Here is a 60,569-nt window from a genome sequence, read left to right as displayed (position 1 = left end):
TTGATGGAACATAACAACACAACATACCAGTTTTCTGCCCTTTTATGACACCTCAAACTAGATGCTTGAGGCAGATGACCCATTTTGACTAAAGGTATCATTTGGTCTTCACTCTGAGATGATTCCTGGCACTTATGCATTCCTGATACATCCTCAGTTCAAGTATAAATTATCACATATCACATTCGCATAGCGATGTTCGGGACCTTGCCTCGCTTAGCGATGACAGTTTTAGGTCCCCTGTTTCGCTTAGCAATGTTCCATTTTCGCTATTTTTAAAGTGTCTTAAAAGGTTCAAAAACGGTTTTAAATGTTTGGGATTGTTAGTGCACCTTCTAAAACGTGTGCAAACTTAATTTGGCTTTGTTCTGATTCTTCGTTAATTTTTGGTGATTTTCCCCCCCATTGAAATGCATTGAACCTAAGTTTGACAGCTGTCAAACCTGCAGTTCAATGCTTTCCAATGGGGGGGAAAATCACCAAAAATTAACGAAGAGTCAGAAACTGTTTTAAATGCTTGAATTCGTTAGAGCACCATCTAAAATGTGTGCAAACTTAATTTGGCTTTGTTCTGACTCTTTGTTAATTTTTGGTGAATTCCCCCCCCCCATTGAAATGCATTGAACGCGATTTGTGGACGGGAACATAAGAAGAGCAGTATATATATACTGTATATACTGTGCATGGCATGGTATTGCACGCACACACACACACACACACACACACACACACACACACACACACACACACACACACACATTGTTGATATAGACCGGCTCAGCCATGCACAGTATAAATGCAAACCAGGAAGTTGGAAAGATGAGGCATTTAAATACAGAATTCTCTGGTGTTGTTTAAAAGGCAAGGGAATGGAAGAAATAAAGTTTGGACTGGGACTAGAAAAACCGTGCATGGACACAGGCAGCCTTAAAATCTGATGCCACTAAGTTAATCTGCACAATGTATTCTGATTTTTTAATGTGGTTTTCTAGGATTTTCTGCCTATGATATACATCATTTATCACTGCAGTCTCTTCTTGTTTTTGCCTCTTTTGATGGTGCATATTTTAATGCCAGACTATGTTCGGCTAATGAAATAGTTATGTAACGGTTCATCTTGCTTTTATCACCAATATATAGTGTTTAGCTTCCTCTTTCCTAGTGATCTATACATTTGAGGCAGAAAAAACATTGGTATATTAGTTGCCTTGGGCAATTTTAAAGATGAGTACTGCTGCTGTATGGAAGCTGTCAGTAGCTAGTGGTAGAGCAGACAGACAGTTTTTTCTTCAATTTTTGTCTCCTTTTCTCCTTGTCATTCTGATTATGTTCATTTCCTTTACAAACCCACATAATCCGTGGCATTGTGTGAAATGCATTGTGTCAGATATAGTCAGTGGTTGGGAAAAATTGTTGCTCCAAAACTACACCGTTTTCAGTCCAGTTAAGAGAAAGGCAAGCTTTATCATTGTGAAGACCTCCATAAAGCAAAGGTAAAGGGATTCATAAAGAGAAGTTTGCCATAGATTGTGAAAGGCTAATCAGAATGTTTTGGCACCATAAGACCAATATTCATTTAAAATGTGGATGTCATAATAAAACTGCCAGCTGAGTGAATATCATTATAAAATAATGAAGACAATATGCCAAGTAAGAAATGGGGAAACAATGAAAAAGCTATCATATCTGACAATCAGATGTCATGGAATAGTGAGGGCTAAAAGTTAATGTTATTGGGTGTCAAATATTAAATACTGGGAAGTACCAAATGTCAGACATCAAACATCATGGGTCACACGATTGTCAGAAAAGGATCATTTAAAAAAAGCAAAATAATATTACACTTCACAGTCGGGGAACTCCTTTCTGTTTAGTCTACCTTGGGCTAATGGCTTTCCTCAACATTTCTTGTGGCTTTTAATGTTATGGCACATTTACAGACACCCTCTTGTATGCACATCTTAATATAGTGACAGGGGTTTGAATGTGTTAGGGAAACTGAAAGCGACTGTTAGGAATCTAAACTCTGGTACAAGGCTAGATTCCTAGGAGGGCCAATCAAGGCTGAATGGTCAGAGCTGAGACACCAGACTAATATGCATCCATCCTCTTCAGGAATAAACAGCCAGTTCATCATCATCAGAAGTTGTTGTTATTGAAATTCTTGAAATACAGGTAGTGCTACTGGACAGCAGCAGCAGTAGAAAGTGGCACTAGCAGCATTAGCAGAGGCTATTTCGTGGACAATAATAGTGACACTCGGCCTAGCACGTATTAGTACTGTCCAGGAAAAGGCAATGATTCTGAATATTTTATTCCTTGAAAACCATATTTTATCACTTGAAAACAATCAATAGCGCTGGAAGATGAGATTCCCAGATCAAAAGACATTCCACTACTGGGAAAGAGCAAAGGAAAAATAAGAATACTGCAGCCACTAGTGAAGTGGCTGGATTAAAACTGAAGGTCTAGTTGCTTATGGGTCTACAAGTAGAAGGAACTTTATCTGGACACTTTGTATAACATCCATAACTGGTACATGCAATGTGAATGTTATGAATCAAGGTAAACATTGAAACCATTAACCTAGGAATGTCATGTCTAAACACTGCAGTTTTTGATATGAGTGAATTAGAGAAGACTGAATAACAGAACATTTTCAGTCAGATAATTAACCATGTTTTGCTTTGGAAAAAATTAACTGTGCTCCAATTACATTTGTTGAAGAAAATTTTCATATAAGTATTCAGGAGGAGCTCTCTGCCTAGTGTAAGATATATATGGCATTTTTCCATGTATAAGACACACCCCAATTTTGACCATTTTTGAGCCTGAGTGCCAAAATCAGTGGGCACCCTCCAGGCCAGCACATTCTCTGGAGGGCGGCCAGGGGATGCCTTTTCCCCTTCCCCAGGCTTTCTGCGCTGCGCTCTGCCCCGCTCACTCACTCTCCTGTGATGCCGGAGTCACAGTCAATGGGCAGCAGCGATTTCGTGCCAAGGGGCGGCTGGGCACAGCTCCTCCTTCACCTCCTCCTGTCACCTGATCACAGCCTCCAGCACCACTCATGGGCTACCTTCGGGCAGGGGACAAGGCGGGAGCACGAGCTCAAGTTGAGCCCTCGCAGTGAGCGGCGCCACGCCCTGCATCGGACTGGCATGGGCAGCAGCATTGGCATGGCTCGCGGGCCCACAGAGAGGGCTCTGCATGCCAGCTGTGGCACCCGTGCCATAGGTTCACCATCGCTGGCCTACATACTCTCCTCCATGTCAGCTTATGTCATTTACACAAGGCTCGTGATTTGAGGAAGCCTGCTTGCAGAGACATGGGCAATTTTGCAACTGCACAGTTTTCTCCTTGACTTATTTCCGTGAATAAGATGACCCTCAATTTTTAGTCTAACTATTTTAGACTTGTATAGCATTGTATACACAGAAAAATACGGTATCTTGTGTGAAAAAACTAAAAACAAATCCCCCCCCCCCCGTTTTGCTTATAGGTAAAATTAGATCTGGAATCCTGTGTGTTACATACATTAGACACACATGAAAAAAGAGAGTTTCTGTTTAGTTTCCATCAAATGCTATGCAATAATTAAACAGATTCTGGTATTTGCAGTCTCTTTTCAAACATTTCTTCTATTCACATAACAGTCAATGAAGAATACAGTGTGATTTAAAACTTACTGGTTGCCAAATACTGGTATGATCTCTAGTGTTATTAAGAAGATAGTCATTCTCAGAACCATTGCTGAGAGATTCTGAGGAGTATTTGTAGATTCATTGAGCACTGGAAAATGTTTGTTGAGAGGAGTGTTGATATCTTGTTTAATACCATTCTCAGTTTACAAATGTTGTGAGTCCTCTGCCTATGAACCTCTGGGGCATTGTCACCTCAAACTCTTCTTCTTTTAATTTACTGCTGAAAAATCTGATCATGCAGTACCAGTGATGAGAGGAGCAGGAGGAGTCCTGAAAGGAAGCGGAAAATGAAGGTTTGACGCTCATAACTACAGAAGAAGAAGAAGAAAGCTATAAATTGAAAATTAAATTTGGCACATCAGAGATGTAGAGTAATTGCTTTTCCTGGTGCTCTCTATAAAAAATGTATGAAAACAGCTGAAATATTGCTGCTTAATATTTGAATTTAATTAAAGATAATGCACAAATAGTGACTAATGTTTCTCATAAAGGCAACAATACAGAGATCTTTTAATGCAGTAGGGCAGTCACTGAGCTCTTTGTGTACTGTTTGAGGGGGCCTCTGATGTCAGGTGGGAAGCAGATATTTTTAAGGTTTCTCTCGGGGAAGAATGAGGTGCTCTTTGCTGTCCCACCAACCCAAGGGTTTCATCTTTTGATTTGATGAGACCAGCAAGTTGAGTGTCCTCTCCAGACTGACTGTGTCTTTACTTCCTCTGTATTGACTGATGATCTTAGGATCCAATGAAGCAGTGCCTTAGCATAGGGCCTTTCACCACCTCTAAATGGTCCTCTTGACTTGAAACTTTCTCCTCTTTACTTGGTACGAGATGTAAGATGCTTCTAAACATATGCTCCCTAAATGAGAAAAATGCGCAAGAGGTATTCATGCAGCTCTTGGAAAAATTACTTTTCTGGACTACAACCCTAAATTCTGAAAATCATAGCCCAAACAACTCCACACGCGTTCAAGCTCTACTGTAAGGATTTAGTATTATGGTCCCTGTTCCCTGTGTGTCAACTTGTAATAAGGATCAATGCGAATATCTTGTCTTATGTAGGTGTGGAGTGATGTAATTCACTTACATTTAATATCTGCAGGCTGTTTGTATGGAAAGAATCCTAGGGATAGTTAGAATTGGATCTAACCACAAACATGGATTGCTGTCTGATACACAACTAGCTACCATGTTTCCCTGAAAATAAGGCAGAGTCTTATATTAATTTTTGCTCCAAAAATGCATTAGGACTTATTTTCAGGGGATGTTTTATTTTTTTCATGTGCAACAATCTACATTTATTCAAATACAGTTATGACATCTTCTGGTTCCTGCAAAATGGTGGAGGGCGGGGTTTCACATAATTGGGGCTTATTTTTGGGGTTGGGCTTATATTATTCCCCTCCTTAAAAATCATACTATTTCTTATTTTCAGGTTAGGTCTTATTTTCGGGGAAACAGGGTATGTGAGCAAAGCCCAAACAATTACTGCGTATGTGGCATTGCAAAGTATGAACTAAGGGTGTGTGATGCAGCAACCTTGCTGAAGCTAAGCAGGTCTAGGCTTGGTAATTACCTGGGCAATAGCTCACCTGGGATTGAATTTAACAGTGGTCTCGAGTTCCATGGTGGTGGTTACTCAATGAAATAAAAAGTGAGAGAAAAGTTAATAAGCATACATATTTGGCAGCTAATTCATAAAGAGGCTCAAAAGGAAACTTCCATATGAGTTTCAGCAGAGAGTATAGACTTGCAGTGAAATAGCTACACAGCTGCAGCCTATGTGATCCAAGCAGCATATGGCTTACCAATTTGACTGCAATCCTATCATGGTTACTTACTGTACATCAAGCTTGTGACTCAAGTTGGAGCAGCACCCAGGCTTTGAGATGTTGTTGCATGTTGGCAATCATTGCTTCTTATCCTGTACTCTTTGCATGGTGTGGTTATGTAGTAATTTAACTATGACTGTGTGGAAGGGAAAGAGAAGCCAACTTTTATCATGCCTTGACCTGTGCTTGTACAATGGTGCCTCGCAAGATGAATTTAATTCGTTCCTCAGTTTACGAATGTCTTGTGAAAAATTCATCTTGTGAAATGCATTTTACCATAGGAATGCATTGAAATCTAATTAATGTGTTCCATGGGCAAAAAAAAGTCAGAACAAAGTCAAATTTGGTTTACAAAGGGTTTATTAAGTCCTCTTTAAAGCCATACATATTGTGCAGATGATTTAATAAATTTCAATCAAAAAACTTTAATTTTTTTAAACATCATAGAAAAACATTTAAAAATCAGCAAACGTGAGGCAAGAACAAAAACGGAAAACATTCATCTTGCGAAGCACGGCCATAGGAGCATTTGTCTTGCGAGCCATCAACCCCATTGCCAAAACCATTTGTCTTGCGGGTTTTTTGTCCTGCGAGGCATTTGTCTTGTGAGGCACCACTTTACCCATTACCATATAGATCTGATTTAGCTGCTGCAGCATAAAGTACTCCTTATAGTTACAATTGTAAATATACTTACGAGTGGGGGAGAGAGAGTCAGTGTGGTGTTGTGGACAGAGTGATGGACCAGGATTTAGGAGACCTGGATTGAATTTCTTTGCTCAGCCATGGAAACTCACTTGGGTGTTGAGGTGGTGATACCGGAGCAGAATCAAACTAGATTTTAGTATAACCCTTAGCAGAGAAAACACAGGCCTCAGAGAAACTAGGCCCAGGAACATTCACACATAGCTCAGGCAAATAGAGGAACATTCACACATAGTATAGAATGTCACTGTAACACTTTCGTTTTGCCCATCCTCCTTTTGACCTGGCAGATGGCCTGGTCCTGGAATGCAGGCAAGAGGAAACCAGCCATGACAGGCCAAAACATTCACACCAGGGAGCTGGAGAGTGAAGGCCATATATTAGGGCCCAAGAAGCCTACACATAAACATACCAAAAGATAAAATTCTTTCCGCAGACATTCAGGCACATCTTGGGCATAGGCCAGGGACACATGGGCATAGCTATAGGGAACCAATAGATCAGTGTACACTGGTGCCTCGCATAGCGAGGTTAATCCGTTCCGGATTAACCCTCGCTATGTGAAAACATCACTGAACGGGGCAGGAAAAGCCATTGGAACACATTAAACATCATTTAATGTGTTCCAAAAGGCTCCTTTACTCACCGTTCAGCGATGTTCCAGGATGGCCGGCAGCCATTTTCGTGCCCTCCCCTCGCTTAACGAGGGCGCGAAAATGCTGCGCGTGGCCATTTTGGGGCTTCCGGCAGCCATTTTGGACCCGCCGAACAGCTGATCGGCGGGTCGCAAAGCGAAGGTCGGTAAGCGAACCGCTTATCGACCTTCGTAGAGCGAGTTTTGCCCTATCTAAAACTCGTTGAGCGATCGCATTAGCGATCCCAAAAAAGGGATCGCTATGCGATTTCGTCGTTGTACGGTGCGCTCGTTAAGCGAGGCACCACTGTAGTTGGCATCATTTGCCCAATGAGGGACTGGATCCAAACTTGGGGTACAAATGACCAGTAGAATTGTAGCATTTTATGATTCTTTGTTTGTATCATTACAAAACATATGTACACTGTATTTTTGGGATCTTCTCTGCTTTTAAGGGAAGTCCCAGCTGACATTTTATTTGCTGTTATTCAAATAAAATTGGGCCTTTGGTTCAGCTGTTGCGTCTATGCCTGATTCCTTGCCAGAGAATCTTAGAACCCAGGTTTGGCCGGCAACAGTAAAACCTCTCCTTAAGCATCTCACATACCTTACAAATCTCTTTGATGCCACATAGCAACAGCACTGGAGGAGTAAGTCCTGTTGAACTGAGAACAACATTCCCCAGTGAATGAGGATGCTTAAGATGGCATTTCCAAAGAAGATCCAAAAATGGCTGGCTTTGTTCTTTGCCAGTGCAGTACTGCCTCCCCCAGGTTACACTAACTTTCCTTTGATCCTGGTGACTGAGGAATCATATCTACTCCCTGCTAGGGCTGGTGTGATATCAAAGAGATGAGTATTGATCCATTAATGCTGACACTGTTTCAACAGTTTCCATACTTGTGTTTTGTACCATGCCATATGATAACGTCATCTCTGAGGAGGCAATTTGTGGCGCTGTTCATAGGACTTCTCTACAAGGTTGTATGCCCAGTAGCTGTGACCGATGTCAGTCCTGTAACTGGCATAGAGGCTGGTGCTAGTGCACAAATTCTGAAGTGAAGTTAAATGGTAAGCATAATGATAAAAATAATGCTTGCTTGGGATAATTTCATGCAATGATATAAATCAATTTTTATTTGTAAGCATTTTGTGTTTAGAGATTTACTTCTTCGGTGCTTTGATAAATGATAAGCTTTAAGCATCTTATTCATTTGTATTCAGAGTGCTTAAAACTGTGAGAAATTATGGTTGGAAGGGCTCCCCAACCCCCACATTTTTTATTTATTTTTAAGGCTGGGAAACTTACTTTCAGCTCTCAGGTTTTTATTTGCATTTATTTATGGGCTTTTAGGTTCTTTATTCTACCTCTATAAATTTAAATGTTTACAGTTGCTGAGAATTATGGACTCCTGATAATAATAATTAGATTATAGGAGATGCTGAGATTGGTAATGCCTTATTCTTCATAAAAACCATTAAGGCTGTGAACCATGAGTCATTGTTTGTGGTCTGAGATGTAAAACACAAATTGTTGATGCTGCATGACAGAATGTACAAATATATAACCGTATACCATCAAACTCTATTTCCTTTTTAAACTTAACTTCATATTAGCAGAAGTGTTAATATATACTGTTCATTACATTGTCTGACTGTAAATTGTGCTGCACAGAAGAACTCTTGGGGAAGTATATGCTGGGTTGTATGTAAATGTGTTTGAAATAATAATTGACCCAAAAATGAAAGTGTTTATTGGTTTTTATTCTGAGTTAATAATCATGTCAACACAGTGGGGACTAGCATATCTATATTCTACATGGATCTGTGATTGTGCTATCAATCGTTTAATATATTGGGCAGAATCTTACTGTATATTTACACTGGCGTAACTCCATTTCAGGGGTGCCTTGGCAGAGGTTAAGATATCATTAAATATTTCCTGTCACATGCTGAGTCATGTCTGGTATGTAGCAGCAAATGCTTATGCTGAATTCTTGATTTCTGTCAGTTTGCTGCTCAAAGTTATGCTGATAGAATTGCACTGACAAACATAAGTAACAGGATTTTGATGACCATGTTTGCATGAGTGGCATACTTGCCTGTATGGAGACATGAGGGTGGTGCTTCTTTCACTCATTAGGGAGCAAAGAATGTTGGTGGTTCTGTACCATGTGTAAGGTTCCTCAGAGGTTTTGAATATCCATAACAGCTTGGCGACTACTAGGATTTATTATAGCTCAACGCTGTTGTAGTTGCTCTTCCCAACATCTTGTCCTTCCAGTGACATAGGAAAGACCTAGATATGAGATCATCTGATTGCGCCATTCAATCCTTGGAAAGTACATTGTCAGATTTGTGAGATTGTTCGTTGTTTAGGAGAATTAAAGATGGCTGAAAGCTTATTTGAGCAATTGCAAAAGCACAGCATTTCACCCTCAACATGTAACTATAACTGACCAGAATCCTGTTAGTTACACCAGTGTGAGTGCAATGGTATAAAATGCTGTGGCAAATTGCCACTAGTTGATAAGCCGCTGCTTGTATTCTTTTTTGTGTGCTAATCACATGAGTTGGAGTGCAGCAAAAGATACAAGGAGTAAACAATTTAGACCACTGTATTTATCCTGTAAGTAACCAATAGGATTCTGGTCCATCTCTCTCTCTCTCTCTGTATGTGTGTATGTATGTATGTGTGTGTGTCAGAGAGAGACAGAGAGAGGGAGGGAGGGAGGGAGAATGATTTTTCCTTTTAGAAGAATCTTCAATTTTAGAGGCATACTAGTGAGCGGTGTTAGTGCTCATTGTGGGTAGTGGACAGAGTAATGGACTAGAACTCAGGAGACCTGGGTCTGAATCTCTGCCCAGCCATAGAAACTCACTGAAGGCTGCATTGGTAGAACTACTCCTTAAATGTCTATTAAGGTTGGCAAAAGTCAGTGCCAACCTGATGGCGCATAAGATAGTGGGTTGTATTACCCCTTTTTGTGCACTCCTTTGCAGTTATCCATTTAAAGCTATCTCTATCTATCCTTCTTCCAATGTATGCTAAATCATAAGAATTATAAGTGGTGCTTGAGGGGGAAAGGAATTGTATGTGGTGTATATATTATTTAGCTTTGTGTAGCACTCCTTTGAGTCATCAGAGCAACTTGGTGTATTAGCTGACAGGGTGTTGCTAGACTGCTCATACATAAAAGCCTTGCTTGGTTAGTTCCACCACAAGAGAAAGCCCCCTCCCCTCATTTATGCAGTTTATATTCCCTTTTAAGATGCTCGGAGATCTTTGAAGTGTGAGAAATTTCATCTGGATTCTACTGGGTGCAGTCGTAAGGGGAGAACATAGAGCCTTTATAGAGTAGTGTCAGCTGATTAGGAGATGCATTTCCGTGCTATTTTCATGAGTGATTCTGCCTTTGATTTTAATGAATGTGTTAAGTGCAAGAAAAAGTTGGTTGTGTTGTTTTTCCCTCCTGGTGCCCTCCTTTCAAAATCGCTTTGCTCTCATCACTTACTCTAATTTAGGGCATCAGATCAAGCCATGTTTGGCTTTCTTTATTAAAGGAGGCGGCGGTGCAAACGACACAGCAATTTCTTAATTCATTTAACAGCCACAAGTGTACATTTAATGAAGGCCAGTGAGCCCATTAAAGAAGCTTCTGGTCTGAGAGGAAAGCCAGGAAGTGTTAGGCTAAATCTATGTTGCTTAACTGGATAGCTAGTAATAGGGAGCACTAATAGGGAACACTGTATCTAGCCCCAAACAGGTTTTACTACCTCTCCAGTTTATGTTGCTGGAAGGGCCTTTGAGGCTGTCCTGGAGCTTGAAGTGGGGGAAGACCCCATTCTGGCCTAAAACACATGAGATTTTAAAGCCTTGTAAACCCCCCCACCCCCATCTGCCCTAACTTCCAGAGCAAAAAATTTAGGAGAAACTTGAATGTATACATTATTTACTTAGCAAAGTGCTGTTACTGCAGCAATCAAATCAACAATACTGCTGAAACCTTGGAATCTGGGAATCATACAGAGAATTCTTAGGCCAGTTCCCTGAGATTTCACACCTAATCAGTTTAGTAAATCTTACTCCCAAGGAGGCACAAGTAGGATTACAGCTTCAGAAGTATAAGTCTTGTGGGGCAGGGACAGCTTCCGGAGTTTTTGGACTGCAGTTTTCATCTATGAAAAACAATGGGATGAGGAATGCCAAAGGTTGCAAGATCATTTTCTAATGCTGGTGATTGTCTTATGTTAAGAAATTCACATTGCATACTCTGGGAGAATTCTGAAGCCTGACTTTAGAAAAGCATTTAATTTGTGCAAAAGGGAAAAGGTTCTATAAGAGCTTTTTTCTGTCCATCTTAAAAACAAAACAAAACACAAAGTCATTCAGGTTTTTCCCCAATAGCAAAATTGAAGGAGAAAAAGAAGGGAGGGGGATTTCTTTCCCTCATGAATTTTTCTTCCATGCAGGAGAAAGAAATCCCCCCCACACCTTTTGAGAATTCTTTCAGAAAACACCACTCTGCTTTCTCCTTGAATTGCAGATTCCGCCCCCTCAGCAATGAACTTCTCCAATAGTACTTATTCATACATGTTTATAACCTTATTCTTAAGCAATGTTCTCAGCCTTTACAAACAGTTCCTTTCATTGGAAGAGGCACTAGTGTTTCCAGTCCGACTGCTTCTTCAAATTGTCTCTGTGGTGACACAAATATGCTGCCTATCTTAGGTGGAGTTTTACAGGTATGGGCAGAGCAGTATCAAATAATTTGACAAAAGCAGATAAGGAAAGATCACCTGGTTAGCAAGTATGTCACACGCCATGAGATTTAATAATAGTGATTATGTGTCATCATGCCAATTCTGACTTAATGGGTTTTCTAGGTAGAGAGTAATTGGAAGTGGTTTACCATTTCCTTCTGAAGATGATCTGGAGCTGTGCAGCTAGCCCAAAGCTACACAGGCTAGCTCCCCCTCCCAAGAGGCCACTGGGGAATCAAACCCTAAGCTCTGGCTACCTAACTCAGTGAGCCATCTAGACAGTGTCCCATGTGATTTAGTTCACTAGAAAAATTTTGTAGTTAATACACTGCCATTACTCTGCTTTATGTAATGTTTAAAAAATGAATGTGAGAGGAGTGTTGTACATTTTTTTTCTTTCAGTTGATGAAATATTTATAGCTGGTTCTGAATTAGATTCTGCTTTTATTTCCATTACCATCACTAATACTATGGTATGGCTTGAGCCATGGAAGTGGTGAATCCTGTTTGGGTTTTAGTCTGCACATTAAAGAAGCTATTTGAGGAGCTGTGGGGCCACTAGACCCCACCATTAAGGGACCATTTCCTTCTTTTTGTGTTCTGACTTCATCTGGTGAATTGGAGGAAGAAATTATGATACATTTCTTCTGAGGCTTATTTGCAACTGTGCCTCCCCACCCCAGTCATGGAGTTTCCCATCTCAGAAACTGGATGAGCTGCTGCTGGTGAACAAGAATGACTGAAGTTGATGGTGGATAATTGAATGCTGATGATTGGCAATGGTGGGGAGAGAAGGTTTTCTAAACAGCAAGCTGGGCTGCTCTGCATACAGATAGGAATGCAGTCTGCTTTTGGTTGTACCTCATTATGGAAGAATGCATTGGAGACAGGCAGACATCGGGGCAGAAGGGAAGGAAAAAGTAATTGTGTATTTACTCACACAAAATGGCTAAAAGATGACAAATGCTTAGTGGTTACAAGCAGGTCATAATCAGGAAGGGGGTTGGCTATAGCCAAATGATTGTAAAAGCACTTAAAAATATTAGTAAGAAAATCCATTTTTAAAGTATGTTCTGATTAGCCTATATTCTTAAATTGTTTCATCCAAAGATGAAGGCTTTCCACATCTTCTGTCGTATGGAGTTTACCGAGTGCTTTTCAAATGTTGTTTGTCCTCACTACTACGTATTTGGGTTGCTTTTACATTAGCAGCAAGGCCTGTGCCAAGGAATTAAAATGGAAATTTGTCATAGCGTGTGATATAGTGCTGTATTATCTAGCAGTGCCCTTTGCTGTGGCCAAGACCCTTTTCTAATGTCTTTTTCAGCAAGGACTCCTGTCAGCTCTGTTTCTCTTATTGCTTTTTGTTGGTGGCGATGGTGGCATTGGGATTAATGTTGAGTTGCCTGCTGGTGGCCCTTTAAATTAGCCACGCTTTTCCTGGGCAAACCTGCCAAAGATTGCTGTTAGCAATAAGGAGACAGCAATCATGCTGTCTCCTTATTACTCTTTTCATTCCTGATCATCAGGAAGGAAAAGAGTAAGAGGTTAAAATCTCCTCTCTTAGTGGCCCTGATGAAAACAATTAGCAAGAATCTGGAAACATTAGTCTTGGATGCTTTGGACCACCAGGGAAGAATAATTAAATCCTCCTGCAATGATCCTGATTAAGATTGTTGACCCTGTGCTACTAATTTGTCACTGTTGTGCGCTGCCAAGTTGTGTCCACCTTATAGCAACCCTTACAGAGTTTTTAAGGTATGTAAGATATACAAGGAATTGTTTTACCACTGGCCCCCTCCTCCCTGAGTTTCCATGGCTGAGCAGGGATTTGAACCCAGGTCCCATGAGCCCTTGTCTGACACTCTGTCCACTACACCACACTGCCTTTCATTCTGCTGCTAACAGTGCTGAAACACCAGTCTGTTATCCTCCATTTATTTAATGGCTCATTAACTGCATAAAGGAAAAAAGTATATAAAGCTTTAATATTTACCTTTGCCGTGGAAGCTCAAGAAGGAGCTTGAGCTTCTCCATGTTCAACACTAGGAAAATTTTATTTCCTTGCAGCCTCAGTGTGTTCTTGACAGAGAATTTTTGCACCTTTCACAACAATTCACATGCAGGGGGGGGGAGATCACCTAGTAAAATACTGAGGGAACAGAGCAATGCTATGTGGATCAAAAACAACACGGTCATGTTTTGCCTGCTGAAGTTTTGTTGAATTGGTTCCAAACTTGCAGAGCCATTGCTACCTTTTATGCATCTTATTGGTTTCACAATGCAGAAAGATATGGGAGGCCCATTAGGTTCCTATTTCTATGGCAACACGTGCCTACTTCCACAACCATAAGCATCAATTATACATAAGGTATAACTGACACCAGCATTCTGTACCAAAGAACAAAGCAGGTAGAAGAAAGGTGTGTGTACTGTTTTGGCAGCAATGCTCTGGCTTTTTCAATGATTCAGAGTGACAGAAGAATTCACATTAACTTGGAAGTGTGAAATTGGATTGGAATTGAATCTATGTCCCTCATATCATTTGTCACAGAACATCCGTTTCCTCCCAGCCTTCAGACCTTGTTGCTGCTGAGAGTTGGTTCAGATCTCATTCCAACCTTGAGAGTGACAGCTCTTCATCAAATGTCAAGCATTTAAGTGGTTAGCAATTAATGTAAAATGGAAGTAGATGTAAGTTTTCTCCTGAGCAGATTTGTTTCCAAGGTTGATTTATGCATCAGTTTGTAATATATTAAGTGCTTTCTTAAACCTCACTGGCATAAGGAGAAAATAAACTGAGCAGGCATGAAGGAAGCATCAAATTACTAAATCCTGATTATGATATAAGGTTGAGATCTTGATCATTTGCATTATCATGGTGAGTTTTATGATGAACACCCCAGTTCTATCGGTAGATGTAGATAGAACTGCATAGAATTGAAGGCAAGTGATATATTTTGTTATGTGCTATTTAGAGCATGGAACCAACTAAAAATGAAATTACTCTCCGAAATGATAGCTCCAGGCCCTCCAAGAACCTCTTAGGCTGCCGAGCTGGCCGGGGGATTCTGCCACAACAATGCTATCCCTTTGGAAGGTGGCTGTTGCTGGTCACCCCATTTAATAGCACTCGGAAAACATCTTGGGACAACTTGCAGTTTGGCAGTGCCACAAGAAATAGGAGTAATTAGCATGTATGTTGCACACTTAAATGGTTCACGCTGGCCATCATTTATAAATACTTCACTCTGCAAAGCAAGGCAATAGTTTTGTGCCCATTTTACAGATTTGATGGGGTATACAGGATGAGAAGAAAGTGGATTACATAAAGGGGCAATAAATCTGTGATTGGAATGAGATTTGAACCAGCTGGATAGTCTGCTTTGTATTCTTTTTAATAACAGCTCTCTAATTAATTAATATTGCATATTGAACAAACACAGTTGCTTGTTTATGTGTAAAGGCTCTTAGGATCAGCTGGTAAGCACTGCCATGTCTGTTCTTCCTTGAGTGGTCAGTATTTTGGGAGATTGGTTAGCAGGTCAAGGATGAAAGTTGTTTTCACTAGTCTGAGCTTCACTTTTTGATTCTCCTAACTTCCCTGTGTTGCAGTGGAAAGAGCCTGATAATGCTTAGGTTAAGGCAGGGTGAAAGTTTCAGAAAGTTTCAGAAATCAGATTTTCTAACAAATGCCTGAAGACCATAACATAAAAGAAAGCAATCTTATTGGCAAACTTTATGAAATGAGGAGTGCTCTTATTGTGGTAATCATATGCTCTCAGCAGTTAAGGAATTTCTTCTTCTAATGAAAGATTATTCTATGTGGAATAGATATCTATATAGAATACAGTAACTAAACAGAATAATACAGTATCTATATAGAATAGCTTGGTCCTTAAACATCTATTCTGTACCTTTCCTGGATCCAGAATATGGCCAAAGCATTTGGAGAATTCAGGAAGCCACATGATCTACTTTCATGACAATGTAAGTAGTAGGATAGTGGTAGCTTTATTCAATCTCAATTTTGACAGGTGCCACGCCCCCTTTTGGGACCCTGGACCGGAAGGGGAGGGACTTCCGGCGCCTAGGCTGGACCCAGGCCCCTTCCGGCGGAAGGGGTGGTCCGAACGGTGACGTCAGGGGTTGTGGGGGTCCCCGTGGGCCTATAGGGGTCTTTCCCTAGAGGCCGGGGTCCCCCGTGACCCTAGGGGTGCCTGAGGATTGGACCCCGAGGGGTTGTGCCACCCCACGACCCCGTAGGCCAATGGGGAGCGGTTGGAGGTCCTTGGCTAGAAAAGGGGTGGTCGTAGACCATGTCTCGGCTTGCCCCAGCCCCCTGCGTGACGTCAGGGATTTCGGGTGGGCCCGTGAGCCTATAGGAGCCTTTTCCTAGAGGCAGGGGTCCCCCGTGACCCTGGGGTGGCCTGAGGATTGGTCCCCGAGGTTGCGTGCCACCCCACGACCCCGTAGACCAATGGGGAGCGGTTGGAGGTCCTTGGCTAGAAAAGGGGTGGTCGTAGACCATGTCTCGGCTTGCCCCAGCCCCCTGCGTGACGTCAGGGATTTCGGGGGGGCCCGTGAGCCTATAGGAGCCTTTTCCTAGAGGCAGGGGTCCCCCGTGACCCTGGGGTGGCCTGAGGATTGGTCCCCGAGGTTGCGTGCCACCCCACGACCCCGTAGACCAATGGGGAGCGGTTGGAGGGCCTTGGCTGGAAAAGGGGTGGTCGTAGGACATGCCTCAACATGCCTTTAGGCCGCTGGGGGCTGAAATTCACACCAGGGATTTTGGGGGCCCTTCTGATATGCTGTAACAGTAAATTAAATAATTAGACCTTCTAAATGGGAGACAATTTTAAAGCCATGGTTAGTAAACAAGAACAACAAGCTTCTTCTCTTACGAATGATTTTGGGGACCTTCTGATATAGTGTAACAATAAATTAAATAATTAGACTTTTCTAAATAGGAGACAATTTTAAAACAATGGTTAAAACAAACAAACAAACCTTTTGTTACGATATAGCTGTTTAAGCCTTTTTCACGATTTCTACTCTTATGTTATATAGAAACTAGGATTTCTCATTGCAACAAATCAAATTTACCCCAAGGGCTTCCCTTGAGAATGTGCAGTAACAAAGGTTGCAACTTAAAGACCTGTTTGTAATTTGCGGAAGGTTGGGCGAGGCTGAAGGGGGTTTGGCTAGAAAACGGGTGGCCCTAGGGCATGTCTCGGCAAGCCCTTAGGCCGCCTGGGGCTGAAATTCCACAGCGGTGATTTCAGGGACCTTCTGTGCATGCTCACAGCAGAGACCGGGACACTTGCACCCACCCCAAGGTTGCTACCAGGGGCTTGTGGGGTTTTTCATGCCCCCTGTGCCCCCTCCAAGTCTCAGAGAGAGCTTGCCTGAAGACCCAGAAAATCTAAGAATAAAATGCAGATCTGCAGAAGCCCTATTCCTATTTACCACAAAGCCAAAGCAAACAAAAGTGCAAGAAAGTCAGCCTGCACCCTGATGGGGGGTGTGTGTGTGATGAGGAGGATCTTTATTTTATTTATTTATTTGATTTATACCCTGCCCATCTGGTCTAAAAGACCACAATACAAAAAAACACACACAAACAGAATACAACAATAGAATAGAAAATACATAAGGAGAGAATAAACAGAAAAGTCAGATATTAACTGGAGGGAAGGCCTGAATGTATAGCCATGTTTTTAATTGACTTTTAAAAGTGCCCAAAGTGGGGACCGCATGGATCTCAGGAGGGAGATTGTTCCAGAGGCGAGGAGTCACCACCAAGAAGGCCCGGTTTCGTGTTCTTTCCTTCCAGGGATCCCAGGGCGTTAGGCTCCTTAACCTCACCTCATGGCTCATGCGGGTAATCCGAGTAGATCCACCATATTTATGTGTGGATGCTGTTGTACCTGGTCACAATAAATTAAATAAATATACCTACCTTCTAGTACCACTATCAAAATCATCAGTGTTTCTAGAGTGTGTTAAGTTGTATTTCCACAATGATGGGTGATCAAAGATATTGAAGATTTACCAAGTAATATTTCTACATTGTCACCTTAACCAATTTCCATCCTCTGTGGCTCCTTCTTCAAATTACAAAAATAAAACCCACTTAGCAGTACACATTTATAAAAAGTTAAAACAATTATTTATTGCAAGGAATCAGCGCAGTTTGGCTGTGAGGTGAAAAAATAAGTCATTTCTGTTTCCCAACGAAAAGCACTGGACAGCAGGATCACTGAAATTTCAGACACTTGAATGCAGATTTAGTAGGTAGGCATGAAATAGTAAGGAGCAATAAGTAGAACAGTATACAATCCCCCCATGCTTTTAGTAAAATGACTTTAATACTCTCCAAAGTAAAAATGTTTTCCACATGTTTATACCCAAGGAAGATTCCTAGAATCTCTCTCTCTCCCTGTGTGTGTGTTAAAGCCCCTTTTGATTTTCCAGGCATCCTTCATAGAGCTTTGAGCCATAGCCTTCTCAACATCTTTCACAAACAAAATCGTCAAGTTAAGAAAGTCAAAGTGACCATCCGCCCTCAAATGCCTAGAGACTTTTGAAATAAGCTTGCAACTTAAAAGACCATGTGCCACCAATCTTCAACATCTCCGGCTCCTTCTGCAAAATACAAAAAACACCCACTATGAAGTGTACATTTTAAAAAAAGTTAAAACAATTATTTATTGCAAGGAATCAGCACAGTCTGGCTGTTAGGTGAAATTTCACTGAGATTTCAGACGCTTGAATTCACATCACAATCAGGTCAGCTCAGGACCAAATAGGTCCAAAGCCGAACTGTCAAAAGGGTGCTCCAGAGAGAGCTGCGAGGGAGTGCTAATAGTTTATGAATTAAACTCAGTTTCAATACTCAGAATCCTCAGTGCTGAAAAAAGTGTTAAGAAATTCTAAAATGTTGAGCTTGCTGAGGATGTCTTGCCTGCCTGGCATAGTTAGTCCATTTTCCTGCAACACAGAAAGGGAAAAGAAGGGTTTATTTCTTTGCACATCTAGTATAAGTGAAACTCTAACCATGGCACATGTAAAGCAAAAGGCTACATCGTTTTTGTTTTTTTGTCTGAATGCAGTCAGAGGGTTAGAGCAGGTCAATATACAGCTATGGTTCTCAACCTTAGTATTGGTACACCCCAAGGAGATATGCTGAGGCCTCTGCACCATGCCCAATATACATAGGTTTGTATTTCTGCTTTTAACAGCCATACCAGTGTTACGTTCACAGAGGATACCACAGTAGGGTGCCTCATACTGGAGGAACTGTACAGGGCCCGTTGTCTTTCAAAAGCACAAAATACTCTAAAGGGCACCTCCCCTCCTGGACATTCTTTGTTTGAACGACGGTCATCAGGAAGACGATATAAATCTATTAAAACAAGGACAAACTGATTTAAAAACCAAGCATAATGGGAACTTGAGTGTCTTGTTATGCCCAACCTGTAACAAGGTTCCTAATAATTTAGAAGGGATGGTTTCCAGGGAGGCCGGCATGCAGGGGGGTAAGCTCCCTAAGAGCTGTACCACCTCTCTTCTTTTCTATAAATATTTTCATTTAGGAAAAATTGCAGGCTGGGGCAATGAACCTGAATCTCACCCTCCCTGAAACATCAACCATGTAGTGCACAAGGTACACAGCCCTTCTCCCCTACACCCTGTTCTGTGCCATTATTAGCACTTTTCTACCACAAGCAACAAAGAGATGTTTATAGTTTTGTTTTAAGTCATGGTTTCTATAGTTTCATCCTGAAAAGAGGTTTGAGACATTTGAACCCACATCAGAATCTGGTCAGCTCAGGACCAAATAGGTCCAAAACCGACCTGTCAAAAGGGTGCTCCAGAAAGAGCTGTGAGGGAGTGCTAATGGTTTATGAATGAAACTCAATTTCAATATTCAAAATCCTCAGGGCTGGAAAAAAATGTTAAGAAATTCTAAAGTGTTGAGCTTGCTGAGCCTGTCCACTTTCCTGCAACACAAAAAGGGCAAAGAGGGGTTTATTTCCATTTTTTTTTCTGAGCACAGTCAAAAGGTCTATCTAATAGCAGCAGCAACTTTGAATTTCCTGTTTGGGGATACAGATCCCAGAGACCCCAAACCAGCGTGGCTGTTGTTCTGTGAGATGTAGTCTAAATTCTGAATTAATATAAATAATAGTCACAAATACCTAAAAACTTCAGCAGCAATTTATGTTGGAGTTATTTTAGCCTCATATGCAGCCTTTAGTAGATATGATGGGAGATACCTTTCTGGGGGTGAGGTGACTATCAGTAACCAAATATTCCTGACCATGTCTCCAATATCAAAGAGGACATCTCTTTATGACCAAATGTTCCTGCCCTGTCTCCAATGGCATCTCTTTGTTTAAGTGACTTTCCCCCCCTTTTTAGTCATTTTTGAAATTGTAAATAGTCTGTTGAGGCCCTGTTGTTCAAAGCATGCTTGTTTTTAGTTTTCTGATAGCTGTTCAACTGTAAGTAAATTAAATCTTTTTATTTTGTCTCCTGCTAATGTTTCAATGTGGGTTACTGCAGTGGGGGTTACTGAGCCTGTAGGGCCAGCTGATGAGCAAAAGGGGGGGGGTGTACTAACCTTGGGGGAACTTGAAGCTATTCAGTTTTGTCAAACCTTACAATTAACCTGAGCAGATAGAGTAATTTAACCAAAAAAACATTGAAGCTGCAAAATACAAAACAAGACCAAATTGATTTAAAACATTGCATAATGTGAATTGAGTGCTTTTGCAGCCTGTGGTAATGCACCTGAAATTCTCCATCCCTGAAAATATCTACAGTGCAGTTATAGTGTGCCCTGAGACCTGTTTGCTAACCTGAATATTCAGTTATATAGCAGTCACAGCAAGGAAACTTCATTTTCATGACATACAATACTTTTACATAACTAAATGTATTAACTAATTGTATCATAGTTAACTTACTCAACAAATGTCTGCTAGACATAACCTGTCTTAACTAATGTGGGCTTTAAGTCTCAAAGGACAAGCTTCTCCCGCTTCTGAGATTATACATATTAGTTTGCTTTGTTTGGCTATTGGTCTTCAGAATTTAAGCATGCAGCTCCTTGGAAGGCTAGTTTCACAAAGTGTGTAGGATTGTTTTAATTCTTGAACAGAATGGCATCTTTTCTGTGCAGGCCTCTCCAGGAAGTTAGAATTCAAGTTAACTTTTTAAAAAAGTTGAACTAATGTCACCAGGAAGACGATATAGAACTATTAAAACAAGGCCAGAAATTCCCTGGGAGTGTGACAGCAATGATAAACCATCTCCTTGAACATTTCTCATATTATTAGGGTTGCCACATTTCAGAAGCATCAATTTTTCGGGGGTCAGCATTCTTTATGGTCCAGCTCTCACTTCCATACATCGCTACAGGAAAAACCATATTTTTGACTATGTGGCCCTTTGTTGGCAAGGTGATATCTCTACTTTTTAAGATGCTTATTTGCATTTTCCCACATTCATGGGAATTTTGTTCTGTTTTAAAGGTGTTTGGGAAATGCCTAGACAGTGTCTGGATTCAGGAATGGTGTGGATTGGGGCATTTTCTAAAGAACACAGGACAGGTTGGCCCCAATCTGTATAATCCCTTTATTTGTGTACAGCGGGGGTTGGAGGCTTCTACACAACATAACTCAAAGATAAAACAACACAGAAATCATTCAAACAGGTATTACAGCTATTCTTAATAATCTCTTATTTCTTAATGTACATTCTGTTAGACTAGCATCCCTGAAAGGTAATGGAGAATGTTAACACAGGACATGTCCAATAGCTTTAGGAGACAATGCTGTGCTGAAGATCCAGCAGATGAGAAGCAAAAGAGGCTGGCAGATATGATGGCAAAATGTCTGAAAATAGACAGGGTCGAGCACAAAGAGTAGCATGCCTATCCTATACCCCCATCAGACACAATACCTCCAGACAGGACTGTTTTGCACCAGCCCTGAGACTAGGCACCAAGAATTTCTGCCCCACTCATTTTAAAGGGATGCAGAAAATATTAAAACAAACACAAAGCAAAACAAAAACCTTCCACTGTGCAGAATGTTACTTTTAACAGTGGAACTTTTGTGTGTTATTATATTGACAAAAACAATAGAAAAATTTAAAAAAGATCAAAGACAAAAACATTGTGGCATTGTGGCCTCTTAAAGACTCTCTGCTAAAGTTGCAGCATGGCCCTAACAGAACTACAAAAAATATCTTTTGATAGGGGGGGCATTTCTTTCAAAACATTTAAAAAACAATAGGGGGCACAATTAAATAAAGCAAAAAATGTTTCCTCATGTTCATTTGTGTTATCTCAGAGAAACAGACCACCCCTCCCCCACGTGCTCTGTTGGGCCATTTAACCTTCACTATGCCTTTGAAAAGGGAGGGGGACTCTTCCTTTGAAAAAGCAGGGACAGGCATTCTAAAATCTTAACATTCCCCCATCCCCACCCCCTTCCCAACCATTGCATAATGCTAAAAAACTTATTTTCCAGTGGCCCAAATAAAATGGCTGCTCTATTTCTTCCCAGCGCCCCCCCCCCCCCATTCAAAAGCACGGATCTTACCTCAGCCTCCAACAGCCATGTGGGGAAAGGAAAGAGATGAACGACCCGGGGTTTTTTAAAACCCACAAGGCCCCTTAGAACAGCCTATCAGCAGGCTCCTATCCATAGGCTGAGGCTGAGGAGGAGGAGCTGAAACAAACAGTTAAACTACTACAAACAGTTTTTGGACTACAGATCCCAGAATGCATCTGGGCTAGACACTTTCATCATTACATTCAAGACAGCAAACCCCCCCCCCTCCCCCCAGGTTTCTCAGATAGACATACAATAATGGAATAGTGAACATGTTGTAACAGGCCTTGCAGCTTAACTGAACTGTAGATTGGAACAGGCGAACAACTCACTGGGTTTGCATTAATTATACAACATTAGTTATGTGGTAGCCCTTGGAGGGAGAATTTACATCCCATTTGCAGAGCACATGGATCTGATGTAGGTGGTTCTGTTCCTAGCATCTCAGGGTATTTAAAGAATGTGTATGGAGAAATGGATATGTCGAGAAAATGTACAGAGAGAGGCTTAAGGTCAGCAGTGGAAAATATTTATTTTGAAACTTACATGGAAGCGCATGTATATTTCTAATGAATTAGACTTTACAGGTTCACATATCCTAATTGTGGTTTCAGTTGTCCTATATAGACTAAAAAACCTGAGATATTTTCTTGTATTTAAATTTTTATTGCTTTAAATTCAGTCTAAGACTTAGACCCCTGAACGATTGTGCAAGTAGATAGCAATTAGAGAGATTGTTCTTTTTAAGATTTAGTAGGATGGGAAAAAATTTGAAGGACAGCTGTATTGATATAAGGAGGATGAATGGAAAGAAGGGGATTTTGGTCATATACTGCAAGATTCTGTATGGATTGCAGAATAAACCTTATATTTAATATATTGATGACATCTCCGCATCAAATTCTGTATCTACTGTCTACCGTAGGTTTCCCAGACAAACACATTGCATCAACCTCGAGAAAAGTCAAACATTAACGCCGTAGAGAAGCTCTATTCATTCAGCAAAAACAATATTGTGGCGCTGATCATCAACTTCTTATAACAAAACTCTGGCAAAGAAAGCTGCAACTACTGTACATTTACAATAATTTCATACGCTAGCAAGATTATGCTCAAAATCTTCAAGGAAGGCTTCAGCAGTATGTGGACTGAGAAGTCCCAAAAATAAAATATGGATTTGAAGGGAGTCTAGGAACTATAATGCTAACATGCGCTGAATTAGGGAGAAAGTCAGAGAGTTCCAGAAAAACAGCTACTCCGTCATTGACTACGCAAAAACCTTTGTGTGGACCACAGCATACTATGGGCAAATCCTTAAAGAAAAGGGAGTGTCTGACTACTTTATCTAACTCCTTAGAAATCCTCTATGTGGGATACGTGCCAACAGTTAGAAATGGCTATAGAACAACTTATGGGGTCAAAACGGGGAAAGGAGGCCGACAAGCCTGTATGTTGTCCCCCAGCTTATTTAACTTATATACAGAATACATCGTGTGAAAGGCTGGACTAGATGAATCCCAATCCGTAATTAATATTGCTGGAATCAACAGCCTCAGATAGACAAATGATACCCCTTTGATGTCAGAAAGTGAGGAGGAATTAAAGAACCTCTTAATGAGGGTAAAAGAGGAGACCGCAAAAATGGTCTGAAACTCAACATCAAAAACCTAAGGTCACTGCTGATTTTTCCAAACTGGCAGGCCTGTTGAGTATACCACCTTAATAGCTTCATCTTTTAAGATTTTAAATAGTTCCAATGGCATGCCATCACATCCACTGTCCTTGTGGTTAGCCATGCTTTCTAAGTCCCACTTGACTTCACTCTCCAGGATATCTGGCTTAAGGTCAGCAATCAACCTATCTGGGGTTGTCCAAGCCATCCAGATCTTTCTGGTATAATTCCTCTGTGTCTTTTTGCCACCTCTTCTTGATGTCTTGCTCTGTTACCGCCCTACCATTTTTGCCCTTTACCATGTCCATCTTTGCATAAAACTAACTTTTAACAGCTCCAATTTTCTTGAACAGCTTTCTGGATTTCCCTTTCTATTATTTTCCTCTATTTCTGTACACTGTTTGATTAAGAATTTCCTCTTGTCTCTCCTTGCTATTATTTGGAAGTCTGCATTCATTTTTCTGTAACATTCCCTATCTCCCATGGCCACAAACAAACTTCAAAATATTGTACAATTCATTCCATTATTGTATGTCTATCTGAGAAACCTGGGGGGAGGGGGGGGGGGTTTGCTGTCTTGAATGTAATGATGAAAGTGTCTAGCCCAGATGCATTCTGGGATCTGTAGTCCAAAAACTGTTTGTAGTAGTTTAACTGTTTGTTTCAGCTCCTCCTCCTCAGCCTCAGCCTATGGATACGAGCCTGCTGATAGGCTGTTCTAAGGGGCCTTGTGGGTTTTAAAAAACCCCGGGTCGTTCATCTCTTTCCTTTCCCCACATGGCTGTTGGAGGCTGAGGTAAGATCCCTGCTTTTGAATTGGGGGTGGGGTGGGGGCTGGGAAGAAATAGAGCGGCCATTTTATTTGGGCCACTGGAAAAATAAGTTTTTTAGCATTATGCAATGGTTGGGAAGGGGGGTGGGGGTGGGGGAATGTTAAGATTTTAGAATGCCTGTCCCTGCTTTTTCAAAGGAAGAGTCCCCCTCCCTTTTCAAAGGCATAGTGAAGGTTAAATGGCCCAACAGAGCACGTGGGGGAGGGGTGGTCTGTTTCTCTGAGATAACACAAATGAACATGAGGAAACATTTTTTGCTTTATTTAATTGTGCCCCCTATTGTTTTTTAAATGTTTTGAAAGAAATGCCCCCCCCCCTATCAAAAGATATTTTTTGTAGTTCTGTTAGGGCCATGCTGCAACTTTAGCAGAGAGTCTTTAAGAGGCCACAATGCCACAATGTTTTTGTCTTTTATCTTTTTTAAATTTTTCTATTGTTTTTGTCAATATAATAACACACAAAAGTTCCACTGTTAAAAGTAACATTCTGCACAGTGGAAGGTTTTTGTTTTGCTTTGTGTTTGTTTTAATATTTTCTGCATCCCTTTAAAATGAGTGGGTCAGAAATTCTTGGTGCCTAGTCTCAGGGCTGGTGCAAAACAGTCCTGTCTGGAGGTATTGTGTCTGATGGGGGTATAGGATAGGCATGCTACTCTTTGTGCTCGACCCTGTCTATTTTCAGACATTTTGCCATCATATCTGCCAGCCTCTTTTGCTTCTCATCTGCTGGATCTTCAGCACAGCATTGTCTCCTAAAGCTATTGGACATGTCCTGTGTTAACATTCTCCATTACCTTTCAGGGATGCTAGTCTAACAGAATGTACATTAAGAAATAAGAGATTATTAAGAATAGCTGTAATACCTGTTTGAATGATTTCTGTGTTGTTTTATCTTTGAGTTATGTTGTGTAGAAGCCTCCAACCCCCGCTGTACACAAATAAAGGGATTATACAGATTGGGGCCAACCTGTCCTGTGTTCTTTAGAAAATGCCCCAATCCACACCATTCCTGAATCCAGACACTGTCTAGGCATTTCCCAAACACCTTTAAAACAGAACAAAATTCCCATGAATGTGGGAAAATGCAAATAAGCATCTTAAAAAGTAGAGATATCACCTTGCCAACAAAGGGCCACATAGTCAAAAATATGGTTTTTCCTGTAGCGATGTATGGAAGTGAGAGCTGGACCATAAAGAATGCTGACCCCCGAAAAATTGATGCTTCTGAAATGTGGCAACCCTAATAATATGAGAAATGTTCAAGGAGATGGTTTATCATTGCTGTCACACTCCCAGGGAATTTCTGGCCTTGTTTTAATAGTTCTATATCGTCTTCCTGGTGACATTAGTTCAACTTTTTTAAAAAGTTAACTTGAATTCTAACTTCCTGGAGAGGCCTGCACAGAAAAGATGCCATTCTGTTCAAGAATTAAAACAATCCTACACACTTTGTGAAACTAGCCTTCCAAGGAGCTGCATGCTTAAATTCTGAAGACCAATAGCCAAACAAAGCAAACTAATATGTATAATCTCAGAAGCGGGAGAAGCTTGTCCTTTGAGACTTAAAGCCCACATTAGTTAAGACAGGTTATGTCTAGCAGACATTTGTTGAGTAAGTTAACTATGATACAATTAGTTAATACATTTAGTTATGTAAAAGTATTGTATGTCATGAAAATGAAGTTTCCTTGCTGTGACTGCTATATAACTGAATATTCAGGTTAGCAAACAGGTCTCAGGGCACACTATAACTGCACTGTAGATATTTTCAGGGATGGAGAATTTCAGGTGCATTACCACAGGCTGCAAAAGCACTCAATTCACATTATGCAATGTTTTAAATCAATTTGGTCTTGTTTTGTATTTTGCAGCTTCAATGTTTTTTTGGTTAAATTACTCTATCTGCTCAGGTTAATTGTAAGGTTTGACAAAACTGAATAGCTTCAAGTTCCCCCAAGGTTAGTACACCCCCCCCCTTTTGCTCATCAGCTGGCCCTACAGGCTCAGTAACCCCCACTGCAGTAACCCACATTGAAACATTAGCAGGAGACAAAATAAAAAGATTTAATTTACTTACAGTTGAACAGCTATCAGAAAACTAAAAACAAGCATGCTTTGAACAACAGGGCCTCAACAGACTATTTACAATTTCAAAAATGACTAAAAAGGGGGGGAAAGTCACTTAAACAAAGAGATGCCATTGGAGACAGGGCAGGAACATTTGGTCATAAAGAGATGTCCTCTTTGATATTGGAGACATGGTCAGGAATATTTGGTTACTGATAGTCACCTCACCCCCAGAAAGGTATCTCCCATCATATCTACTAAAGGCTGCATATGAGGCTAAAATAACTCCAACATAAATTGCTGCTGAAGTTTTTAGGTATTTGTGACTATTATTTATATTAATTCAGAATTTAGACTACATCTCACAGAACAACAGCCACGCTGGTTTGGGGTCTCTGGGATCTGTATCCCCAAACAGGAAATTCAAAGTTGCTGCTGCTATTAGATAGACCTTTTGACTGTGCTCAGAAAAAAAAATGGAAATAAACCCCTCTTTGCCCTTTTTGTGTTGCAGGAAAGTGGACAGGCTCAGCAAGCTCAACACTTTAGAATTTCTTAACATTTTTTTCCAGCCCTGAGGATTTTGAATATTGAAATTGAGTTTCATTCATAAACCATTAGCACTCCCTCACAGCTCTTTCTGGAGCACCCTTTTGACAGGTCGGTTTTGGACCTATTTGGTCCTGAGCTGACCAGATTCTGATGTGGGTTCAAATGTCTCAAACCTCTTTTCAGGATGAAACTATAGAAACCATGACTTAAAACAAAACTATAAACATCTCTTTGTTGCTTGTGGTAGAAAAGTGCTAATAATGGCACAGAACAGGGTGTAGGGGAGAAGGGCTGTGTACCTTGTGCACTACATGGTTGATGTTTCAGGGAGGGTGAGATTCAGGTTCATTGCCCCAGCCTGCAATTTTTCCTAAATGAAAATATTTATAGAAAAGAAGAGAGGTGGTACAGCTCTTAGGGAGCTTACCCCCCTGCATGCCGGCCTCCCTGGAAACCATCCCTTCTAAATTATTAGGAACCTTGTTACAGGTTGGGCATAACAAGACACTCAAGTTCCCATTATGCTTGGTTTTTAAATCAGTTTGTCCTTGTTTTAATAGATTTATATCGTCTTCCTGATGACCGTCGTTCAAACAAAGAATGTCCAGGAGGGGAGGTGCCCTTTAGAGTATTTTGTGCTTTTGAAAGACAACGGGCCCTGTACAGTTCCTCCAGTATGAGGCACCCTACTGTGGTATCCTCTGTGAACGTAACACTGGTATGGCTGTTAAAAGCAGAAATACAAACCTATGTATATTGGGCATGGTGCAGAGGCCTCAGCATATCTCCTTGGGGTGTACCAATACTAAGGTTGAGAACCATAGCTGTATATTGACCTGCTCTAACCCTCTGACTGCATTCAGACAAAAAAACAAAAACGATGTAGCCTTTTGCTTTACATGTGCCATGGTTAGAGTTTCACTTATACTAGATGTGCAAAGAAATAAACCCTTCTTTTCCCTTTCTGTGTTGCAGGAAAATGGACTAACTATGCCAGGCAGGCAAGACATCCTCAGCAAGCTCAACATTTTAGAATTTCTTAACACTTTTTTCAGCACTGAGGATTCTGAGTATTGAAACTGAGTTTAATTCATAAACTATTAGCACTCCCTCGCAGCTCTCTCTGGAGCACCCTTTTGACAGTTCGGCTTTGGACCTATTTGGTCCTGAGCTGACCTGATTGTGATGTGAATTCAAGCGTCTGAAATCTCAGTGAAATTTCACCTAACAGCCAGACTGTGCTGATTCCTTGCAATAAATAATTGTTTTAACTTTTTTTAAAATGTACACTTCATAGTGGGTGTTTTTTGTATTTTGCAGAAGGAGCCGGAGATGTTGAAGATTGGTGGCACATGGTCTTTTAAGTTGCAAGCTTATTTCAAAAGTCTCTAGGCATTTGAGGGCGGATGGTCACTTTGACTTTCTTAACTTGACGATTTTGTTTGTGAAAGATGTTGAGAAGGCTATGGCTCAAAGCTCTATGAAGGATGCCTGGAAAATCAAAAGGGGCTTTAACACACACACAGGGAGAGAGAGAGATTCTAGGAATCTTCCTTGGGTATAAACATGTGGAAAACATTTTTACTTTGGAGAGTATTAAAGTCATTTTACTAAAAGCATGGGGGGATTGTATACTGTTCTACTTATTGCTCCTTACTATTTCATGCCTACCTACTAAATCTGCATTCAAGTGTCTGAAATTTCAGTGATCCTGCTGTCCAGTGCTTTTCGTTGGGAAACAGAAATGACTTATTTTTTCACCTCACAGCCAAACTGCGCTGATTCCTTGCAATAAATAATTGTTTTAACTTTTTATAAATGTGTACTGCTAAGTGGGTTTTATTTTTGTAATTTGAAGAAGGAGCCACAGAGGATGGAAATTGGTTAAGGTGACAATGTAGAAATATTACTTGGTAAATCTTCAATATCTTTGATCACCCATCATTGTGGAAATACAACTTAACACACTCTAGAAACACTGATGATTTTGATAGTGGTACTAGAAGGTAGGTATATTTATTTAATTTATTGTGACCAGGTACAACAGCATCCACACATAAATATGGTGGATCTACTCGGATTACCCGCATGAGCCATGAGGTGAGGTTAAGGAGCCTAACGCCCTGGGATCCCTGGAAGGAAAGAACACGAAACCGGGCCTTCTTGGTGGTGACTCCTCGCCTCTGGAACAATCTCCCTCCTGAGATCCATGCGGTCCCCACTTTGGGCACTTTTAAAAGTCAATTAAAAACATGGCTATACATTCAGGCCTTCCCTCCAGTTAATATCTGACTTTTCTGTTTATTCTCTCCTTATGTATTTTCTATTCTATTGTTGTATTCTGTTTGTGTGTGTTTTTTTGTATTGTGGTCTTTTAGACCAGATGGGCAGGGTATAAATCAAATAAATAAATAAAATAAAGATCCTCCTCATCACACACACACCCCCCATCAGGGTGCAGGCTGACTTTCTTGCACTTTTGTTTGCTTTGGCTTTGTGGTAAATAGGAATAGGGCTTCTGCAGATCTGCATTTTATTCTTAGATTTTCTGGGTCTTCAGGCAAGCTCTCTCTGAGACTTGGAGGGGGCACAGGGGGCATGAAAAACCCCACAAGCCCCTGGTAGCAACCTTGGGGTGGGTGCAAGTGTCCCGGTCTCTGCTGTGAGCATGCACAGAAGGTCCCTGAAATCACCGCTGTGGAATTTCAGCCCCAGGCGGCCTAAGGGCTTGCCGAGACATGCCCTAGGGCCACCCGTTTTCTAGCCAAACCCCCTTCAGCCTCGCCCAACCTTCCGCAAATTACAAACAGGTCTTTAAGTTGCAACCTTTGTTACTGCACATTCTCAAGGGAAGCCCTTGGGGTAAATTTGATTTGTTGCAATGAGAAATCCTAGTTTCTATATAACATAAGAGTAGAAATCGTGAAAAAGGCTTAAACAGCTATATCGTAACAAAAGGTTTGTTTGTTTGTTTTAACCATTGTTTTAAAATTGTCTCCTATTTAGAAAAGTCTAATTATTTAATTTATTGTTACACTATATCAGAAGGTCCCCAAAATCATTCGTAAGAGAAGAAGCTTGTTGTTCTTGTTTACTAACCATGGCTTTAAAATTGTCTCCCATTTAGAAGGTCTAATTATTTAATTTACTGTTACAGCATATCAGAAGGGCCCCCAAAATCCCTGGTGTGAATTTCAGCCCCCAGCGGCCTAAAGGCATGTTGAGGCATGTCCTACGACCACCCCTTTTCCAGCCAAGGCCCTCCAACCGCTCCCCATTGGTCTACGGGGTCGTGGGGTGGCACGCAACCTCGGGGACCAATCCTCAGGCCACCCCAGGGTCACGGGGGACCCCTGCCTCTAGGAAAAGGCTCCTATAGGCTCACGGGCCCCCCCGAAATCCCTGACGTCACGCAGGGGGCTGGGGCAAGCCGAGACATGGTCTACGACCACCCCTTTTCTAGCCAAGGACCTCCAACCGCTCCCCATTGGTCTACGGGGTCGTGGGGTGGCACGCAACCTCGGGGACCAATCCTCAGGCCACCCCAGGGTCACGGGGGACCCCTGCCTCTAGGAAAAGGCTCCTATAGGCTCACGGGCCCACCCGAAATCCCTGACGTCACGCAGGGGGCTGGGGCAAGCCGAGACATGGTCTACGACCACCCCTTTTCTAGCCAAGGACCTCCAACCGCTCCCCATTGGCCTACGGGGTCGTGGGGTGGCACAACCCCTCGGGGTCCAATCCTCAGGCACCCCTAGGGTCACGGGGGACCCCGGCCTCTAGGGAAAGACCCCTATAGGCCCACGGGGACCCCCACAACCCCTGACGTCACCGTTCGGACCACCCCTTCCGCCGGAAGGGGCCTGGGTCCAGCCTAGGCGCCGGAAGTCCCTCCCCTTCCGGTCCAGGGTCCCAAAAGGGGGCGTGGCACCTGTCAAAATTGAGATTGAATAAAGCTACCACTATCCTACTACTAATGTACACCTTAGAATCCCATCCCTCAAACCCATCTGCTTCACTTTCCTGGGCCAGCAGCAGCAAGCAATGGCAGTTGCACATATGGTTGGAGGCAGGCTTTCCTGTCCAGCTAAAATTGCTTTGTGCTTCACAACCCCTAAGTGTAATCCTTCACTAGACTCTAGGAATGGCAAGTGCTCTTAGTATCTACTCAGAAGTGAGCCCCATTTTGTTCAACTGGTTTAGTCATAGGTAGGTGTATGTAAGATTGCAATCTTAATTACTTGAGTTTATGAAACATTTCGATATTGCTGTGTGGAATTTTAATCTTTCCTAGAAATACAAAATGATTTTCAGTGACATCTTCCTTTTCTTTTCTCGGATATAATTCTAAATCCTTTAAAATGAACAAGTTAATCATATATTTAAGTTTCATGTTTTATTAGCTTGCATAAGCATGTTTTCTTTCTGCAGTACAGAGGCTCACAGGCAGCATTTTCATTTAGTGGAGTCTTGCAGATTTGTAGGAAGTCCCTCACTTGTCTTCTGGTTTTTTTCAGAATGTCAGTTAACTACAAAGAGATGAAACAAGAAAAAATGAAAGCCTATGAATCAATACTATGCAAGCTTAAAGCTGGATCTTCCTAATCTGCCACATGAAAAAAAGGTGATATCAATAACTAAAAGCTGCTTGGAATAAATCAGATTACCATAGCAATGCTGGTGTGAGATCTGCATATCATGGAAGGAAGCACCCACCGTCCTTGTAGCATGATTGATCATCCTCTTTCATTAGACTATTCCAGTTATGATATACGAAGCACAAGATTTTGTTAATTAAATTTTAGAAGAGCTTGGCTCACATTTTTGAATATCTCTCTCCAGTTATGGATGCATAAGTAATCTGAATATTTTTCTGTGCATAGTCAAAGGTTGTTAGTTATTCAACATGATACTAAGGTCAGTTTCATTTCCTCATACCTGTTTTTTTTACAAGGGTTGAAGTGTAATAGTCTCACTGTTTCAATGTGATTGAGTTTCATGATCACACAGCCTCATCCATGTACATAAACTCCGATGTACTCCTACAGTATACATGTATTTCTACAGTACCTATGTAGTATTATGCAGTATATAAAAGTGACTCAAAACTTGATGGAAATGGATATAATATTATGGTCTTTTAACAAATCTGTGATGGTGTGGCTGCGTGTGCCCAAACGGTGATCTGAATATGGGGCTCTTGAATCTCAGTCCATCACCTTAGTTACTACATCACACAAGAAAAGTACGGAAAGCCAGAAAAAATGGAGCCATTGCACTATCAATGTAAACTCACAGATTACCTTGCTTTTATGGCGATACAAGTTTCTAATTGTGTTCAGATTTTTTTAAATTTCTGGAAACATGTGATTATTCTTTGAGAAGGGTGTGGAAGCTATGACTCTCCAGCTGTGAAAAAAGGTTGTCAATCTTATCTTCAGTGGCAGAGTGGTAAATTTGGAAACTTAGGCAGTCATCATTACAGACCTCAGCCTTCAGCTTAGACCTCTTCTTAGGAAGGAGGCACTTTCAAGCAGCTGGAACAAACTACAGTACAGTATATCAAGACATGAATTCTGGTTGTTTTCATTTCCATCAGGAGCAGGCTTTTGGGTGTGTGTGTGTGTAAAATTAATGACTCTGGCTATTCAAACCAATTGGGAGTCATTAATTTTAACCAAATTATTCTCAAATATGTTGCATCACAACAGAGATACCCTGCAATCGTGTATTGTTTGTTTCTGAGAAAATCCATTGCTGCTCAGACTTCCATGAAGACTGCAGATGAGCTCAGAGAGAAGACTCCTCTCTCTCTCTCTCTCTCTCTCTCTCTCTCTCTCTCTCTCTCTCTCTCTGTGTGTGTGTGTGTGTGTTGATGCTGTCATATCCCAGCAGTCCTTCAGCCCTTGCTTTCCTCCACCCCAGTCTACTGCAAACAGATACAATCAGTTTGAGTTGACTTTTCCCCTTTTCTGTAGCTTGTTCAATTTCCCTCTCTTTTTGCGATAGTAACCAAGGTAATCAAAATATGAGCTCCCTTTTTTTGTACTGAAATATACCTATGTATATCTCCTTTTGAACATCAAAATGACTCTCCCCCCCCATTGATTTTCCTTCATCAATACATTACTACTGTCCTGTATGTTCTGGAGAAGCAAAGTGTGGGGAAGTAACTTTATAGATAACCAGCATTCCACGGCAAGAGAGGCCAGTGGTTGTGGATTCTGGGTATTGTAATCCAAACAAATCACTTTTCCAAACTTAATTTGCAAACTGAAAATGCAGTTGGGTTGAGCTTTCTGTAGTCTCTGAACAATGCTGATAGGAGAAGGGTTTCCGATTTATGGTCTTCGGTACAAACCTGAGTATGAAAGTGAGGCTATTCCAAGAAACTTTATACAGAGGGGATCTCCCAAAGTGAAAGAGAAGTGGATTTTGAGGTTCCTATATATTACCGTTCTGAGTATCTGGTAACATCTCTGCTAGGAGTTCCTTCAGGACATCTTGGTATTTTTCCAGCTGTTTGGACTTCAGATGTATTCTGATTTCTACAGGAGCAATCAGCTGTGAAAGAAAGCATGGTTAACAAGCGAGGAAAACCCACATTATAACTACATTCTGCATCGTAGACACTGAAGGGGAAGGAATCATTAGTATTGGACCATTTGTTATTGCTAAAAGGGATTTCCTAATTCAGTATTTTAGCCTTTGATGGTATGACCTGTAGCATACGTATAAGTTGCTTTTTGAAAGGGCAATTGCAGAAGTCAGTGGCAGTTGTTTCTAATCTTGACATCCTGACCATTTATCAACTCTCTAAAAGTGTACAGCTGTGATCCACTATGCCGTGATGCATGCAAATAGTGGCCCAAATCAATGGAACAATGGAGTGGATGGTGACTGATTCAAAAGTCTTAAATTAAAATAAGGGAAGAGTTTTCAGAGAAACTTGCATTTAGTTCCCATGATTCAGAGAGCTCCACAGAGTGCCATGCCTGAGCAATGAGACTTGCAAATATCCTTCTGGTGACTAATCCCAAAACAAAGCAAGGCAAACTACAAAACAAGGAGATGAGAAGGCTCATGTAATGGCCCCTTTGCAGTGTGTAAGTAGTTCCTGCTCCTAACAATATGCTCTCGGGATGTTATAATCTGACCTTAAGTTTCATGATTACTGAGTGTTTCCACAGGCATTCAGCTGGATGGCACAAAAATAGAAGGTCCCTGATGTGGTGATTTTGGGATGGATGGGGAGTCTTTAAAGGACTCTCATGCCTTGAGAGTGGATTTTAGATTCCTGGACAGGCTTACTTTATGACACTACTTGGGTTTAGTGATAGGGGGCAGCATCTTTGCTATTAAAACCATCCCCCAGCTAGCTTGTTCATTGGCTGTGCTGGCTGGTAGTTTCTAGGAGTTCAGCCCCCCAAAAGTAATGCTATTCTATTTGTTAGGAACCAGGAGCATAGGAGCAGGTTGGTACACTGGACAAAAATTTGGCAATGAACTCAAGCCCTGTGTGCCACATTTTGTAGCTTTTTCATAGATGGTCTCTTCTATGTGGACTCTTAGCAAAACAATGAACGCTTTTGATGCTGCAAAGATGAAATGTAGAGCCAACAAAAGATTTTTACATTATAGATTTGGTGCCAAGATTGCAAGCAGTCACTATATTGGTAGGCGGTAAGAACAGTTCCTATGGCAGGTTTTAATGCACACACATATCTATAGCTGTCAAAGCCAGTTTAACTACTTAAATTAGCCCATTTAGTAAGAGAGATTGGTTGACTATTTGTTCTAACACAGTACATATATCAACATTTTCTGCTGTATACAATACGCAACTGCAAGAGGGATCATTATTTGTACATAGACATCGACGAAGAGTCTGCAGAAAAATGAATGCCATTGAATGTGCTTGGGGAAATCTATGCATAGCATTACACCGAATATATATACACAGGGCATGTATTTTTAGGCAGCCATGCCATTATCCAGGAGATTGCACTGAGCCCCCATCCTCTCCCTCTCAATAGCCAGTCATCATTTTGTGGTAACAGTCATCATGAGCTCTTCCGAGGGCTTTCCTCCTCTTTTTTTTAAAAAGATATTTCTTTTCTCTTTTTTTTGGGTGGGAGGCTTCTATGGGGTTTCCTGTTGATATCTCCCTCTTGTATATATTTAGGAGAATTTTGGTTATATTAGCCATGGCATTCACATCTGAACATGAGAAAAGAACAGGATGTTTTTAATGATGAAGTAGGATTTCTAAGACTCCTGAGACAGTCACCTCATGTTTCATTTAGAATGTTTAGTGACATTTTATGGGAACAAGTGGATTTTGCCTGTGTCATTAGTTTAGCCTAATGAACTCTTCATTGTTATCGTCTGACTCAAATGGGAATTGAACTTCATATGAATATATAAATTTGAAACCGGATATGAATGCTCATATCTGATAGTGATTCTTGGCAAGCTCTCATTCAGCTGTAGTAAATTCCAGTTTCAGTAATGTGATAATCCATTGTAACATTATTCATGCCATGCAGATACTTTCCTCTGCAAAGTCCTTTGGAGATCTGAAACAGGTTGGAAAAATTACTGCTTTCGACCGTGACTCCCAGAATCCTGCAGCCAGCATGTTGCTGGCCATGCTGGCTGGCTAGGAGATTCTGAAAATTGTAATCTGAAGAATATCTTATTGGGCAAGCAAGGCATCAAATGGCTGAGCAAGGAATCGTGTTGCAGTGGGAGTGGGGAGAATAACAGAGTCTCAAGGGAACATGGAGATCATTCAGTCAAACTCTGTGCTCTGCACAAGCCATGCAATACAGGGCACAGGTACAAAATGCTTTGTAGATAGCCTCTTTCTAAATATCCCCAGCAAAGATGAACCCACCATCTCTTTCACTGCTTTAAATAGCCCTCACGGTACAGAGGTTTTTCCTAATGTTCAGCTGAAGTCTGCTTCTCTGCAGCTTCTCTCTCCACTTAACTCGCAGAAGTGTGACTCTTTTTTTCTGTGAAAGCAACAGCTCAACCCACAGGGAATTAAAAGAAGCTTGGCTTTTCACCACTAGTTTATACACAGGTCAGTCTCAGTCTTGGACTGCTGTGCCAACAGGTGAGTTGCTGTCATGTGCCCCATCTTCTTTATTTCCATAATTCACGGCACCACTTACCTTCATGAACTGTCCTTCATCTTCTGAAAGCTCAGAAAACTCTCTCATATCTGATCTCTGCTGCACACTTAAGGCTTTCTTCTGAGCTTGGTTCCTTTCTCTCTCCTAAAGTAATGCGACAAGAAAATGCCATATTTAGGCTAGGAAGTTTGCATGGCAAAGCTGACTTTTCAAATGTGAAGATAACACCTCTCATAAATTTTTACTTCAGCAAAATCTGGTCAAAAATACTCTTTGCAGCTATATCCCATGCATTATTTACTCAGTAAGCGCCGCTGATTTTACTGCAACTTATTTTGCAGTGCATAAGATTGCAGCTTTAGTTGTATTTCATTTTTCAGCTATGAGCATAAGTTATCAGGAAAGGCTTTACCTATGCTTGAACACTTCTAAAAATTTAATTGCCTTAGATTCTATGGTCTGTTTTAATAGATTGTTTTATCTTAATTGAATAGCAGATCCAATGGTGAGGACCTAAAGGCTGAATATAGTTCAGGGTAGGAAATATTTGATTATCCAGCTGTTTTACACATCAGAATCCCCAACCAAAGGTATGGGGTTATGGTAGATACAGTTCAAAACACCCAGAAGACCTCATGTCCATTACCCTTATGAATAGGTTGTAGAGGCTGCAAATCCCCTTATTTATTTGTTTGTTTATTTATTTATTCAACTTGTGTGCCACACCAATTAATGATAAACATTACTCTGGGTGGTTTACATCTGGGTGGAGTAAACAAAGTAAATCAAATTATAAATATAGTGAAATACATACATGACATATAATCAATACAATAATGAAAATATTGAGATAATTGCAGGGTAGTGGAAAAGAAAAGTTTGGTCTAGTTGCAACGCTCAAGTGTTTGCTTGGAGTTCTTGCAAAGTGAAGCAGCCAGACCAGGCCCAGCAATTTGCAGGTTTTTCAATCTCTCCTGTTTTAGGTGTTGGGCTCCTAGCTTATCTTCAAGATGGTTTTGCCTTAGGTATGACAGCATGTAGCAGTAAGAATAAATTGTTTTTATATGTCAAAAGGCTAAAGTGAATATTTCAAGCAAGAAATTAAGTTCTTCTTTCTGAATCTGGCACGCTGCCTGCCTACTTTTAGCAATTTATGCCTAAAGGAGCCATTATTCTCTTCTCTGTTTTGAGTTAATTTGGTGACTCACATGGGTGCATTTATAGGATAGCCTTTTTGAGGGTGAACACAGGAGCCCCAAGACTTCTACAGGCCTCACTGAAGTAAGCAAGCATTGTACTTCAGGACAGTTTTAAGGCCAGAATGCAAATTAATGTCAAGAATTACATTAAAAATAGTCTGAATATTCCAACCCCAATTGCTGTTCACAAGAGCGTTGCCCCTAACAAGAGATAAATGAAATGAAAATACAGAGAAACTGAATTATTTGGCTGTGAGGTTCTAGTTTCCTAGGCTTTAACAATAATAATTATGTGCTATCAAGTCAATTCTGACTTACAGCAAACCTTTCCAAGTTTTTTTTTTTTTTTTTTTTTTTTTTTGGAGGGGGGGTATAAGCTATTCGGAAGTCATTTACCATTCCCTTCTTCTTGGAGCAGCTTGCCCAAGGGTACACAGGCTGGCTTTCCTTGTGGGAGGCACAGTGGGGATTCAAACCCCCACCCCCTTATATAACTCCCTGAACTATCCAGTGAGTTTAGGGAGATGCAAATATAGTAGCAGAATCATGAGCAGATAAAACTTCTCTGTATCCTCCCCTCTCTGACTTAGTATTCTTTCTTAGGGTGCAGTGACACACCAGGAAAAAAAATGAATGGTTCCTCTGTGAAGTTCCACCTGGGGAGTCAGTTTTCCTTGGTTGAATTCACTTTGGCTGGGCACATGCACATCAGAAGAGAGCAGGAAAGCAGGACACTGGCAATCAACCTTGTCCGCAGCTTGTTAACAGTCCTCTACTGTAGTTCTAAGGCACAGTTTCTGCTGCAAAGAAGCTGACTGCCAATTTCCTCCTCACTCTCTGATTTGATCTTCTACGTGTCCTAGTGCACTTGTGCTGTCATCTAGTATTTTTTTCTTTTAAGTGGGAGAATGTTGTGCGCCCCCAGTTTGTGTAGACTTTGCAGCTTACATAAGATAGCACCTGGTTTACTTAGAATACAGTAGATGAAAACAGGAATGTGCCAAAACATCCATTTCTTTTTACTCCAAATGGCTGTGCACCACCTGCCTGTGTGCCAGGGGCTGCACAGATGATTGGAGTGCCTCTTTTGTACCAAAGAACAGGACAGAGCAACTTGGGAGGTAAGGAGAGTTTGGACTGAAATGCATGCAGTGGGTCAGTAGCTGGCTGTCCTGCATCATGGCACTCTGTGAAATTCCATCCTTGGAGATAATGCTGAGTGAGACTTAAATTATCATTGCAAAGTTTGTTCTCCCATGTATTCTAAAAACTTTCTGAGCGTCATGGACTGGGAGGTTGAGGTGGCCTTGGGAAAAGCAAATTTAGAGATGGAACGTGGAAATGAGGAATTTTTGGTGTTTTTTTTTATGTACCAGAGTTGGCACCAAGGTTTGGGGTGCTCAATGGAGGGGAACTGACATCCTGGCAGGTAACTGCTCTAGTGATCATACTGTCTGATGCAACGCAAATCCATTTGATTGGGAAAAAAAGAGAGAGAAGCCTCAGTGATGGAGGAAAAAAATGTGACTTCAGCCTGATTTGCATTGACTTTCGGATGAATGTGGCCAATGGATTAAAATACCAATCTGACTGTCCCAATCTGGGAGCATTTTACAGTACATATTATTTGCTAATATAGTCGCCCACTTGTACTGAAGTAGACCATAGGTCCATTTAGCTCATTTGTATCTTCATTGGGCAGCATCCACTCTTTGAGTTTTCAGAGAGAAGGGTTTTCCTAGGAGATGTCAGGGGTTGGCTTGAGGACTTTTTGTAAGCAAAATGTGTACTTTTTTTGTTGTTTCTCGGAGGCTAACCTGCATTCTTCTGAAGTCTTCCCAACTGTAGAGGGCGGTGTACCCTTCACTCTGTTCAGCCAGCATGGCTACCATATACAGGAGCAGGAGAGCTGCCACCACTTTCCTTCGAACCATCCTGAAGCATGAAAGGAAATTAAACAAACAAACAAGCCTGGATGGTAAAGTTAACATGAAATTGTCAACAGACTAGCCAGACAACACAATTTAGTGGTTGTTGTGGGTTTTTCGGGCTCTTTGGCCGTGTTCTGAAGGTTGTTCTTCCTGCTAGGGGGTCGCATAACCCCCGAGCAGGAAGAACAACCTTCAGAACACGGCCAAAGAGCCCGAAAAACCCACAACAACCATTAGATCCCAGCCGTGAAAGCCTTCGCGAGCACAATTTAGCTTTTCAGACATGTGTAACTTGTTACAAATGTGTATAGCTGTTTCCTCACTATGGTACTGCATAGGACAGAAATGTTATAAGTCACAGTTAAGACTTAGGAACAATCTATGACCAGTGGAATGGGATCATGGCTTGCTCATTGCTGGCTATAAACAAACTCCCATAGAAGTTGTAACACTGGACTACAACATAGTGGATTTGGGATGTTGCTGCATTTTGCTCTCGTATAGAATTCCCATCACTCTGTAGTTCACCTCTATCCAGAGAACTGCAGCCCATACAGAGAACTTGGAAAAGTTAGTGTTGTGAACTACAGTTCCCAGAATTTCCCTGCCAACATGGCCATCTTGGCTGAAGGTTCTGGTTTACAAACTCCATTCTCATTTATGGGGCTGACAACATGTTCTGTTAATAGTGCCATACAACAATGTTTAAAAACCCAACCTTGTGGGTTCTTGGTTGGGTAACTTTGGTCTTTGGTGTCTGAAATAACAACTGACATCATTTGGAGCTCTACTCTAAAAAGAATTCAAGGTCCAGTGCCCTTTCCTTACCACTATTCCTATTACATATACCGGTAGTTGTTCTGACTACTTAGTACCTGGAATATGAATGACCACTGAGAAGAGAAAGGTCATATTGTGTGGGTGGGTATGTTGGGAAGGGGAAGATGTCGTTCCAAATACACCTTGCTTCACTGCATTCCTGCTTGAGTATTTCAGTTCCAGGAACCAAGATCTTAAGTAATATTATGCTCATTCCAAACACTATGCAGTTTTGACTGTAAACTGTGTATGTATCAATGTTTCTAGCTGACTAGCTGAATAACTAATGCCTTCTTATTAATCATCAGCCATCATATCATAATTTGATCTATTTTCAGGATGCTTTTTATGTTTTAATAGGCAACCCGTTCCCTAATTTAGCTTTTAGAACCAATGAAACAAAAAGAATTTTTTCAATATGTTGAGGACCGGCAATGATCTTCCAACACACATTTTTTCTTTCTTTCTGAGCATTGGGGTAAAAGACTCTCTAACGTGATAGTAAAATTAAGGAGTTACAAGAACTGGTTCCTTTGAGCCACTGGTTTTCTAACATTCTCTGTCCTCCTTTTTTCTTAAGGGACACCTTTTTACATACTTTGTTGAGGAATCCCTGCTTCTCCCGTCTGCAGCCTCATCAAAGGAATTCTGGAGAGACGCTCAACAGGGTCCTTCCTACAGGTTGGAAATTTAATTTTTTAGAGTACAAGCTCTGAGTAGACATGATAGTAGGGAGAAGTAGTCTTTAAAAAGTAACTTTTCAAAACTCTGCTCTTTCACTGCTTGTGAGATACCATATCAGTCCTTAAGTGCTTTCTGTTGCCTACTAAAATTGCACTGCTTGGTAGAACATGCAATAATTTCCTTCTCATTCAAGGAAAGACGTAATGATGGAAACACTGCCATTCAGAGAAACTGGTCTCTGCCATTACTTCATTTGATTTTTGTAGCAAGGGGCCCCTGATAGTTTCTGAGGAATAACAAAGACTGGTTTGAAAACAGCAATTCTGGGTTACAAAAAATTGCACATATTTAAGGTCAGGAAAAAAAGGTGAGACAGAACTAGTGACTGGAAGAGGGGGATTCTTAAATAATTACAACCCAAAATGCTCTCACATCTGGGACTATGCTAACTACCTTTCACAAACATGGAAGAGCTACCTCAGTCCCTTCTCTCCAACCAGTGTACTTTCAGCTCTACTTGTGAGCTATCTCTAGGGTCTGATTCTAGTCAGAGTTAATTTACATGGAGAATCAAATGGTGGTTTGACTATCTTCAGGTTTGCATGCGTTGTTGTTTGCCTCCATCTTTTTTCCCCCTGCTCCAATCCCACTACCTCCAGGTTGTGTCCAACCAGTTTGTCATCACACTGAACCCAGCTCATTATCTTTTGTGCTTGCTTTGCAAACCAGATGTGGAGTCTTATTTCAAACATGACTTCCAGTTCTTCAGTGTATAAGCACAAGGTTGTTTTCCCACAGTTTGGAGAGACAAACGATAGCTTACCAAAGCAATTCGATCTATCCAGAACCAGAAAACTGGGTAGATCAAGATGAGGAGGAAGGTGAAAATGCATATTTGTGTTATATTGTGTTGAGCTAACACTGGGGTTTAGAGGCCTCAGCTGTGTTTTCTTCTCTAACTAGCAGACTGCACTCTATTCCTTCAGCTGATATAAAAGTGAAGGGGTCTTCTTAGATTCCTTTTCTTATGGTTGAGCAGCACTACTGGCTTGTTACAGAGAAGTCATTTACTTCATTTGTAACCCAGTCTCCAGGAGTTTAAATGGCTTCTCAGTGTTGCCAGCGTCAATGCTCTCATAAATACAGTGCATAGCTATGTTTCAGAAATCTAAGTATTTAAGTAGGGGAATATGTGTGTGGGCTTTGCATTTTTCTTTTTCTTTCTTAGCATTTACCCCCTGATGAGGAAAATCTGTTAACTGGTAGTAAAGCAATCTGCTTTACAGTTATTATTTTTAGTATTTTTCTCTCCCCCGCCCCCTTATGTTTCACCAATCTTGGTGGTTGGAATAAAAAACAGATAGCTATGTCACAATTGCTAATCTTATAAGAGACCTATTAAACTCATCAGATCAATTCCTGTTGGTGTGCTGAGGTTTTTTAAATGAGCTTTGATCAGCTGAAAAGAGCTGAGAACACGGTTTGTCACTCCTGCTTTATGGGAACCCAATTTTAAGGGACTGCTGTAACTGGTTTTTTATCTTAAATGGACAACAATATCACATCACAAGGAGAATTTATGTAAACATTCAAGAGCCTTTTTAATTATTAAATGCTCTTTTTAAACAGATTAATGAAGCATGGTCTAAGTGCTTAGAAGCTTTGCTCATTTTTATCCTGAGACTTAATTAATTTTTTTAAAAAAAATGCTTTCAGCATTAGTTAAGTATTGCTCTTGGGTCAGATTCTGTTCCAAACCATGTCTTTATGTACTAATAAAACTGGACAGAATTTGAAACCAATATTGCATGGCACCTAAAACTAATTCTACTGGCACATTTATAGCCCAAATGTATTGCAGCATGGAAGATGAAAAAGAACTGGGCATGGTGTCTGTCATTTGGACTAATTCAGTGAGTTTGATGATGTTTCTGTGGGAATTCTTTATTTGGGTGGCTGCATTAATTTAAGAACATTAATTTAATCTAAAACTGATAAGCACCAAATGTAATCTGGTTACCTTGATACCACACTCATGCCACAGGAATGTTGAAGAATTTTCCAGGCAGTGCATGCCGTTGTAATGTGAGTTTTTCAAAAAATGTTCCATTGTGTTCTGCTTATTGTTTTGGCTGTATACAAGAGTATAAAGCTATGAAGTTTCTAGTAATGTAATGAAGACTGCTGTTCTCTCCAGAATTGTCGCTTATCTAGAGATCATTAGTCCAAATCATAAGATCAACAAAGAAGCATGCTATCATGTAAGGTAAGTACTTTAGCAACTGACATTATACCTCATGTGGCTCTTGTTTTCTGAGACCCAGACATAAAAGGTGTAAGAAAAACCAAAATAAAAGTAACTTAAAGATTTGCAGAGCTGGCTGGAGAACTTAGTGCTTTAAGTATCTGGCTGTGGAGCCAGAGTCTGGGAGTTCTGTACCTCACTGTGCTTCCTGCAAGTAGAATCTTTTTCAGCCTCAAAACCAAAATCAATTACAGAGTAGTTTGCAGGCAATGCTCTTGGACATTTGAAATGGAACATGGATCCAAAGGGCAAAAGGAGGGGATGAAAAAGTGCCATCATTGTTTAGCTTAAATGTTTTTGTATTTCTGGGAATGAAGCCTTCAGAGAACACTTAACCTTTTCATAACAATAATGTCAGTTCCAAATTATGGTGACCCTTTTCAGCATCCTCTAGGTATACAGTACCCAGAAGCCATTTGCCATTCCGTTCTCCTGGGGGGAGCCCTGGGAATGATCAATTTGCCCGAGGCCACATAAATTGGCTCTTTTTCTGGGAGGCACGGTGTGAAATCCAGCTCTCAACTTCTGGTTGTACAAGATACTCAATAAATTGAGCTATCAGAGGAAAAACTGGACTTGAGGTAGGAAACCACTAAATGATGGTGTTATGGAAGAGACATAGCCCTTTTGGGGAATGCCAAATAAAATGCTCCATCTGCATGATCTAAAATGGCCAGATTTGGCCTTAGGGCCCAAGATTCCCTTCCCCTGAGTCAGATCTTAACTGGACATCCTATCTAGAAATAGGACAAAAAAACTTTGTTCAATCTTTGCTCCAGCTGACTGAAAGGGACAGACAGGGCCTGTCCTCCCACCCTGCAGACTAGAGTTTACCCAACAGCTGCTCTTTGTGGTGGTGGTGGTGTGTGTGTGTCTGTGTGTGTGAGGGAGGGAGTGACAATGGACTTAAAAATAAGTCTCAACTAGCACAGGAGGTTTGAGTCACAATTACTCTGATTGTCTTCCTTTGTACCTCCCTCAAAATATATTAGGTTGTCATCTGTTATTTGTATCATTTTGGAGCTTGGAAACATTATTCTTTTTAAAAGAATTAAATGGCCTATGTTGTAGCAATACTCTTATATTTCTGTCTCCAGGAAGTCTTCTGAAGACCAGAAAAGAAATGGTGTAAATCATGCTGTTGGAAAATTAAAAAAAAAATACTGTACAACATAGTTGGCAAGGCCTGTTCTCTTGTCCCTAGTTTGAGTGAGAAAATAGGTATTGTTAATTTAGAAGAAGGCAAACATGTGGCATGAAGGTGAGCTGTATTTTAAAATCTCCAGGGGACTAGCTTTAGGGGAACTGTGAAAATGATTGCCCCCTCATTTTGCCAGTCAGCACCACTATGAGAAATCAGTTGCTCACTGATTTAGCATTGAGGGCCGTGAGAAGGGTGTATTTGATCTACCGAAGCAGGGGCTCCTATAACTTCTTCTTGCAATGAGTTTCTCTGCTCCAGATTGCTTTCCTCCCATTCCTGCACTTTTCTTTGGAAAGGGCCATGACACAGGAATATGTTAGGCATATATAGAAAATCTTAGGTTAAAACTCTGGCATTTCTTGTTAGAGATGAGAAAGGTTCTTGTCTAGAATGCTAGAGGCCTTTAGCTACTGAGCTAAATGGACCAGTGGTCTCAACAAAAAGCAGCTGCCTAAGTTCCTTCTCCAGGGTTTCCAACCATATTTACAAGGTCAAATACCTGTTTGGAGTTTTGTGGTCAAAAAAACACCTGGGAGATCATGGTTCAGAAATGGTGGCTAAAATGTAGATTCTAGCTGTTTGTGGCACCACATTTTTGCCATTTCAAAAATAAGAAATAACATTCAAAGGCTGCCTAAAATTTGTTACAAATATAGGCATTTGCCCCCACAGTAGCCAAATGTGAAGGAAGACAGGACACTGCAGTATAGACACTCTTATTGCCGTGCATGAAAACATAAAAACTACGAAGTTGGAAAAGAATTTGAATGTCTAGAAACCAGTTCCACTGTCCTTATGGAAATGTTAAAAATCTTGGAGCACCTGTACTTATATCTATATAATCGGAGAGAAAATGCAGCAGTTTCCTCATTCCATTCATCATGGATTGTTAGTCTTAATTAGTGCATCCCCCATCACATTTCCTCTGAGAAAACAACAGATTGTAGTCAATCACTACTGAGGTTCACTTTGCATTTACTCTTTATTAGCAAATCACTTACCAACCCCATTATCTTCTCCTTACGTTAGCGCTTTCATCCTAGGTTGGAACATTTTGAACCAACATTAATTTGTTTCAAATTGTGGCCTTATATAAACCCATTTTGAGTTGTTGTTCAGCTGCTGCGTTTAGTTTTTTCCTAGTACTTGACAATTCAGAACTATTATTTTGGCTATTTTTGAAATGGCATGTTGATGTGCTTTCTTTCTGTTATATCACACATTTGCCTATGAATCATTTCCACAGGTAGAGCAGGTTTAGAGCAGATCAGAAACCAGAAAATGTTTCTGAAAGACTGAAATAAAACTTCTCCCTGAATACGAATATAGGTAAAAGTTTGACATTTTTCATCATGTAAGTAAGTAAGTAAGTAAGTAAGTAAGTAAGTAAGTAAGTAAGTAAGTAAGTAAGTAAGTAAGTAAGTAAGTAAGTAAGTAAGTAAGTAAGTAAGTAAGTAAGTAAGTAAAAATTCCTGAGCAGCTGACATGCTTGCAAATTTGTTGCTAGGGTCCAGTGCCCCAGACTGAATTCATAGATGCTGTTTGCAGCCAATTGCACTGTGTGTTGCTGGCTTGCTACAATTGAAAGGTGTTGTCCAGATTTATATTACACAATCTGCCTCTCTTTTCTGTACATTACTTTTGCACAGCTGTATCTCCTGGTTGTTTTTAAATTTATATTGTCAGAAAGCACTGCAGAGCCCCAAACCCAAAAGATTTCCCCCTCATTTTTCATTTGTCTTGATTTTAATGTTCTACTCAGAAAAATACCCCTGTCTTTTCACCCCCTTTTGTTTCCTTTGCTTGGCAAGGCCACTACATGCCTCCACCTTGTTTTGCAAGCAGGGCACGTCGTTCATACATTAACGCTCCACTGAGGGCCACCCTAGGCGAATGGAGCATTTGCTGTTGTGAATTAGCTTTACCAGGAATGTCTTTCTACCAGAAAGCGATGAGCCAACATCGGACATCTCTGAGGCCTGATCCACTCCTGTTGACCTCTCTTGTCATTGTACATGTCGATACAAAATGAGTGGGAAACAAAGGATGTGTAGGAAGCATTTTTTTTCTTTTGTCCCAACATTTGGTTTAGTTTTTTTACCACCACTATCATCATTAGAACTGGGGGCTGTTATATTTGTCACACAGTTTGCTTACTTTTTACTTAAATATTTATAAGCCACTTTTCGGACCAAGTTTGTTATTGTGTTATTAATTGCTGGTGCAATGGGGCAGACCTGGTTTTGTGCCATGACATGGGAGAGAGATGCTTCAACCCTTTGCCTCTAACCTAATTAGAATCCATCTGTCCATTGCCTACTATAATGGTAGGACACTTATAATGGACACTCCCTCCCATTACAAATGATAGGAATCTGATCATCACCCTGGCAGGACAAATGATGACAGCTTTGGCCCATGACCACCTCAAGATGCCATGTGTCCTTTCAGATAGTCAGATTCCCATAGGCCCAACACATCACTCACATTTCCCAAGCTGTGTTCTGGCCCTATGGTGAAAAACATCCCCTATGACAATAGGGGATGGCGCTTGATGTCCCTTGTGGTTGGTGGGATAGAAGGCACAGCACAGTTGGGTGAAGCCGGGCTGGTAGATGGAGCTGGGGCAAAAATGGGCACTTAATCTCCATACCCAAGCAAACATTCACCTGTACGTATAGCAGGAGGGAAACATAGATGGGGCCAGAACTCTCTGTGTTTATTGAACAAGAAGGCAGAAGTAGGCTGGCTATAGGTACCCTTGAGCAAAGATGTGATAGGACCCCATTTATCGTAATGGATCAGCTGTCACTTGTAGCAGATGCAGTAAACCAAAAGCCTAGAGGGGATCATGCAGAATACCACATGAGGAGTACTGCGGGCCAAGTGGAATGCCCCAGCTGCTTCCAGAAACTAACCCTGCAGACAGGAACAGAATTATGGCATCATTGGGTTTTCCACTTCCAGTGCTCAAAGTAGGTGCAGGAGCATGCCATGGTTAACAAGCTAGTGCCGGAAGAAACCTAGCCCCTTGTTAAATGGCCCAGATCCAGATAACTGAAAAACTGCCTATTCCTTCATGAGCATGCCCAGAATCAGGGATCTTTAGGGGAGCCCCTATTGTGTATCTCAGTACTTTGAGAGGTAAGGCTGGCGAAGACACAAGACAAGAGAAATCTGGCTGTTTCTAAATAATGGGTTGGTTTTCTTATGGTTTTATATTGTGATTTTGTTGTACATTGCTCTGATGGCCCTAGAAGGCAAAAAAAGGAGATGTATAATATCATATGTTACATAATAATGATAATAATAACCATGTACTATCAAGTCATGGTGACCTCTTCAGAATTTTCCAGGTAAAGGATACTCAGAAGTGGTATTCTCTTCTTCTGGGGACACCCTGGGATGATGCGGCTTGCCCAAGGCCACATAGGCAGGTTCTACTCACAGGAGGCACAGTGGGGAATTGAACTCACACTAATTATCTAGGCCACTGGTTCTTAACCTTGGGTTACTCAGGAGTTTTGGACTGCAACTCCCAGAAGCCTTCACCACCAGCTGTCCTGACTGGGGTTTCTGGGAGTTGCAGTTCAAAAGCATCCGAGTAACAAAGGTTAAGAACCACTGATCTAGGCAGCATTGGTTGCATATCCTTCAATTAAATCCTGAATCAGCCTAATCTGGAATAATCTGAGTGAAGTTTGAATTGGAAGTGGAATGGGCAGCTTTGATTTGTGAGCAAATTGACAGGGTCCTAAGTAATTCAGACCAGTTCAGTGATGTAGATATCTCACTGAGTGTGGAAAAGGTAGGCAGTGTGTTTTCAATAAGACCAAATGCAAAAAAATGTCTAGGTGGTGTGATCTGAAGGGGAAAGAAGGGAGCTGGCCTTGGTTACTGATTGCTGTAACTTGAAAAATGAAATAAGAATTTCATCTCACTATATAGTTATGGTGCTTGCAGGCAAGATTTGTGCATGATTGCTTAAGCTATATGGTCAGTTATCTAATCCAGTTGTTCATCAATTTAGATATTAGGTCTAGCTGTTAGTGCAGTACTAAACTGATCATAGAGCTGGGGATACAGTTTGATGTTATTTTTGATGGCCACCAGTCTCTTCTTTTATATCACAGTGTTTTTTCTTGTTTTTTAGAGTGCTTTGGCATAGCCCACTTTTTGGTTTTCTTTTAGTGGGAATGGTTCATTGTGAGTCTCTGTGTGTTTGAGAAGGCAGTTACATTGCTTTAAAAAAATCCCCTATTTAATTCAGGTATAGCTTGTTTTAAATTGCTATAAAACTGGGTGAATACACAATACATGTGTAAGAGTGGAATAATTTGATAGGGAACTGTGGGGGTTGTTTTGGAGCGGTAGTGAATTCTTTTACTCCTTCACCAGAGATTTGTTTATTTTAATGTGGATGTGGAATCGATTCATTTAAATTGATTCCCCCTATGTGAATGCCTTTGTCTGTGCTAATTTTTAAGTAGCCCTCTTGCTGGCTGACTTTCCCAGCCAATTCCCGCCTGCTGTTGTTGTGTCAAAAGCATAGGGTGGGGAAGAAACCCGGTCACCAAGCAGCCTTGCAGGAGCCCCCTGCCACTCACTCGCTTGCCCAAATCTTATTTCAGTCCCGAGGAGAGGGCTGAGGGATAGATAAGGTAAGATCATCCCGAGGAAGCGTCTCTGTCCACAAACCACAGAACCGGCAGCTGAAAAGCAGGCTAGCCAGCCAAAATATGCCACCACCTCTCTCTTCCCCCCTCCAGCCAGCCAGTTTCAGCCCATGTCTCCTCTGCCTTGGCTATTTGTATGTGTTTTGTTTGTGTGTTTGAGACACGTGTCAGCTACCTGTTGCTGCTGGGCATCCTGCATATATCAGCAATCACAAGGCACTGCTGTGCATGTGAAGGCTTTTCTAACACTGGCTTGCTTGGGTGTTTCCTATTGCACTTCCCTCCTCTGGGCATGCACATCTAGGGTAAACGTACATACAGGCCCGCCCACCTGCCTTTCTGAATTCCAGCCTGGGTAGAAGAGAGAGCACAGTCATCCAGCAAGGGTGCCCTGTCAAAAACACTGGAATAAACTTTGTTTCAGGAGAATGCAAACTGCAATTCCAACACCACATGACTACCACCTGATTTGGAGTCGATTTAAATTTACACCGACACATATTTCAGACTATTGCTTTAATGTAAACAAGTCCTTAGCCAAGAAAATGAATGTTCTCTTTCCTCCCATGTCTGAATCTTAGAGATATTGTTAGGGCTCAAGCATGGTAACCCTCAGGAAGGGAACAAAGTCCACTTGAAATATATATATATTTAGCTACTAGCCTCTTAGCCTGCCCGCTTGCCCACATCTGACAAGCACAGTTACAAGCCTGCCTGCCTGTACCCGCTGTGCTGCCTTTTAGTAACATACTTTAACCCAGCTGAATGCTTGCTGTTTAACTGGCTCTTCTTGGTGCTGTTCTTCAGCTGTAAAGCTTAGAGATTTTGTAAGGAAAGTGTTCCCAATATTAGGAAGACATTGCTGGTTAGCTTACTGGCTTAGGTTTCAGGCTGCAGAGACAGAGATTGGGAGTTCAATTCCCCACTCTGCCACTTTGAGAAAGGCTGGACTTGGTGATCCATAGGATCCTTTCCAGCTCTGCAGTTCAAAGGTAATTGTTATTATTATTACAATAAAAGGACAAATTCAGCCTGAGTAGGTGACACTGAACACTAAGCAGAATGTACATACAGTACTTCAATAATTCTTTTATTTTTCTTTTAAAATCCAAAGTATAATGTGGCTACAGTGTAATCCTCTGAACTTAGTGTCTGAAATTTGGCTGGGTCTCTCTCCTCTTTAATAATAATTATATGTATGTTCTCAAGTCCATTCTGAGTTACAGTGACCTTTCCTAGGGTTTGGGCGGTACAGAGCACTTAGGTTTATAGTTCCCTTCTTCTAGGGGTGCCCTGGGATTGTACAGCCTGATGAATCTTACACAGCCTGATTCTTCTCCTGGGAGACACAGAGAGGAATCAAACTCCCAACCAAGTCACTGAGCTATTAGAATCCATTATACCCTGTTTCCCTAAAAATAAGACCTAACCTGAGTATAAGCCCTAGTATGATTTTTCAGGATGCTCTAATATAAGCCCTACCCCCCAAAATAAGCCCCAGTTAAGTGAAACCCCATCCTCCACCATTGTGCAGCAACCAGAAGACGATGACAGGACTGTATTTGAATAAATGTAGATTGTTGTACATGAAAAAAAATAAAAATAAAACATCCCCTGAAAGTAAGCCCTAATGCATTTTCTGGAGCAAAAATTAATATAAGACCCTGTCTTATTTTCAGGGAAACACAGTAGCTACATATTTTGTGTACATTAGTGAAAATACAAAATATATAAAATAACCACTTTCGTTTTACAGTCTCCATCAATGAAGGAGCTGGCAATTCAGAGTCTGAACCAAATCATACAGAGTCTAAAATTGCTTAGGACCAAGTTAGGATCTAGTCTGGAGTCTGGAATCGGTCCCCAAATGAAACCTAGTCACAACCCTAATTTATAATTTATAATTTAATTTTAATTGTAATTTAAAATATATTTAAATAATTAATAAGTGAAAGGCAGGAAATCTACTCCTGTAGCTCTCAGGTTAGGTGACTACCTAGCCTCTGCTTAAGTGGGAGGTAATTTTATTACAATTATTGTAATGGAGTTTTATTGTTATTGTTATCTTATAATCTCCTCTAAAACCCTATCAGGAAATAAAGTGGGCTATAAACACAAGAAATGCAGTTGTAGAAACCTAAAGCCATAGCATGTACCTTAGAGACTGATTTATTATGGCATCAACTTTTATAGAGAAGGGTTTATTTTTCTTGATACATGAAAAGGTCTAAGACAGTAATGGGTATAGATGGGGTTTGGATATGCAATCACAGAATCCCAATCATTATCACAATATAGATATAAAGATAAAAGTGGACTCCCTTTAAAATTAGTAAGGTGAAATTCTCCCATTCACTGGGGTCCCCTAGAAAACTCATGCATTTGCTTCCTAGAGGTCTAAAACAGGAGTTTTCAAATGCAGTCCCCAAATGTTGTTGAACTTCAGCCCCAGGAATCCTGGCCATTGGCTGCTTTTTCTGGGAGCTGAAGTCCATCCAACAACATCTGGGGGTACAAGGTTGAGAATTACTCATCTAACCCAGATGACAACTGGTTCTTAATCCATGTCTGTTATGGCTGATCAATAGCATTAAACTGTTGTCACACAATATGAATGCACATAGTTCTGCCTTCTTTGTATAGCCTCATAGAGGGTCAAACTCCATTACACCCTTTTGATAAGTCAACTATATCAGGTTTATTGGAGAGTGTGACAAGAGAAGGACCTGGAATTCTTTTCTACTTCCTTAGCACTTCACATCACAGAGAAAGTGATGTGTGCAACAAAATGTAAGCACATAATGCGAGATAATGTCAGTTGACTTGAGATTCCAAACATCATTTTCCCACTGAAGATCTACGTTGCAAAGACACAAAGTATAGAATGCTTACCTGGGAAATGTGCTGTCTCCTTTGCAGATTGGTGCTGTGGAGATTTGTTTTGTCTGTTGTGTTTTCTTCTGCCTCACAGTGAGGCTTTTATATAACCACTTCCAGCACCAAATGACATAAACAGCCCTTGTCAATACCCTAGACCCTCGGAGAGCCTAGAGTGATTGGATACCTAGGAATACCAAATGGCTTTGTTGCTCATACCTCTTCTTGTTTTCCTGGGATTATTAAGAGGTCTAAGTTTCCAAGAAGAGATACTTGCCTTGTTTCCTGCTATAAGAAATGTTGAACTGTGATTCTTTCTCCCCCCCTCTTTCCCCCCTCTCAGTCTTTGTAGCATGCATAGTCTTATTTCACTATATAATTACTATTTCTCTATATCATTATAGTGGATGTGAGCACAATCCGGCTATGACATCTGCCACCCCACTGATTGCCAGGGTTGATTTGTCTGATCTGGCTGGCTAGGCGGGTGTCCCCTTCCTCCCACACCACTCCACATGCGTCCCTCCCAAAGCTGAACGCTTGGTGGAAGAGGTTGACCATCCCAGATAGGAGTGTACCATTCTTCAGTCAAGGATATACAATAAACTGTTTCAATAATCTATTCTATGTAATTAATTAATTTGTTAATTGAGTAGTTTGCAGATTTAATTCATTTCAGCAGTTCAATCTATTAATTAATTTACTTATTCTTTTCTATATAATCACTTTTAAATATATAATCATAAACATACAACAATATGTTTACAGAACACCTGGCAGAACGCCTTCTCCCACCTAGATCTACCCGAGTCACTCGACATACCCAGGAAATCTGTAGATTTTAATTTTAAAAATCTGTAGATTTTAATTTTAAAAATCTGTAGATTTTAATTTTAAAAATCTGTAGATTTTAATTGTTGTTTTTATCTGTTTGTAATATATTGTGAGCCGCCCTGAGTAGACTCCTGTCTAGAAGGGCAGGATAAAAATCCAATAATAAATAAATAAATAATAAATAAAATACAACAATAGGAATGGACAAAACTGTCTGCTTCACATTTTCTCACAGATTTCTTAATTCTCACATTGTTTTCTGTGAATTTTATGAAGAAATGTGCAAATTTTAGATGATCAAGAACGAGCCAAACAAAATTCACAGCCATCTGTACTAGAGATGGGCACAGACTGCTGATTTGGCAGTTCACGCTGGTTCATTTATCAGCCAAACAGATTTTCAGCGCTTCAAAGTCCCACCTCCTCTGGTGGGCACCCACTCAGAGGCAGTATGAGAACAGTTAAGATTTAACGTACAGAATCTCACTGTTTAGATAAATACAGTTTAATACCTTAATCTTTATGTCAAACCCAATTTTTTCCATTTTTAAATAGAGGTAGGCTTCCATGAATCATACTAATCATGCTTTCCATTTCTGATGTGTTGGCTTGAGGAGTAGGCACTTAGCATCTAGCTTTACTTCCAGGTTCTTCTACATCACCAATTTCTAAATGTTTATGTGAAATGAGGCCATGCTAAATTCTACACCAAGAGACAGAATATCCATGTTTGTTTCAAAGTATGTATTTCAGTTTGCATGAATTGAAGAAAATTATAGGTTTTAAACATTTTCTCCTATTTCTCCATATTTTTTCAGCATTAGTGTAAATTAAGATGTCACAGATTAATTATGTAAACACTGAGATTCTGAAAGTGAAATCTTTACTGTTTCTCAAAAGACAGCTCACATTTAAAAAAAAAATAGCAAAGTGTGCTGCTTATATACCGCTTTAGGCACTCTTTGGGCAGTTTACAAATTAATTATGCAGGCTACACATTGCCCTCCCCAGCAAGCTGAGTACTCATTTTACCGACCTCGTAAGGATAGAAGGCTGAGTCAACCTTGAGCTGGCTACCTGGGATTGAACCCCAGGTCGCGAGCACAGTTTTGGCTGCAGTACAGCGGTTTAACTACTGTGCCACGAAGCTCTGATTACTAGCATAGTAGTGTAATATGGATGAAATATGACAAAAAATCTTTTAATATTCAACATTTCATGGGCAACCTGTTTTTTCAAATGTCAATTTGCCTATACATAAATTTAACTTATTTTTAATTGTTTCTTCCTAGCTACCATTCCATTGCATGTTTTGAAAATGTGTGATAGACATCACTTATAAAAGGACAGTTCTTTTAGAGTTTGTATTTCATACTGTCATTTTGATATTTCTCCACATTTTAAAGCTAAAATCCTTGAAGTGTTAATATTCTATCCTCATGAGAGAAGGCAATCATAATGGTTACCAGCCAGGGTTATAGACAAAACATCTCTTTAAATTGGGGTGGGCCAGTTTCACAACCCAAGGACTGACTAGGCACCATAATGAACTATGGGAAATAATAAAATTTGAACAACACCACCACAACAAAAACAAAGTGGCCATAAATGCATTTTCAGTTTTGAGAGAAGGCGGAATAAGTGAATAGGGTTGAAAAATGCAAAGTGCTACCTCACTACCATTTTTTAAAAAAATGAAAAACTGTTGCCAAAGACCCCCCAGAATGGAAACCTTTTCCACACTCATTTCTGGTCTGAATCCTATTATGCAAGTATGCTGGCATAAGTCAAATGGCATGCATCTCAGAGACTAATATAGTTTAGGTATCTAGCTCTGGAGGTTGGGAATTCGATTCTCAACTGTGCCTCCTGGGAAAAGAGCCAGCTTGTGTAGCCATGGGCAAGTTGCACTGTCCCAGAATACCCCCTTCTGGGCATGAATACCCAAGAAGGGCATGGTGAACCACTTCCGAGTATTAGTTACCTAGAAAACCCTGGAAAGGGTTGCCATAAATTGGGATCAACTCGATGGCATGAAATTATTATTTTTATTTTCTGCTGGCTCAGCAGTTCAAATCCTCATCGCACACAACACCATGCAACTGGTGTAGAACAAAGAATACAACAATTGACTTTTCAGCTAATGCTGAGACTTATAAAAGCCCATGCAAGTAATAGGATTCTGCCTATTCTTTTTTGCTCACGGGGGTGGTGGTGGACATAGTTAGAGGGAGAGCTGGGGCCTATGAGTGCAGGATCCTTGTACCACCCTCTAAATATTTTAGTTTTTATTTACAACTGCAGGAGTATTAGCTTAGGGTCATGTGTATTTTATTGTCTTCACCAGGTTATATGAAAAACCTTGTACCTGTCTATGTCTCCTAATGATTTCGGTCTTTATCCTCCTAATGATGCATTAAGGGAAGTATCCAGTGCTATCATCATATCCACAGTCTTTCTTCCTGGCAATTTTTGAATCACTGTCAGGATTCTCAGGGGCGTGCACCTGCTGGCTTGGCACAAGCTTCAGAGCCTCTGTAGGGACTGGTTAACTACCAGTTTGCAACCACTGAAAATGACCTAGGTTGTCTTCCACATGTGTAACAAAGCAACAGGACGTCAGCCAATAATTGTTTATGGTGCTTGTATCTGTATTTTATATAAACCACAATGAGAACCTGGCTGATTTATGAAAGAGACTGACTGATAAACGATAAGAACGCAGCATCACAACAGCAAGTAATCATCATGCTACCTGTTATTCCCAAAATACATTTACTAATGTGGGTAGATAATTAAAATTGCAATATTTACTAGTTGTAAGTGGTGTGTTAACCACATAAAACTGAAACAGTACACATATGGCCTCTCAAAATTCTCTGTTATATTTATGAGCAGCAAGATTGGGGAGACTGGCTCACTGGAAATGGCTGGGGGCAGGGGGGCATTTTCCAGTAGTTTCTTGAGAGTGGGTCTCATTATTCGAAGTGGCAGTAGAGCATAAGTGTTGTTTATTGTTTTTTGTTGCAGCTGTTTGATAGCCTGGTCACTATTTCCCATTTCCCATAAAGCCTTTAATCTGTCGTTATTCTGGGGCATTATGAAGGGGAAATGATGGCTTCCACAAAAAGCAAACCAAAATAAAAGTTGGGGAGTATTTGGAGATAAGTCTGGAATGTGAACCTCTTTTTCAAAGTACTGAGGGAAAGGAAAAAAAAAAGTCAGAAATGTTTTCAGAGAAATATTTTCTGTGAAAAAAATTCAGCTGACCTCTACCTCAAATAGGTTTTCTTTCCTTCTTTACCTGAGAAGGTGCTCAATGGAGAGATATCCAACCATGGAATTTCTCCCATGTTTTATGACTGGTTCCCAGCTATCATCTCAGTCAATAATGCTGTGTTTCATCAAAACACTGCTTCAAAATATGCTGGTAGTTAAGGCACTCCTCAGCACCCTGTCTATTTATTACAGTTTATCGTAAATCCTGTAAAGTGGTCACAGCTGTAAACCTCCTGGAGGGGTCAAATAGTGTTGCTCCTCTGGACCCTGCACTGCCCCTGACGAATTTGTGACACCAGTTTTCATTTTAATCGAGTTTTAATTTTTTTATAGCTATGATGGATGTGTCTGTAAGACAGCAGATGGTGTAGGGAGCAGGAAATTAATTATCAAGAAAGGTCATTCTTTGAAAGCACAAAACTTCCATACCCCCCTTCTTTTGCCCGAGAAATATGCCTGCCAACCACACAAGGGACATTTAAAAAAGCAAAAAGAAAATAGTTAAATCAATCATATTGATATCAGTGAGATGTCAGGGGACAAGTGGACTATGGATATGTTATTTCCACAGCATGGGTATAGCTGATTGGAACAGAATTGGTGCTCTTGAAAAGAAAAGTCATACTGGATGTTGACTGCTAAGGATCCATTGATGAGATTAGGAAAGCCCTCATTTGAGAACCTTGGAGAGTTAAGAGTTACTGCCAGTTAAAACAGATTGTACTGGGTTTTGATGGGCAAATAGTGTGACTTGAAATAGGGTACTTAATACTGTCTAATACAGTGGTTCCCAACGCATGCATGCACACAAGATTTTTAATAAAAATTATAGGATTAATAAGAAAATGGCTCTGTAAGACCATCCTGAGCCTCAAAGCAAAAAAACTGTATATTGACAGCTTAAGTGAGTGAGCTTCTAAGTACTTATTCTCTATTTTTAAAATATTTTTACACCAGAATTAGAAACTCTTTCTAATGCCTGTTTGGCCAGGAAGGAATTAAAAAGTTCTTCCGCCAAGTCATTTAATTTGGTTCTGACTGGCAGGCCTTCCCTCTCTCAATGTTTATATTTAGAATGTTTGTGCTGATAATGAGAAAGCTAGAAACTCATAAGTTTTCTCTCTCTCTCAAATGGCCTTTTTCCAAGTCAGAATTACACACATATACATGCCAATGCCTCGGTTCCTTAAATTAAAAAAAGGGGTGGCTAGGACTGACCATTCTTTTTCAAGATAAGCAATTTTGGTATTTTCAGTGTATTTGATTTGTTTTAATTGTGCAGACAAAAAAAGTTGCCAGTGAAAAATAATAACTTGATAACTGTTTGCCTAAAAGTTCCCAAATTGGGCATATACCAAGAGCAGATTGTCCCACAACCATGCCCAATGTGGCATTGACCCAAGATCCAGTTTCAAAGTTATATATTTTTTTTTTATTTGGGATGCCCCCAAATTTGAGTTGTCTCATGGAATTCTAATTTTCTCTGTTACACGATATCTATTGCTGAAGTCTTGTGCAGCAATTATATCTGTGTCTACCTATCTACAAATAAATTGGATGGCTACTGTGTTTTTAAATGCCTTGATAGAGTCACAGCTAGTGAACCATAAGAATGACTTGTTGTGAACACAAATTGTGATTTGACGCAGCAGTGCTCAGATTATGCCGGGTAGGTGGGGCTCGTCAGCCATGGAAGGCAGCCCATCTAGGAGAAGGAAAACTCCGATTTCAAACCTCCACTGCCTTGTGGCTATATCCACTCATGGAAAAGGCTTCAGGAGTTAACCTCGAGGCAAAATCCGGAGATGGAGTCCCGAAGGCAGCATGTGTCGTTCTGCCAACTCCTGCGACATTGCTGGAACCAGTTGTATTGGCTCTTGCCTTTCCATTGGACCATTTCAGCAATGTGGAGAGGGGGGATCTGCTGCTTGGGTAACAGCCTATCCTCCATATTACCTTACCCGGGCTTCATGCTCTGGAGAGGACACTCCTCGATTCAGAGCATGTTACCATAGTCTCTCGAGACTGAAGGATGCCTATGCCTATGCTATGCTCAGATTACATTAGGAAGGCCTGTGCTTATGGCAGGTGATTCGTATGTCCAGTATGTTTATGAGAACTTATCTTTCGGTAGACATGCCAGATTTAGTAATGGGGAGGAAGAACCTATAACTTCCATAATGATGTCAGACTATAGATCCCATCACCTCTGCCAACAGTCAATATGCTTGGGGACTAATGGGAATTCACCACCGACCGAAGGCTGACAGATTTCCCAGCCATGTTGCAAGTAACCAAACTCAAGCAAAATTCTGGCTATACTACTGAGCGTTCACTCCACACAACTGTGCACAAATGCCTTGCCATACCAAGTAACAGAAAAGTAACAGAGATAGTCTCTCATGAGTTTGGGATACCAAGTCAAATGAGCCATGAAAAGATTCCAACCCACAGCGTGGAAAAGTTACTTTTTTTGGATTACAATGCTCAGAATCCTCCATTCAGTGCAGCCAGACCAAGCTGACTGACGAATTATAGAAGTTATAATCCAAAAGGTAAATTTCGTCTAGCCAAGAAGGCAATCCTACCTACCCCCAAAGATCGCATTTTAATCATTCGCTTTGAAAACCATTTAATCTGTGCTACAAAGCAGAGCCCCATTATAATCCAGACAGCATTTGCCAACTAATGTACAGATGCATTCTGGACAATAGCAGCCACTGCTGCTGCTATCTGTGGGTGTTCAGCTTTGTTAATGAAGAAAAGTGCCTTTGGCAACTTTTAATACATTTTTCTTAATATTAGATTTTGTCCCCCTGCGTAAATATTTGAAATTCAGAGGGTTTAAACACATGTTCATTCGCAGCATAAATATTTTAAATGCAAAGTCTTTAACATGTATTTCAATTCTTCCCTGCAGTCTGGTTACATTTCTCCCAACTCCTTGGCCATGTAATTCATGTTAATTCGCCAGAGTATAGCAGGGATGGGAGACGCAATTCATTGTAAGATTTAAGTCCTGCTGAGTTAAGACTATACGACTTCGTTACACTGGTTTTGGGGCAGGGAAACAAGGAGAGATTAATGGGAAAATTGGTTAGCAGGTGGAGCTGGTTCTTGTTTGCATAATGTTGCGCTGTCTCACTTTTTCTGTCCTCTCAGGTGTATGCTAAAAATTGCAGTAGTGAACGTTGTGGTGAAGAGCAGTAGTGGTTAATTGCAAGCCATAGGCTACAACCTCATGGCTGGTAGACTTGTTTTTGTGCGCACGTGCGCACACACACACACACACACACACACACACACACACACACAGAGAGAGAGAGAGAGAGAGAGAGAGAGAGAGAGAGAGAGAGAGAGAGAGAGCAACACCTTCAATCTCTCATTTGAAAATTCCCCTAATCAAAATGGTGGACTCAGGCCTCTAGGGGGCACTGTTCTCCTTTAAAACAAGACAAGGAAAACAGATGAATTTTTTTTAAAAGGGGAAAAACCCCAACACCCCCCCCCAAGAAAGTGGCCTGCTGGTGATTTCCTATTTCATTTAGAGGGACTGGTATAGCCCCCAAAGACTTCCAGGGCTGAAGAAAGCCTTCTCCCAGTCCCTAGATCTTGCACACCATTGCTCATGTTATCTGCCATTCTGCTTCCTACTATGATTTAGCAGAATTAATTTTGGAAAAGTAGATATCTGTCTGAACTGTAAGAACAGGGTATGTTCAGATGGCTACTGGTGTCCCAGTCTTGTGATAATCAAAGATACTATGGCTGAGATTTCATCTTCTTAATACTCAGATTGTTATAATCCATTGATTGTTACTCAGATGTAACAATCAATGGATGGAAAGGGAACCTGCATTTGCACTGATTTCCATGAGTCTAAGTCAAAGTGCCGCTGGGGGAGAATTAAGAGATAAGTACAGGCTCTTTTATAGGCCAGACCAAGCACATGTGCAGTCACAGGTTACAGCTAGCTCCTGAAGCAAGTTTACCTGTCCCTACCCAGCTATAGGCAAGGTGTAGGTAGGTAGGTAGGTAGGTAGGTAGGTAGGTAGGTAGGTAGGTAGGTAGGTAGGAAGGAAGGAAGGAAGGAAGGAAGGAAGGAAGGAAGGAAAATCTCCATTTTAGTTCTAAAGAAAATAAACAAATGTGCTCCATATGCATTTTAAAAGGAATTTTCCTGTATACATACTGTATTTCAAGCTCATTCTGGATGGAGGCACTGCCAAACT

The 60,569-nt window shown here is 40.8% G+C and overlaps 1 protein-coding gene and 3 long non-coding RNA genes across 4 annotated transcripts; 2 read left to right on the top strand and 2 right to left on the bottom strand.

Annotated features, from left to right (window-relative positions):
• The first annotated feature begins 7,772 nt into the window (after window positions 1-7,772).
• Window positions 7,773-32,499, top strand: LOC144588971 (uncharacterized). Its single transcript, XR_013544763.1, has 2 exons — window positions 7,773-7,942; window positions 31,904-32,499. It is a non-coding gene; the product is annotated as an uncharacterized LOC144588971 (long non-coding RNA).
• LOC140701635 (uncharacterized) lies at window positions 17,785-22,349 on the bottom strand. Its single transcript, XR_013544762.1, has 2 exons — window positions 22,252-22,349; window positions 17,785-18,628 (listed from the first exon to the last, which is right to left on the bottom strand). It is a non-coding gene; the product is annotated as an uncharacterized LOC140701635 (long non-coding RNA).
• On the top strand, window positions 24,552-29,205 carry LOC140706567 (uncharacterized). Its single transcript, XR_012086266.2, has 2 exons — window positions 24,552-24,731; window positions 28,362-29,205. It is a non-coding gene; the product is annotated as an uncharacterized LOC140706567 (long non-coding RNA).
• Window positions 31,768-52,510, bottom strand: MLN (motilin). The gene is made up of 5 exons (XM_020794918.3): window positions 52,240-52,510; window positions 39,546-39,663; window positions 36,569-36,673; window positions 33,842-33,950; window positions 31,768-31,915 (listed from the first exon to the last, which is right to left on the bottom strand). Exons 2-5 carry the CDS (start codon window positions 39,660-39,662, stop codon window positions 31,908-31,910), a joined length of 339 nt encoding a protein of 112 aa, XP_020650577.2. The 5' UTR covers window position 39,663; window positions 52,240-52,510; the 3' UTR covers window positions 31,768-31,907.
• Between the last annotated feature and the right edge of the window lie 8,059 nt (window positions 52,511-60,569).

This window comes from Pogona vitticeps, chromosome 4 (assembly GCF_051106095.1).
Source record: "Pogona vitticeps strain Pit_001003342236 chromosome 4, PviZW2.1, whole genome shotgun sequence".
NCBI lineage: Eukaryota > Metazoa > Chordata > Lepidosauria > Squamata > Agamidae > Pogona > Pogona vitticeps.
The sequence above is the reverse complement of the archived record's forward strand: the minus strand, read 5'-3'. Positions and strand labels throughout refer to the sequence as shown.

Coding starts and splice junctions, on each gene's coding strand:
- MLN (XM_020794918.3), bottom strand. CDS start 39,662: ATGGTTCGAAGGAAAGTGGTGGCAGCTCTCCTGCTCCTGTATATGGTA. Junction 36,674..39,545: donor AAGACTTCAGAAGAATGCAG/GTTAGCCTCCGA, acceptor GCATTACTTTAG/GAGAGAGAAAGGAACCAAGC. Junction 33,951..36,568: donor ATGAAGGACAGTTCATGAAG/GTAAGTGGTGCC, acceptor TTTCTTTCACAG/CTGATTGCTCCTGTAGAAAT.